Source organism: Chionomys nivalis, chromosome 12 (genome assembly GCF_950005125.1).
Source record: "Chionomys nivalis chromosome 12, mChiNiv1.1, whole genome shotgun sequence".
Classification (NCBI taxonomy): Eukaryota; Metazoa; Chordata; class Mammalia; order Rodentia; family Cricetidae; genus Chionomys; species Chionomys nivalis.
Window position 1 is genome coordinate 50886230 of NC_080097.1, and position 72089 is coordinate 50958318.

At 43.7% G+C, this 72089-nt stretch overlaps 1 protein-coding gene and 1 long non-coding RNA gene across 2 annotated transcripts; one reads left to right on the plus strand and one right to left on the minus strand.

Annotated features, from left to right (window-relative positions):
• Positions 1-21740: 21740 nt before the first annotated feature.
• On the minus strand, positions 21741-23430 carry LOC130885013 (uncharacterized). The gene is made up of 3 exons (XR_009058127.1): positions 23323-23430; positions 22263-22380; positions 21741-22017 (listed from the first exon to the last, which is right to left on the minus strand). It is a non-coding gene; the product is annotated as an uncharacterized LOC130885013 (long non-coding RNA).
• Positions 22679-35567, plus strand: Dleu7 (deleted in lymphocytic leukemia 7). The gene is made up of 2 exons (XM_057786385.1): positions 22679-23398; positions 34419-35567. Exons 1-2 carry the CDS (start codon positions 22976-22978, stop codon positions 34623-34625), a joined length of 630 nt encoding a protein of 209 aa, XP_057642368.1. The 5' UTR covers positions 22679-22975; the 3' UTR covers positions 34626-35567.
• The last annotated feature ends 36522 nt before the right edge of the window (positions 35568-72089 follow it).

The following is a 72089-nucleotide window of genomic DNA, read 5'->3' on the forward strand; positions in this document are numbered from 1 at the left end:
TCAGAAAATAAAAACAGGCCCAGTGTCACTCTCCCTTCCTGCTGCCTGAGGATTCGGATGCAAAACTCTCAACTACTTCTCCAGCACCATGTCACCTGAGTGCCATCATGCTTCCTGCCATAATGATAATGACTAAACCTCTAAGCTGCAAGCCAGCCCCAATTAAATGCTTTCTTTTATAAGAGTTGCCATGATCATGGTGTCTCTTCACAGCAATAAAAACCCTAAGGCATTAGCACAGTCAGGCTGCAGACATTTCACAAGAGATTTAGTTAATATTCGTGTATTAGTGTACACTGTTGATTGTGACAAACATTCCCAAGTGAAAAACTTTAGCAAGAGGAGCTAGCGTGGGCATATGGAAACGACTTTGTTTGCAAATGAAAATGTTGTTTTAAAACATCTATATGACAATGCCATATTATCTCTAGAAGGGAGGTAAGAGGAAATGAAGTAGCAGAAATATTTAAGATAAAAAAATAGTCAAAAAATTTTCAAAATATTGGAAAACAGCAAAGCTCACAGTTGCTAAATTCAGTAACTACTGGTGGAAAGAAAACACAAGGAGGCCCCTCAGAGGCCAAGTGCTGCAAGGTGAAGGTAAGGTATAACCATGCAAGTATTTCGAGACAAATGTGCATTTCATTCAGAACAGGACAGAATGCACTAGAACAGAGTATTTATGGTGTAGAGTGAAAAAGGCAGATTTGTAATTAGACATATCTCTGCAAATTAGGAGTTTAAAAATGTGTGTGTGTATGTGTGTGTGTGTATGTATGTGTGTGTATGTGTGCGTGTGTGTATGTGTGTGTGTATGTGTGCGTGTGTGTATGTGTGATGTGTGTATGTGTGCGTGTGTGTATGTGTGTGTGTGTGTATGTGTGTGTGTTGTGCCTAAGTCCTGAGACCCCATGAAGACCACCATGGAGCCATACTCATTTGAATGCAAAAGCAATTTTTCATTTATTATGTACGAGCTAGCATGGGTCCTCTACCTCACAGTCTGGCACAGTAGCTGGAGGGAGAAGGGCCCTGTCTACTATTTGTAAGGGATTTATAAAGACAAAAAACACAAAGTAGTCACAAGTTTACAGTTTCAAAATACAAAGTTATTTATTACCATAATAATATTATGATTATCATGATTGGCTAAAGGTTAGGTAAAGCTCAGCTGTTAGTTCCTTATAGGCTATTATTATCTAAGGGGGATAGCAACAGTCCCCTGGTCACATCCTCCAGACATCTGCTGAGCCTTTGCTAACCACAAGGGCTATTTGGAATCCTATCTGATTGGCCCATTATTACTCAACTGATGCGGGAAGTTGGGTGGTTAACATTCTCTGTATGACTGTGGGTGGGGGAATGGGCTGCAGTTAGCAACTTTGTGTAACTTAGGTGTTCTCATTAACCAATACTTCCCCTAAAGAGGGGTCCTGTGGCCTTCAGCTTATCCTGGGGGCTGGGGTGTAGTTCAAAGTCCCAAAAGGTTCCAGCACAGAAATGAAATCTTTTCGGGCCTCTGGTGTGTGTGTGTGTGTGTGTGTGTGTGTGTGTGTGTGAGAGAGAGAGAGAGAGAGAGAGAGACAGTGAGAGAGAGACAGTGAGAGAGAGACAGAGACAGAGTCAGAGAAAGAGAAACAGACAGAGAGACAGAGAGAGACAGAGGCAGAGAGGAGAGTCAGAGAGGTGGAGAAAGAATGAGTGGCTATATGTCTATCTATTGCTGATAATTTTAAGTAGTTGATGCTTTTGATAGATAATTTTTACAAATTCCAGTTTCTTTTTTAGCACATTTGTTAACTCCTCTCTCTCTCTCTCTCTCTCTCTCTCTCTCTCTCTCTCTCTCTCTCTCTCTCTCTCTGCGTGTAGAAGACAACATGTAGAAACAGATTCTTTCCTTTTACATGTGGGTCCCAGAAATCAAACTTGGGTGATGAACCTTGGAGGTATTTTGTAGCAATTTCATTATAACTTAGAGAGATGCTAGTTAAAACACAGGAGGTAAAGTAATTGGATCATCAGGGTGTTCTAAAAACATTCCTTCCTTCAGGGAAGCTCATTAAGATACAGGGAATAGACGATGCAATAGCTTTAGGAAGTCCCTGAAACTGAGCAGATGTACTAGGCTCCTCCTTCCCCATGCATACATATGGTGAGAGACACTTTCAAACCAAATGGACTACGTTGAAGAAACAGAACAAGTGGCAGAGAAAGAACAGCTCTATGGCTGCTCAGTTTTGGTTCCGAGCTGCTTTATATTGCTACCTAAAAGCATATTTCACATACAAGTGTTAAATGTGGCACTGCAAAGCTTCCAGAGGAAACACAGGAGAGAATCTTCATTACCATGACTTCGGCTAGGATTTCTGAAATGTGATAATGAAAGCTGAACCCTTCAAAGGAAAATGAGGAAGTATACCAAAATTTAAAACTATCGCTCCTGAAGAGACACTATTCAGAGAATAAACGCCATAGGCTATGAGAAAATACCTCTAAATTGTGTATTTGATAAAGGATATACAAATATCTAAAGCATGTATGAAGAACTTTCAAAACTTACTAGTATGAAAAATTTTAAAAATAGGGAAACCATTGATGACTTTACCAAAGAAAATATACAGACAAGAAACTAGACAAGCTAGGCAGTCAATGTCATCAGTCCTTAGAAGACTGCAAATGATACTCCACACCCATGAAGCTGAATAAAATTTAAAAACCTCCAGGTGTTGGGGCAAAGCAGGAGATATGCACCTCTCACACATACTGTTGCTGGGAAGAGAAAATTCATATCTAGATATAGATATGTGTGTGCCTATATATACATATCTATATCTATATAGCTAGATATATAGATATAGATATGTGTGTGTCTCCTTCCATCTTATTGGTTCTGTTTTTCTGAGAACATGAACTATTATGCACTTCACTGTTTTTGCCCCAGAAAAATGAAAGCACATGTCTGCTTTTACACAGATGATTATAGCAGGTTCGTTTTTAACAGTAAAGAACTAGAAATGATTCAAGGTGTTAACAGGACAGGAAGGATGTGGTATAGCCATATGATTAAATACTATCAAGCAAGGAAGAAAAGAATTATTTATATAGACAATCAAAGGTAGAGGTCTCAGAATATTCATGGAATGAAAGAAGCTGCATACCAAGGCCTGTTTGCTCTACAACTCCTTTTGTGCGGCATTAGAGCGAAAGCAATCACTCTGTAGTAACAAAATGCTGGCTAGCCAGGGGAACACTGGGAATGCCTGGGGCATAAAGAATCTTGGGGGTAGGGGGATGATAAGGCTCACCTTGTTGGAGGTTTAATGGGGTTGGAAGTTTAATGGGGTTGTAATCTATCAAGATATGGTGCACACTTTAAATGCAGACTGTCACAGCCTTTGTTGGTCAAGCTTCAATGAGAAAATAGATAAGTCTCCATACATGTGCAAATGTATAATGCATATGCAAATACACAGAGAAAACAGCTGGTTCTGTGCAGGGAAGTGGACTTGGGAGTTTACTCTTTTATTGCATACAGTTTCAGAAATTAGAAAAGATTTTATTTTTAATTGTGTGTGTATATATGTCTGTGTGTGTGTGTGTGTGTGTGTGTGCATGTGAGGGGCCAGGGGAGGGTGTCAGCCCCCCTGGAGCTAGAGTCCAGGCAGCTGTGAACTTCCTGACCTGACTGCTAACAGCTGAACTCAGGTCCTCCGGAGGAGCAGTAAACACTCTAAAACACTGGGCCATCTCTCCATCCTTGTTTCAGATTTTTAAAGAGTGTTCTAAAGTACACTAATTATTTCTTTCTGCACATGTGTGCAGTAGGCACATGTGAAGGTTAGGAGGTTTGCAATGACGTCTCCACTTAATTTTTTGAGCCTTTCATGGGGGCCCAGTCTATGGCTAAAGTCTGATCACCTTGGCCAGTTTGCATTAAGATTCCTATTATGTCTGCTTAGCCATCAACTAGCTGTTGACAGAACTCCTTTCTGGCCTACAATTTCCAGCTGGACCATTCCCGCCTCAGGCTTGTCTGAGTTCTCCCAAAACCTTGAATTCCTGAGACGTGCCCTGTAGCCTCTGATTTAAGAGCTCCTATGATTAATGAGGTCTATAATTAATCCAGAATTATTAACTTATGGCTAACCTGAATGGCGGTTATGAAGACCCTCCGGCAGGTCTGCAGTTGTTACTGCAGAGCAACTGTCGCGGAGCCAGGTTAGAAACTTACAATGTTCCTTGTTCATTTGCTGCAATCAGACGGATGTCTGCAAGGTTCAAGTTTATGTTTGCAATTATTTGTAGTTTTAAAGGTTCTCTTTTCCGGAGAAGTATCCCAACTCCATAAACATATCACAGTTTGTTTATCCACTTTTCCACTGAACTGACAGATTTTTTCCCCTACTTCTTGGCCATTGTGAATAAGAATCCTGAGAATACACTTTATACACTTTTTTTTTTGGCAAATCTTTTGATCACAAGTGTTTACATTTCTCTTGGTAAGTACCTAGGAATGCCACTGCTCAGTCAGAGGGAATATACATGCTTAAATACAAGAAACTTCCAAACATTCCTCCAAATGGTCCGTTCTTTTCTGCCTCTCTCTCCTAACAATGTATAGGTGCTGTTTTCCCACACTTGTCGCTTGTTCCCATACTTCCTCCTCCCCTTCCTATTCCTCTCCTCCTTCCCTTTCCTCACTATTCCAGATAATGAGACTTTATATATCACATTGTGTTTCCCATTCACATTTTCCATGTGACTAGTGATAGTCAATTAATCTTTTTGTTGGCTCTCCATGTATCTTCTTGTATGAATTTTCCAAGGACATTTTTTTAGTTCACTTTAAAACCCAGAAATTTTCACTGTTGATTTGTATATATCAGGATTGTTAGCATTCAGGCATCATGCTCACCTGCCCCCGTCACCTGGCAAGATGCACCTGTCAGTATTCAGACAAAAGCCTAGCCAGCCCCAGGGTCCCATGGCCCAACATGCTTTTGTCAGTATTCGGGCAAAGGCCTAACCAGCCTAGAGCTGTGATGTCGCTATGTTATATGTCGCATGGCTGCTGTAAGGTTCTGTACACTTGAGGCAAGGCCCCTTTAAAAGCGAGCTCGGACTGTCCCTCTTCTGTCTCACTTCCCTTTCCGGGTGGACTGGCTTGACTTTCTCTTTTAGTCCACATCCCTCTCCCCCATAATGAACTCCCACATGTGTTTGTTGTATATTGTGGTGCATTCTCACCAAACGTTAAACCACAAGGATACAAGCTATTTGCCAAATATACATTGCAAAATATTTTCTCCAACTTGTGACTTCTCAGTTTCTCTTGGATGGGACATTAGCTTTTCTTGGAGTATAGTTTTTTTTCTTGTCTAATATATTTAGTGGTTTTGATGTCCTAAAATAATTTTAATTATTTATGTAGGGTCTGTATCATTGATTTTTGAAGATAAGGTGCATCTCAAATGAATTTCTCTGTAGGTTTCTATGGGGGTTGAAGTTCATCTCTAAGAGGGAGAGCTGTTTTTCTAGCACCATTTATTACATTTTCTGGAAGAGCTGCAACACTTCAGACATTATTTATTAAAAATTTATTTTCCACTTAAAATAGATTTGATTCATTTTTTAGAAATTGTCTGACTATGTGTGTGTTTGTGTATGTATGTAATATATATTACATATATACATGCATATTACAGACTCTGTAGCTTTATTTTAACACTTCAGAATTATCCTAGCTATTGCTAAATATTTTTGCGGTGTTTACAACTGGTTTTGCAAGGATTTCCTTTTCCCATTTAGGCTTGGGCATTATGTGTGGGATGGCTTCTGGACTTTGTGTTTCGTTGATCTGTCTGTCCAGCTTATCCAGTGCTCAGCTGTCTGTCTTACTGGGGTAGAGAGCAGCATCGTTCTTCCATGAAGCTTTTAACAGTACAAAGTTTCTTCTGTTTCCAGGTAAAGTCTGTTGTCAATTGGCAAGTTTATAGAAAAAGTGTACTGCTCCTTGGAATGTGACTGCATTGAACCCATGTCTCCATCCAGGAAGAATGGCCAACCCTAACAAACTTGTTTCTTTTGAACAACAAACAGTTATATCTCCACTTACTTGGCTCTTCCTTACTTTCCACATTGTTTTGTAGTTTTCAGTGTGTAGGTTTTGTACATCTTTTGATAACTCTATTTCCTACTTTTTGATACATTATAAATGGAGCTTTTTAAAAACTCTATGTCTGATTGTTTGTTATTAGTCAGTGTAGTTGGCCTTCTGCATCTACATCTTGCAAACATGCTAAACTAATGGGTGAGCTTCTGCTAGGTTCCAGGTGGATTTTCCTTGTGGATAATCCTACTTTATGTGCGCTAAGATACTTTTCCTTTTTCCTTTCAAATTTAAACATCTTCCATTTGCTTTTCTTAACCTCTAAAATTTCTTAGAACAATGTAGTGCAGAAATAGTGTTGGTGGACACTGGTGTCTCATGCCTGAACTTTGGGGACAATCTGTGTCATTAATGTGGTGTCACTATACCTTTTCACTGATGAAGTTCCTTTCTGTTCCTAGTTTGCACTATTTTTTTCCATTGATAATAGAGGTAGATTTTCATCAAATATCCTTTCTTTATCTGTAGCTGTCATGATACATGTTCTCCTTTTTAGATTACTAATTTGCTGTTTTTCAATTAAAAATCAAATCTTAAATTCAGCTTGCATTCCTGTGGTGGTCTGAGTGAACTTGGACCCCACAGACCCATAGGGAATGGCACTGTTAGGAAGTGTGGCCTTGTTGAAGGAAGTGTGTCACTGGGGGTTGACGTTGAGGTTTGAGACGCTCGAGTCAGACCTAGTGTCTTGCTGTCTCTTCCTGTTGCCTGTGGATTCAGTTCCTTCTCTTAGTTCCTTCTCCAGCACTGTGAAGCTTTGGAGTTGTTTCCTCTCTGCAGGCCGGAATGTTTTATCTTGGAGAACTGCTACACAACAGGCTCTTAAGGAAGTTGAACTACGTATGCAATATTTATTTACTGACTTATTTCCTGTTGGGGTCCAGCCCTGTCATAAATTATTTCTCAAACCAGAGTGGAGGTGTGGGAATAAAGACACAACTCACACGACTTTATCAGGAGAGAGTTTTCAGGGATTCTTCATGAAATCCTGAATTCACATCCTGAAAATCACCCACGTTTATTCTCCGAACAGCTTTTATACCAAAATGTAAACTGAGAGGGAAGTTCATTAGCATTCTGTCTCCTAGGTAGCAGGGAGAATGACTGTGGTCATGTCCACACCTTTCTATGCCCATTTTGTCAAGTCTTCCTATCTATGCCTGCTCTGTATGCCTGCTCTATCACACAGACTGAAAAACACCTCTTCCCCAGGCAATCACCTAAATCACAAAAAAGGAGCAGAACAACATTAGCATATCCTGACCACTTGCTTTAAATGGCATCAGTCTGTCTCACTACCAAAGGGCTAGGCGACCACCTTCTGTGTGTAAATTGTGTCTTGCCAGGTTGCTCAGAATTTTGACTGCCAATACAATGTAGAAATATGGGCCTATATAATCCAGTCACTACAACTTCCACTTCTGATGCATTTTAATTGCTTTATAGTATTACTTCCTTCAATATAAATTTCCCTTTCTAGTAATTGCTTTTTATTAAAGTACAAGGCTACTTGCAAAAATAAATCCATTTTCATTTGCTAAAAATATCTTTGTCCAGGAGCTGGAGAGACTGCTCAGTCACTAAAAAGCTTGCTGTACTTGGATGGGAACCGGAGTTGGATTCCCAGGACTCACACAGAAAACCGAAGGTGGCTGTGGCGCTGACCTCAGTTCTGGGGAGGTGGAAATGTTAGTCCTGAAACTTAGTGGCTGGCCGATCAGACCAAATCAGTGAGCTCGAGGTTTAGTGAGAAGCCCTGGCTCAGAAATGTAAGGTGGACAGTGATGGAGGAAGACATCTAATGTTGACATATGGCCCCCATGTGCACATGCACCTTCCCATGCATGCACATCTGCATGCAGAACTGCTTGCACATGTACACATATGCACACAGTTGTTTGACAAAACATTTCCTGGGGAAACACAACACATACATTTACTCATCCCAGATTGGGAGCCCTTAACATCGAAGTCCAACTTGATGAACCAAAGTTTTATTGGGGTTCCTTACAGGTAGGGATGAGCGGTTATGTGCAGAATTAGATGCAACCCCAAGACAGCTACATTACCAACACCCGGCATGGTGGGCAACTCACAAAATCTGGAAATCTGGAGCACACTGAACAACCTGAAGACAACTCAAGAGGTTGGAGCATGGCCTTCCATTCTAAGTGATTCAGTTGGTCTAAACCAGGGGTTCTCAACCTTCCTAATGCTGTAACCCTTTAACTCAGTTCCTCACATTGTAGTCACTCCCAACCGTAAAATTATTTTCATTGCTACTTCATAACTGTAATCTTGATACTGTTATAAATGATAATGTAAATGCCTGTGTTTTCTGCTGGTCTTAGATGACTCTTGAGAAAGGGTCATTCAACCCCCAAAGAAGTCGAGGCCCCAAGGTTGTCAGCTGCTGGCCTAAACCCTTTACAGGCATCTGGGCTGGTTTCTGCTTCTTCCAGGTAGCTGACCTGGTCTCAGAGTCTCCTTTGCAGCTTGTCTGGGAGTGGCTTTTGGTAGTCTTCATTATTTATCCTGGGAAGGAGGGGCCTAGTGAATCTGGTCAGTTTTATGGACTTCATGAACTTATTTGAACTGTCTTCCTGCTGGCTTAAGAAGCTTCCCTGTAAGATGGAATGTTTCAATCTCAGAGGAAATTACCGCACAACACACACACACACACACACACACACACACAATCTTAGTCCTGTTTCTTCTATTTTGAAGAATTGTTAGGTAAAAAGGATAAGCTCCATTTGCAGGTTTTGAAAACCAACTAGAAAGTCCACCAATCCCTGAATTTGCTGTAAGCTACAACATTTAATAATTAAAACACAAAATGCACAGAACAAATAAGGACTATTAAAAGCTACAAAGAAAAAACATCAAGCCACAAATAAAAGTGGATCCATTAGAATACCCCCTGACATTTTAATGGAGACTCTGAAGGCCGGAAAGGCCTGAAAGAATGTTCTATGAACTCTAAGAAGACACAGGTGCCAGCTGAGACTACTGTAACCAGTAAAACCATCGATAACGATTGATGGAGAAAGAAAAAACATTCCATAACAAAAACAAATTTAAGCAATGTCTGTCCAGCAACTGAGCTCTACAGAGGACACTAGAAAAAAAGGTCAGTCTGAAGAGAAGATCAACTATACCCAAGAGGACACAAGAAATAAATAATCCCAGAATAATAAATAAACGGAGGGGGCTATACTCTAATAACAAAATAATAAGAATCAATAAACACTGCTCATTGATGATTCTCAATAGTAATTGTTTTGAACCATCAGGAAAAAGACTCAGACAAATAGATTGGATTAGAAGATAAGACTCATCTTTCTGCTTCAGCTAAGAAATATACCTCACCATTGGAGACAGACATCACCTTAGGGTAAAGGGTTGGAAAAAGCTATTCCAAACAAATCAATCCAAAAAGCAAACAAGTGCAGCTATTTTAATATCTGGTAAAATAGACTTTGAACCAAAACTAATCAAAAGAGATATGAAAACATACTACACACTCAAAACAAAACAAAAAACTAAGAAACTAAAGACACCGAGATGATAAAACAATTCTAAACATTTCATACCAAACACAAGAGCACCCAAGTTCACAACAGAAACATTGCTATATTTCGAATCACATATTGACCCTCAGAATGATAGTGGGTGATATTAATACTCTTACTAGTAGACAGATCGTCTTGACAAAAATCTAAAAAGATAAATGTTGGAGTTGAATAACATGATAAATCAATGGACCCAGTAGGAGACAAAGCAAGTCTCAACAGATATTTATAATTTAAAGTAACACCCTGCATTTTTTCTGAGTATCATATATTAAAGCAGGATATTAAAAAAAGAGACAACAGAAAGTATACACACACATGGAAACTGGATTAACTCACTTCTGAATGAATAATGGAGCAAAACAGAAATTAAGAAGAAAAAATTTTAGAATTGAATGATGAAGCACAATTAATAAAACTTCAGACACAGAAATTGGAGTTCAACCTAAAGGTCAGAAAAGCAAAGCAGTCAGCCACTGACTCTTACTTCTACCTCAGTCCAAAATGGCAATCCTGCCTCCAGGAATCTCAGAATGAGACTGAGACTAAGAGCTATCTCCTCCCGTTTTATAATCCTCTCTAGGGCTGGGATTAAAGGCGTGCATCACTGGGATTAAAGGTAAGCACCATCCAGTTTTTGTAGCAAACTTATGTAGCTACTGGGATTAAAAGTATGTATTACCACTGCCTGGTCTGTAAGGTTGACCAGTGGGGCTGTTTTACTCTCTGATTTTCAGGCAAGTTTTATTTATTAAAATACAAATGAAATGCCACTGCAAAATGAAAATGAAAATGTAACACACCCAAACCTACGGGACCCAATAAAGGCATTTCTAAGAGGCAAGTTCATAGCATTTTTAAATGCCTATGGAGAGATCTCATTTTAGTAACTTAATGGCACAACCTTAAAACTCTATAACAATAAGAATTAAAAACATGCAGAAAGAGAGAGAGAGAGAGAGAGAGAGAGAGAGAGAGAGAGAGAGAGAGAGAGGACACATCCAGCTTTTAAAATCTGCCCAGGGCATGCACGCAGGGGTTGATGTGACTATGTCACAGATGACGGGGCTCACACATGTGCACAAGGAGTTAACTGAGTCATAGTGGATGATGCAACCAGGCATGCATGTGGTCACATGGAGCCCTTTAACAACCCTGGGGCCATTAGGCACGTTTACCTGAGGGCTTGTCCGAACATGCATGACCCTAGAACTCGGAAGTGTCAGCTTTTTTTTGTGGCTGAAATAATAACATCCTGGTTCTGCACCAAGGGCTCAAATCCCTAGCGGGTGGAGGTGAGCTGGAAGGAGGGTCTCATGCAGGACCATCTCCCATTTACTGCAACAGTAGGGTCTGTCCCAAGGTCCATCCACACACTTCTGAAGTCAGCTGGCACCTTGTCTGTCTCGCCTACTCCAAGCCTGAAGCACTCTTCTTTCCATGCTTCTGCCATGCTTGTTTGCAGTTTTCTCCTGTTTTTCTGCCTAGTCTTCCCTTGTGAGTACAGAAGGCGCGCATGCTCACAGATAAGCATTAGAAAAACCAGGAATGTTAATCACACAGAGTAATCTTCTGAATAGAGAAATTGAATACCTGTTTTCTACCCAGAATGCTGGGAGTGGATGTTGACCTGGTGACCTTTGCTATCTGTAATGCCAGGCCTCACCCCAAATTTCCCAGGATGGAAAATTTGTGGCTGAAATCATAACATTCTGGTTCTTCCTCCTTAGACCTTTATCTTCAGCCTTGTTTCTCAGTCAATAGAACCCAACCCTAGGAGAGACGTCACACTTCAGGGTAGATGTCACAATGATAGTTTTTTTTCTATCCCTGACAGTAGGCTTTTCTACTGATGCAGTAAGTCAAATCAAGCCAAAATAAAAAGTAAAGGGCCAGGTTTTATCTGAACAAAGCACTCCCGGGTGAATCTTGGGAAAGGGAGCTGGAGAGAAATCACATGGCCGTTCTAAAGGGGGTGGTGTAAACACCTCGTAGGGGCGCAGGGTGCTGATGTGCCCCAAGGTGGGTTCATGCTATGGTAAGCTTTGGGGTGGGATCTTGGTCCACTGCCATGGTGGACCTGGGCCTTTGGCCCTTTCTCTGAGAGGGCAGGGTTTGGAGGAGGAGGAGTCCAGGGAGCTGTAGGTGTAGGGCAAAGATACATACTCCACAAACTGGGTGGAACTTGACTTTTGGCAGTTTCTATGAGAGCACTGGGTTTGGGGGAAGCAGAAATGGGACTCTCTCAGCTGGGGTGAACTGTTCCAGGAAAGCAAGTGTTTTGTCTTAAGCTTAATTATGTTGTAAGTTTGTTGTGCACATGGGGTTGGGATAATTGTTACCAGGAAACTTTTTTCCCCCAAATTATACTGTACTTAAATATGTTTAAGTAAACTGGCCTGGTGTCAGAATCTAGAAGTTTGCTCCATCCTGACTAAGTAGAGCTAAAATGTCTTTTCTTTCTTGCTTCTCTATGGACTACTTTGTTGCCAGCACGACACCTGCAGTGACCCCACATATAGACTCCCTTTTCTCTCTAACCCTTCAATGTCAGTCTTCTTCAGGGTCTAAGGGTAACATGAAAGAGAAACTGCATTTTAAATGTCCATGGTGTTCTAGAAAAGCTACCATTAAGAACCAAGAAGGAGCCCTTACAGCCTCTCCTGTCAACTCATCTCTTTTCCTTTGTGATACCTGGTAATCCAGAGAATCACTCTCTACCAGGGACCCATAGTAGTCCTGTTATGTTCAGTCCATTGGGACCCCAAAAGAACCCTAAGGAGACTGATTCACTGAAATGCAAAAGCAAGGTTTATTAAGTGCACATTACCAGCCAGAAGGGACCTTGTCAGTGCAGCCTCAGCAAGAGGAGGAACCCCACCTTTCTAGAGGGCACTATTTAAAGGCAAAACCCAGAAAAGTTACATTAGCAGGGTGTGTGGTGATGGGTTCAATCCTGATTGGCTGATGTTTGTCTAGGGGTGTCCTGGTGAAAAGCAATGGTTGTGTGCTGGCAGATGATCCTGTCTACAATAGTTAGAATATTAGGAATTTCCTTTGGATGGTCTCTTCCTGGGTGGTGCCTGGGTAGATTCAGTTTGTGGTCTTTCTCAGAACCAGGGTAAACTACTGAGACTCGGGCCTCTATTGAGCTTGTCATGGCTGGGTCCTACAGTCCCACTTTCTACCAGCAGCGAGAAGAGGTACCCCACCCTTCTAGAGAGCATTATTTAAAGGCAAAACCCAGAAAAGTTAAATTAGCAGAGTGTGGGGTGATGGGCTCGTGTCTAGGGACTTTTCAGAAATTTTATTTTTGAACCTCACGTGTTGCTTGTCAAGTTTTCTTATTGGCTGACCCTCGGGTGGGGACATTCTGCAGTTCTCTGTACTTTCTAGATGGCTACCCTGTTACTTTTGACCCTAGCCATTTCTAAGGACTGGAATGTTTTATAGGAAACAGCTTACACAAGACACAAGATGGAGGCGGAGGTCAAAATGGAGGAACTTTCCCAGTGACCCCACTTTCTTCCACTGAGCTGCTTCTCTTGAAGGTTACACTGTCTCCCATCATCACTGATTAGCTGGGAACAAAGCCCTTTGCTCACGAGCCTGTGAGGAAGCTTAGAAGACAGAAAAAGTCCTGAGGAGGCAAGGGTCAGGTTGAAGTAAACGAGAGACTGAGAGAGGAAGCAGGCCTGGCACATCCTAATCAGGGAGCAAGTTTCCCGACGGAGGAGCACGTGGGAATTCTTTGCAATATTTTCAACTGACTGATTTTCTTCGTCCTTCAATCTCGGCTGTCAAGAACGACCCCATTGCCCTCATACCCTGTATGTGTCTGTGATCTGTGTCCTGTCGTGAGCACTCCCCTCCTCTACCACCAGCAGCATGCGCCTCTCTTCTTTGACTATCACCTGTTCAAATGCTACCTGACTGCTTCCCAGAATGTGTTATGTCTCTTCTCAAGGGCCATTGGCTGACAGCAATGTAGGGCAATGGCTGCTGTCACATGCCCTACATTGTTGTCACAATGTCACATGAACCAATGAGGATGATTGGGCAGTGAGAGGATCATATTGTACGCAGAGTCCATGTGCCTTCTTTCTCTCATTACTAGTAAGGTTAAGTATCTTTTCACATTTTTGCTGAACATTTGAACTTTTTTTCTGGATTTATTTCTTTTACATTCAATCAAAATCCTTGTCATTGAAAAACTGTGTTTGCTTTTATATTTGTGGTTTTGAAATGTGCTCCTTTCCTCCCCAGCTGTCCCTTTTATGAAGTTTTTTTTTTTAATTTATGTGTATTTGTGGGGGGGTGCTTGAGGGAGAGGAATTGTATGTCACATGTGTGAGGGTGTGCATGAAGGCCAGAAGAGGCCATTGAATCCCTAGGCTGGGGTTGCAGGGGGTTCTGAGCTGCTGGACCTGGGTGCTGAGAGCTGAACTGGAGTCCCTCCGTGAGAGCACCAAGTGCTCCTAACTGCAGACCCGTCTCTCCAGGCCTCATCATATGCCTTTTTAATGTTACTTAAGCTGTCGTTCATCATCGCATATTTCAATATTGCACATAATGGAATCCATCCAGTTTTCAATGCGTGGTGTCTTATCGCCATCAGAAATGCTTCCCTATTTGATGCCCACAATGTACTCGCCGCTGTTTCCTTCTGATACACAGTCTTGTCTTGACAGTTTACATTTGGCTCCTAATCCATCTGTTATTTATTCTCACATGGGAAGTGAGGATTCTTCTAGTTTTATTTTTAACCCCAGTGATAGCTGCTGAGTTTTGAATGGTTTTGCTCTCTCCAAAATTCATGTTGAAACTGAAGCATAGAGTATTGGGAGGCGTGGCATTGGGCAGTGAGTCAAGAGGATCCCTGAGAGGCGTGCATCTAAAGACATCAATGGGGGGAGGGATGGTTCCGTGGTTAAGAGTACTTGGTAGTCTTGCAGAGGATCCAGGCCAAGATTCCCAGCACCAACTGTAGCTTCAGCACCAGGGGTCCCAATAAACTCTCCTGATCTCTGAAGGTACCTGTCGCACATGTGACACACACACATACACGCGGGCAAGTCACTCAGACATATCAAATAAATAAAAAATAAATAATTTGAAATAAATCTAAAAAATATTTTTAAGTTCAGTGGAAAGTTCATCTCTTTTTTCTCTCTCTCCCCTTCTACCACATGAAGGGGTGACATTCATCCTCCTGAAAGATGGAGCAATAAAGTACCATCTTGGAAAGAGAAAGAAGAGTCCTTACCAGACATCATTTCCCACCTTAGCCTTGGGTTCCTTTTTTTCTAGAACTGTGAGGAACAAAACTGAATAAGGTAATAGTAATCATACAATAGTTATTTTCATTAGTTGAAGTAACGTCTTACACATATTGCCTCTAGCCAACTATTTCCTCATTTTATATCAGTTCATACATGTAGAAATCACTGCAGTTGCAAATCATATTCTTAAATATCTGAGCGTGTACTCTGTGTGTAAATTTTTCCTTGCTGTGACAAAATACCCGAGCAAAACTACTGAGAGGAGGAAAGGTGATTTCAGGGGTTTCCATCCTTCTTGGTGGGAGAGAGTAGCGCAGCAGAGCAGCTCACCATGGCAACCACAATTTGGGAGTGTGCAGGTAGCAAGTGAATGTCTTTCCCCTTTTGCCCCCCTCTTTCATTCTACCTGGGTCTCCAGACCACATTCAGTGTGGTCTTGCTTCCTTAGCTAGTTATCCCTGGAAATACCCTCATAAATGTAACCAAAGTATGCCCTTTTAGTCTCTAGAACATCCACAGAAAGATGACACCAGGACATCCACAGACAGACAACATCAGGACATCCACAGACACCAGGACATCCACAGACACCAAGACACCAGGATACCCTCAGACAGACACCAGGACATCCACAGATACCAGGACACCACAGATACCAGGACACCCACAGACACCAAGATATTCACAGACACCGAGACACCAGGACATCCACAGACACCAAGACACCAGGACGTCCACAGACACCAGGACACCAGCACCTTTCATTACGTTAGAGCGCATTCTAATCATATTTGATCATTTCCATGGGTGGTTTAAACTTTGTGGTTAAATTAGCATTTCTAAGCTAAGATGTGTAGCAATGTAAGTTAAGAATGTGTGTGTGTGTGTTGTCAAGGGGGAGAAAAGTGTAACTTCAGAGATTTTAACAGATTTCTATTTTTAGTGTGTTTTATCAACTTCTCAGACCATTCTCAAAAATACTTTGTAACAAACGTGATGAAAATGACTAAACAAATAACATAAAAAGATATGATGACTTCCCTTGTTTCCCCGGGTGCAGAGAGGGGAGGTGGGAAGGCTCGGCTAGTTGTCAGGACCAGCCTACTCTCATTCCCTTCAGGTAGGGCTTGAGTTGAGAGAGTCTATGGAATCTTGCAGTATGAACTTTTGACTTCATTGATTTCTGTCTATAGAGCACAGCATAAGTCAAACTAAAGAGCTATGTGCCCTAACCCATCTCTTCTTATTCATTATAATAACAGGAATGGGAGCCTTGGAGACATAGAGAAGGAGTACACAGAATCAATAGAATAAACCCCAGTGTCTGCTCAGCCATGAAGTTTGAAGAAAAGTCATCAGGGACCAAGAGTATATATAATGTATGTGTTATGTATGCATATATGTATATGTGAACATATATATGATGCATATATGTCAACACAAGTCAAGTATTTTTCTTTCATTTCTCCTCTTCCTTCTCTCTTAATAAATAGAATCTCCCTATTTAGCCCTGACTGGTATGGAACATGTTATATAAACCAGGTTGGTCTCACACTCAGAGACCCGCCCCCGCCTCTGACTCCTGAGTGCTGGGATTATAGAGATGAGTAACAATTTGCCCAGCCTAGTTCTTTCTATTGCACTCAAATGGAAGTTACTAGAATATGAAATACACGGTGATCCTAAACTGGCAAGGTGGTGACATTTTATTTCCACTAAGGGTAGAGACATTAGAATCCAGTTGAAAAAGTCATCAGTCCCCCCCCCCACCCCCCAATGTTTCTTTTTGAGGTAGGTTATAAATATATAGCCTAGGCTGGCCACACTCTCTCAACCTTGTTTTGATGTGGGAGTTCCCTCTGTGTGCTATGATTACCATTAATAAATAAAGAAACTGCCTTGGCCTGTTGATAGGGCAGAACTTAGGTAGGCAGGAAAAGTTAGGCTGTATGCTGGGAGGAAGAAGGGTGGAGTCAGAGAGACACTATGAAGCCACCAGAGACAGACATGCTGAAACTTTGCTGGTGGGCCACGACATTGTGGTGATGGAAAGATTAACAGAAATGGGTTAAATTAAGATATAAGAGCTAGCCAATAAGAAGTTAGAACTAATAGGCCAAGCAGTGATTTAAATAATACAGTTTCTGTGTGGTTACTTTGGGGCTAAGCTAGCTGGGCAGCCAGGAAGAACAAGAGGGTCCTCCTCCTACCTTTAGGGTTCTGGGGTTGTAGCATGTGCCACTATGACAGACCATTTGCCCATTTTTATCTTTAATTTTCCCCATTTCAACACATAACCTGTATCTATAGACATAATCAAAATGATTTAGGATACACAGTAGCCCTTTATTTTCCCTGCAGAGGGAAGAGATGTCCTCTGGGGGTAACACTGGCCATCCTGCTCTGTTGAAGTCTACTGGAGGTGGCATGCAAGTTCTTATTCTTAAAAACTCTCTCCCCGGCAAAGCTCCAACAATTCAAAAAGTCGAGTGTATTCCTAAAGCTTGCTTCTTTTCTCTTCCGACATCAAAAATTCTTCCTAGGATAAAGTGTGAGAACACAGCAAGAGCACGGCGGTGCCCGTCTGCAGTCCAAGCACTCAGAGGCTAGGGCCGGAGGATCGTGAGTGCAAGTCCGTCCTGGGCCACACAGAAAGAAATACTTTTCCTCCACAAATCTAGGACTGGGTTAATTAAACAAAGTGAAGCAAGTTTCTATACTTGGAAAGACTTGCATTTTGTGTTGAAAAGGCGAAACATGGCAGGGCAGATCATGTCCGGTTTTATCAGGAGGCCCGGGTGGTTCTCATCATTTCCAAATTTTCCTTTCCCTCTCTGTTTTGTTATGAGAAAAGCACACAGCCATATCTAGGGTCTGTGATGAGGTCACACATCACAGTACAAGATGTAGAGCAAAGCTGCTTGCCTCAGTGTGGGTAAGAAGCAGAGAGGAGGGGGTTAAGGCAGAGACGGGTCAGGGACTCTCTATTAACCCTAGAATATGCCCTCGGTGACTTCACCTTCAACAGTATCCTTCATCTTCCGATACTTCATTATGAACTGGTCAGTGATCTCTGAGTACGGCAAAATGCTCTCCATCTAAAGCCCTATCAATGACTGGCTGCACCGGCTGGGGACCACGCCTCTGACACACGAGCCTTTTGGGAGATACTTCATATCAAGTCATGATGCTTTCTCACCCACTCTTGCCTTTTTCTTAACTCAGATTCACCACGTGATTAACCTAAAAGAATCTGAGAAGGCAGTGTTCTGAAAAAGAATCTGGAAGATAATCTGAGAAGGCATGATGTTCTGAAAGCACATTGTCCTGTGTAAAGACTGTTCTTCGTATTTTAGCAGTTTTGTGCAGGATTGCATCCCTCTCTATCTTTACTGAAAATCAAATGTTTAGGCTAAGTCAGAACTTCTTGTACATGTTTATGACCTGAAGTCTTCATACACTATGGTTACATGTTTGCAAAGGGAACTCAGTCTTTCTTGTTTTGTCTTCTTCCGCCTGTACCTTTTCCCTGTTTGATTGTTTCTCCTTACCTTTTCATAGCTTGGTTTGTCTCTTCAGCATCTGCTTCTCCGATGTGGCCCTCTTCTGTGGTTTTTATTCAAGAGGAGCAACACTTCGGTCTCTTAGGACACGTCTTGCTTTGCTCCACTCTGTGAACTTCCCCAGGGTGCATTGAAAGTTAATGGCTGGCTCTGGAACTCTCTCGGATCCCCTTTGAAGAAAAGTGCCAAAGAGTATAAGCAGGGCTCAAATGTATCTGGGCTCTGCTGAGTCTTTTGAGGGTGACTCTGCACACCTGTTCCCTTCGACCCTTCCTGAGCCCAGCTTCTCAAACATCCTGCATGAGCACTGGCATGGTTGTCTCATGTGGGAAAGGAGTCTGGGAACCCCTGCCCATGGAGTAATAACCATTGACAGGTGGAGCAGGGTTTCTCACTGGGCTTTTTAGCCCCTTTTACTCTCATCAATCATTCACAAGAGTCTTAGTGATTCTGGTGATCAGTTAAAAGGTCCTCATGTGTTATGAGGAAGATGGGAGTTGCCCCGAGAGCTTTAACCTGCACAGGTCAGGGGATAGCTAAACTCTTGTGGAAGTGGTTGATTGGGCCGACACAGCAGTGTTTAGTTAAAGGGGTGCTGGCTCACGGGGTCAGTGAAACTGGCTTGGTACTTTTTCAGTGATATGTTATGTTGTTTGTTTCCATCATGATTCCTTCTGCTCTAATAAATTAAACCCCAAATGGGTCATTTAAAAAAGATACTTTATTGTCTCTGTAACCCAACTCCTCAGGGGTGGGGCTGTCTTCACGAGCAGCTCTGTGTAGGATGCTAATGGCATACTGCAAGGACTTCGGTGTTTTCTCTCCAGACGTTTTGGCTTTTCTCTCTTTGGAGCTGAGTTCTTCATAGGCAGGCTGTCCTCTCAAACTCACAGGGTTGCTGCAGAGGCTACACAACACACATCTCTTCGGTGTCTCTTGCACAAGGCACATCATAGTCAACCACTCTGTAGTGGAAAGATTAGCCTCGTGATCCTTGGCTTCCTGTGCATCTGGAAATAGGAGAGACCCTGGAGATCCGATGTGTCCTTTCCTCGGGACCACTGCAAAAGCTTCCTGGTGTTTGGTTGCCGCTGCTGTTGCTTGGTAACAGAACCCGGATTCCTACTGAATATTATCCATCCACGTTATGAGTGTATGCTTCAGGACTGAATTTTGGTTCATTCTTCTCTTGGCCCTTTTCCTCTCGATTACGATTGCCTTGACAAAGATATGTTCTTCAATTTCAGCCAAGACATAGATGAAGGACATGTGCAGCTTTTTATGAGGCATCTCCCTGAACTTAAGAAGGGTTACTGAAGAAGAGATAACCTCTTGGTTTAGAGATTGTTGTCCAGAGGCAAGGGCAGGAGCCATTGTCACTATTTGGTGGCTAGGGGGGAAGTAACCCAAAGACCAAGCACAAAAGATAAAGCAGATATGCTGAGGGTTATCTCTCAAAAAGATGGAAGGAACCAAGGGCTTTGGTGACATCTCAGAACTCTAGTATTGAGCAACGTGAAAGCCGCTTTCAGAATTCTTATTATGTGGGACAATACACTCTTGTCAATTAAAGTCTTGTGTGTTATACTTCCTTACCGAAAGAGGAAGTGCTCTTTGCGGCTTGTGTGCTCTCCTGGCCTGTACTATAAAGCTCCGTGGCTTTATCTTTTATAGTACACCCAATGGAAAGCATTCTAAGTGGTTCCTGACCGCCGACCTTGGGAAGGTGGCCGTAACTGACTGCAGCCTGGATGACCCAAATCTCTTTCTTCTACAACTTGGATCAGTTTACCTTATCAAACCCATGGGCTGAACATGGAAGATGAAGCGTGTCCACTGAGCAATGAGAACATGGGCTCCATAAAATACTCAGATAGGTACTGAAGCAAAAATACTGAATATACAGCATTATTTGACTGAGCACTTCTTCCAGCATTGCAGACTGGGTACACGATGGGTGTGGGAGTGTGCTTGGTCTGGTGGGACAGCAAAGTCAACTCTTGCAGATGCTTTAGAGCAAGGAGAGACCTGCTAATACTCTTAATTCATGTCAATGCCCCATGAAGACTTTCCCTTATGGTCTTTGGTCTCCAGCTTTGGACCAGAAGCCATGTTGAGATCACACGGATGGATAGATGGAGAGCTGTGCTGGAAGAGCCACCGGGCCATCTTTCGGTAGACACTTTCACCCCTCATGCCCTGTGGTTTTTTGGCCCTCATCTCACGTCCTTCCTGAAGGTCAGTGTTGAAGCCCATGTGGGTCCAACACAGATTCCCTAACTGGACTGGAACGGAGTCGCGAGGAATAATCAGACGAGCTTACACGGTCATCATGGAAGGGCAAGATCTCTCCGGTTTATTCTCTAAACAGCTTATATATCATCACATCAATTGAGCGGGAAAACACATTAGACTCGTATCCTAGGTAACCAGGTGAGTGGGCTTTTGCATCTACCTATACGCTAGCAGTCACATAGGCCATGAATTAGCATCTCTATAAGACATTCTCCAAATTACAAAGGAAGGAAGCACCGAACCTCTTAACTCTTAAGGCATCAGCTTCAGTCAACATCTCTTCTCAGGTGATCTACATTTATAACAAAAGAAATTAGGAGCAACATATCCTGGCTATTGTTAAACAGAGACAGCTTGTCTGCAGAGTTCATGACCACCTCAGACCAGGCTTATGACTCTTGTGCCATACAGAAATATGGGCCTACAGGTCAGTTGTCTCAAGGCTCTCAGAACCAGTGTGGTGTACAGAAGAGGAGGGCTCAGACCCTGCTCTGCTTGGGGATCCCTGTCCTGTTGACTGGAATGCCCTTGGTCAGGAGAAGTTTGCAGAGGGCTTAGTTCATGAAATCCTGGAGACCTGGCATGTTTTCTGCAAACAGGGGTGGTTTGTGCTATTCCCTGTTTCATCTTTGCCGAATGTGCTTCGCATCCGAAGATTTAAACAGTAAATACACAATTTGGGAGAATTTCTGTATTTCTGTGGATGAACTTAAGTAACTTCATGGCGAGGTAAACTAATCAATAACAAACTGCTTCTCTCCAAAGTCATTTCCTCTGTGGCTGCAGATTAGCATGTTTTACCTAGATATAATTAACCGTAACACGATTGTTTTTGTTTTTTAAAAAACCTCTTTATTTAGATTGTTTTTCAGAGAGGAAGGAAACTGAGATTTCCAAGAACCTTTGTTGGAGGGCGGGGAGGATTGCACAGGGTCAACTACCCTGGAGTCAATGAAATCTTAATGGACTCCATATCTCTAAATGCTCACTCGTCTGTGCCGACAGCACCAGCGCCAGGGCTTTTCCATTCAGAGAGCTTCCAGAACTGACTCCACAGGACATGCTCTCCATCTGCCTGAGCCTCTAGTTTGCCCTGTGCCCCTGCGTCTGCTGGGCTGGATCATTGGATTCTCCTTACAAGACGAAAGCAGAAAAAAAGATGCTCTCTGGGATAGTTCTCCCTTCTACTCCCTCCAAAGGCCTTAAAAAAAAAAAAAAAAAAAAACAACAAACCACACTCTCTGCCCCCCCCACTCACACACACACACACACACACACACACACTCACACACACGAACCCAAACCACCATGTTTGGTGTGATTAAAAATGAGTATTTATACAGCTGTCCTGAGATTCATGCTCCGGAACAGGACTGACCTTTGACCTTGCTGCCTGAGTCCTTCCACACAAAACAGTCAAGCTCCTCATTTGGGCAGTGCCAGGTTTGGGTTCAGGAGCAAGTAGTGCCAACTCTTCCTTGATGCCATTTCATTACCTGCGGGGAACCAAGCAATAAGGGATGAACTTTAAGACTCGCTGTCCACATCTTTTGTTTGGACGTCCGCAAGGCTATTTTACAGAGTTTCTGAAAACACCCCCAGAGAAGGAAGGGGAATCCACCAATGTCCTTTGTGAGTTTGGCGGGAGCTCTGGGCACTTTGGCTCCCGGTGACACCCCAAACCTGGGGCCTCCCCTGCCTTAAGCGGTCCTTGACTGGCGTCCTTCGGGAAAGAAGGGGGCGGGGTATCTGGGGATAGATACATCCGCACAAAGCCGCGCGTTTCCCCACCAAAGCCCCGAGAGGCGGAAGAACCAGAGCTCAGCATCTGGCTGATGTTCAAGCGCTCACGGAGGAGCAGGCTTCTGGCAGCTTTGGGTCATTTTGAGCCCATTCTGCCTGGAACTGAATGCAGGGGCAAGTTTGGGTCACCACCTGCGGGCCGGGGGCGGGGCGGGCCACACACGCTGAGGGACGCGGAGGCCGGGGGAGAGCCGGGAGTTGGGAAAATGTGACCCCGCGACCCCGAACGCAGCCAGGCTCCCTCTCCTGCGCTCCACCTGCTCGCTTGCGCCCAGCTGCCAGCCGGCCATGGCCAGCCCCGCGCCCTTAGTGGCTTCCATCAGTCACCAAATGGTGGCTCTGCAGACCCTGCAGCTACTCCAGCAGGAGTGGGGCTGGGGCGACGGTCCTAGCGCCCCCGGAAGCCCACGCGGCCCGGACCACGTGCCCGTCGCCCAAGCTCGTCGGCCAGGCCAGATGCGGACTCGGCGGGGGCTGGGACGCGGGGTCGCTGGAGCTCGGAGCTCCCCCGAGGCAGGCGGGCTGCGGGGCGCAGAGGGGGGCGCCGAGCTGCTGCCCTTCCCCCGGGACCGCGGGCCCTGCACCCTGGCGCGGATGGCGATGCGCAGCGCGCTGGCCCGCGTGGTGGACTCGACCTCGGAGCTGGTCAGCGTAGAGCAGACTCTGCTTGGGCCTCTTCAGCAGGAGCGGCCCTTCCCCATCCACCTGAAGGTGAGTCTGTCCTGCTGTCCTGTTGGCCTGCAGTGGCTGCTGGATGGAGTGGAGCAGGGTGTGGTCAACCTGCCGTGGGCGGGGAAGGGGGGGGTCAAAAGGAGATAAGCATTGAGGACTGGCACGTCCTATAGAGAGCTTGAGAACCAACCACCTGGGGTCTGCCTGATTGAGGAACTAGACCTGGAACGGGACTTTGTGTGTGTGTGTGTGTGTGTGTGTGTGTATACATGTGTGTAGGGAGGGGGTGGAGTGCGGGATAAAGAGGAAGAAGTCTTGTCAAGATCTACTTGTCACATAGATCATTTTTTCTACCTGTGGAAGTCAGCTGCCCCCACTTCCTCCTCTAAGCTTATAACCTTAAGTACACTTTACGTCCCTAGCTGCATAGATTATGACGGCATCACCCGCGTTTATTTAAAGTTCCTGCACACTGGTGAATCACAGTTATTTTGCATAAATCCAGTTCCTCATGGAGTGCAGAGACCTGATGGAGAACCTAAATCCTCATAAAGTGTGCTGAGGGTAGGGGGCCCCAGATGTTGACAGGCTTGCTGATAGTAACAGGGACTCCTGCTGAATATGTATGGGGCAGAACTGGGAAGAGATCTGAGGTAGGTTGGGGTCTAGGGTTTTGGGGTTCAGTCCTGGCCTCGCCATTAACTAACCTAATTGTGCTTGTTAGATTTTTATTAACTTGACACAAGCTAGGGTCACCAGAGAAGAACAGGCTTCAACAAAGAAAATGCCTCTGTCAGATTGACTATAGGCAAATCTGGGGTGGGGGCATTTTCTGACCTAATAATGGATGTGAGAGAGGAGTGGGGGAAGAGGTCACAACTCACTGGACAGTGCTACCCTTGGGCAGCTGGTCCTGGGTTGTATAACAAGCCATAGGGAGCAAGCCAGTAACCATGGTTCCTCCATGCCCTCTGCTTCAGTTCCTGCCTCCAGTTCCTGCCCTGACTCCTTCACGAAGGGCTATAAACTGTAAACTGAAATAAACCCTTTCCTTCTCAGGCTGCTTTTGGTCATGGTGTTTAATCACAGCAATAGAAAGCAAACTAGGACATTGTCTTAAGGTCATACCTTTTTTGGGACATGCTGGCTCTCAAGTTGTGGCCAGGAGCATCATCTTGTCCATCACTTAGGAGTCCAGAGGAGACAGGGTGCTGAAGAGAGCTTGGTGCATTCCTTAAGGATTGATGCTGTTGTTATTCTATGAGCCAAAGTTTGGAAAGCATGCACTATACTAAGCTGCATCAGCATCATTTGAATTATAAGAAATTCAAATCAAACATCACCAAGCAGTGTCTGATGCAGGGGTGTCTCTCTCTTCCTTCCCTCCTCAAGAAAAAGTTTAAATTCTGTCAGTGTGTGACTAGTATTGGTTGTGAATTACATACTGATTTCATTGAATTTAAAATGTGAAAGAATGTGTATCTCAGAACTGATGAAATTTCAAGTGCCATGTAATATTAAAAACATGTTAGAAACACATATGGGTATTAGTAGCTTTTGGTCACTGTGACCAAGAGTCTGATGGAAATAATTTAAAAGAGGAGAAGTTTATTATGGTTTAGCCTTTACCTCTTTTGCTCTTCGATGACACTGGGGAGTGAACCCAGGACCCCACATGTGCCAGGCAGTAACTCACCCACTGAATTATTTCCCCAGTGACAGATTTATTTTTGGCATACAGTTGCAAAGAGATGTTGGTCCATCCTCTGGGGAAAGGCATGGTAGAACTGCTTCTTGGTGCTTGGACATCATGGGGACTTGTAAGCAAGGAGCAGGATGTGTAGGTGAGGGTTAGGGATGGTCTTTAGTCTTCAAAAGCCTACCTCCACCACAAAGGCCCCACCCTATAAAAGCTGTACAGCCCTAACCCAAGTTGAGCCATTCACGGTAGAACAATCTAAACAGTAGCCGGGGGTGTTTTTCATATTCAAGCCTGTAGCAGTGTGTTGTGGAATATTAGTTTAAGATGTGTTATATTTGTTCATGCTGTGGAATATTTGTTTTAACGAGCAAAATGTGTTGCATTCCTTTATGTTGCTTTTGTTTAGCTCTATAAAGCTGTGTCACTTTGCCTGTCTAAAACACCTACCTGATTGGTCAATTAAAGAACTGAATGGAACAGCCAATAGTTAGGCTGGAGAGAGAAATAGGCGGGGCTGGCCGGCAGAGAGAATAAATAAATAGGAGAAAACTAAGGAAGAGAGAGAGAGGAGGAGGAACGAGAAAAGGAGGAGAGGAGGATGCCAGGGGCCAGCCACCCAGCCATCCAGCCAGCCATGGACTAAGAAGGAAAGAAAGATATATAGAATAAAGAAAGTTAAAAAGCTCAGAGGCAAGAGGTAGTTAAAGAGAAACGGGATAATTTAAGTTAGAAAAGCTGACTAGAAACAAGCCAAGCTAAGGCCAGGCATCTGCAAGTAAGAATAAGTCTCCACTACAGTGTGATGTCAGATACGCAGGGCACAGACAGGCCAGCAGCTTGACAAGTTGAATGAAGGATACGTGTTGCCTAAGGTAATCTATGAAGGCTGCTTGGGGGAAGCATATCTCTCTCTCTCTCTCTCTCTCTCTCTCTCTCTCTCTCTCTCCATGACTGTGTGCTTTCCACATTGGGAGATGCAGGGAGGCTGTGTGATTTAAACCACGAGCATCGAGGGGTTCAGTTTGGAAGAAGGACAAAAGTGATTCTGGACACTTGGGACCGAGAAGGGAAAAGGACTGCTTGGCACCCTAGAATACTAGACAGATCAGCCACTGGTGGCTGGCTTGCGGTGTGAGTCAGGTTAGGGGTGATGTTCTCAGGAACAAGAACCCTAATGCCACCGGCACTGAGATTGTGGTGTTTTGTTCGGTACAGTGGCCACTCATACTCGGTAATCCTTTAGGCATTTCTAAAGGTGACGTAAGGTCCTAAGCACATTCTACCCTTTTCCGGGTGTCTTTATCTAGATCTTACTCATCCTCTGGCAAAACTGAGGCCAATGAACCAAATATCTTCCTTTCCCGCTGAACTATTGCTTGTGCATGTGATGTATGTTGTGTGTGTGGTGTGTCTGTGTGTGTTGTGTGTGGGGTGTGTGTATTGTATGTGTGTCTGTGGTATGTGTGTGGTGTGTGTGCTCTGCTATGTACATGCATGTACAAGTGGAGACTACAGATCAATGTCAGGGATCTTCCTCAGTCACTTGCTACCTTTTTTGGAGACAGGGTCTCTCACTGCACCTGCAGCTCACTGATTTGGCCAGATAGGCTGACTAGTAAGCCCCAGGGATCTTCTTGTCCCTGCTTCCTTGGCCCTGGAATTAGGTGGTGTTACGACTCACCTGGTGTATTGTTTGCTGTGTTTTAATGTGGGTGCTGAGGATATGAGCTCAAGTTCTCATGCTTACCCAGAAAACACTGTGCCGACTGAGCCAGCTCCCGGTTCTTCCGCCCACCTTTCTTATCATCTCAAACACATCATTATTTCCCTCCCGTGTGTTCTTTCTTGTTCCACTGAGGTGAATCCTTTGCTTGCCTCTATGTGTGCTTTCAACAGAGCAGAATACCCAAACCTATTGTATGCACCCTGTAGTTTAATCTATAAATTAAGTAAGGGATTAACTACAATAACGGAAAGTGAACTAGAACACCCAGTAACCGTGCACACTGGCAAGTCATGTGAACCCTCCCTCTCTCTAATCTCATGCTGACCTCACCCCTGTGATGATGGCCCGGGACAATGCAAGCCTGCGTGTGGTACGGTGAATGACAGAGGCCTGAGGACTTAGCATTAGGTGCTTACATAAGAAGTCATGAACACAAGCTCAGTCAATGTAGTATCAGTGTCGGCTAAAAAGGAACTAATATTCAGCTTGGAGCCTGGGCAAAGGACTGATTAATATCCTGGGCAAGGTGCAAAGGGCCATTGCAAGACTACACCACACTACGATACTGCTGAAGAAATACAAGTTCACGGTTGTCAGTAGCCACAGCTAGGGAACTGCTTGTTACTTGAGACAAAACTCTGCTTTTTTTTTTTTTTTTTGGTTTTGGTTTTTCGAGACAGGGTTTCTCTGTGGTTTTGGAGCCTATCCTGGAACTAGCTCTTGTAGACCAGGCTGGTCTTGAACTCACAGAGATCTGCCTGCCTCTGCCTCCCGAGTGCTGGGATTAAAGGCGTGCGCCACCACCGCCCGGCAAAACTCTGCTTTTATGGTCCTATGGCTAGTTTATTTGCAGTTTTGTAATGGTTTATAACAGAGAGAACACGAAAGCGTTCTGAAATGAGATTTTGGGGAAAGGGAGCAGAAGGCTGGAAGACAGAGTTTTGCTTGACTGCTGGGCAGGAACTCCACAAGGTTTGAGCGCCATGAGCACACGTGAGTCTTGTTGGGACTCATCATGAAAGCTCTTTTCACCGGCCTCTCTCCCTTGTAAACTGTGTCATACCCAATGCGAAAGCATGAGGAGGCTTCGGTATGACCCTCCACAAGTGAAAACGCTGAATTTCCTGTGGACGACAGACTCTATGGTGGTGGTACGCACTCAGGTTTCCCACTGCACGTTTCGTTGATGCACAGTGTGGCCTTGGGCTCAGGGCCTTGTGAACTTGGAGGTACACAGCTGCTGATGAGTCAGGTGAGGTTGGGGAAGTTCCCAGCTGTCCACAGTCCTCCTCTACGGCAGGAAACATTGTTCCCATTCCACTGATGCGTGTTTGTGGTTAGCACTGCCCTGGGTTGCAGAAGAGGAGGTGGTGTGCTGGCTAGGCGGATGTTCACGGGCAAGGTGTTCCCCCAAGAGACCCAGGAAAGGGCAGCTGTTTCCTTCTTGCTCTGCTGCTGCCCCTGCCCCTGTGTATATCTGTCTCTGAGTTACAACCCCCTCACCATTTTCTTTGCCTTCCTGTCTGCCTCTCTTCCTGTCCTCCTTCCTGCTCTCTGTGGATAGTGTTAGGATGGGATTTAGAGGAAAACAGGAAGAAAGGTGCTCATGAGGCCTTTGGAGCTCCAGCTCTGGATGTGACCATCTTGAGTGAACTTAACTCCGACATCAGTAGGTTGCCAGCCTAAGTTGTTCAGATCTCTAGGTGACTTTGGAGGTGACATGGCAGGTGAAAACATCACCTTTGGGACTTGAGGTGATGGATCAGTGGTACAATGCTTACCCTGTACATATAGGATCTTTCTTTCCGCCCATGTAAAAATGGTTTCCAGACTGAGAGGCAGAAACAGGAGCATCCCTGGAGTTTGCCAGCCAACTAGTCCAGCTGAACCAATGAGCTCCAGGATCAGTGAGAGGCCGCGTCTCAACTAAGAATGGGGTGGGACTGGAGAGATGGCTCAGAGGTTAAGAGCACTGACTACTGTTCCGGAGGGTTTGAGTCCTATTCCCATCACCCACAGGGCAGCTCACAACCATCTATCACTCCAGTTTCAGGGTATCTGGACAATCTCTTCTGACCTGCATGCATGTAATACACAGACATACATGCAGACAAAACATCAGCACACGCAAAAATATAAATGTATATTTTAAAAAGGTGGAGGGATAGGGAGACGGTTCAGTCAGGAGAGTGCTGTATAGGCGTAGAAAAGACCTGAGCTCAGATCTCCAGAACCTAAGTAAAAGCCAGACAGCATGGCATGTGCCTGTAAGCCCAGTGCTTGGCTGGGTAGAGACAGGCAGATGCCTGAAGTCCATTGGTTTCCCGTCTAGCCAATTGGTGGGTTCAAGTTCACTGAGAGACCTTGTCCCCCCGAATAAAGGTGAAAAATAACTGAGGAACTGATGTCAGCCTCTGGCCTCCATGTGTTCGTGAATGAAGATGCACATGTATACACACACACACACACAGTGATTGAGGAAGATACCTGACACACCAATCTCTACCCTCCACACACATTTGCACATACACACGAACATGTACCCACATCCACTTGTAGGTTGTTTAAGCATCATCTGCTTTTGAGAGCCCGTGATATCACACATACTTCTGGATTTATTCACCATCAGTGCTGCTTTCAGAAAGCAAGCCCTGAAGCTCCTGCTGACAGATTCTCCTGTCTTCAAGCCTTCAGTTCCTAAGGGAGTGTTTATTTTCTGCAAGATTCTGGAAAGGAAGGGCTCGACTTTTCCCTTTTATGGGCATTGCAGTACAAAGAACTTGAAGCCATAGTTCTTTTCAGGTTTTTAAAAAAATACTGTTCAAACATTCCAGACATATACATTATTAATAAACACAATATCCAATGCAAGAAATCCCCAGGGCAGCAGTGTTCCCAAGAGATCTCCTTCATACTGAATGGGAGCTCAGAGCTGAGGAAGGGAGAATGCCCCTGGGTAGGCCACTGTGGCTGGACACAGTAGAGTAGTCCTTTGTGCCACTATTATTAATTATATTTTATAGATAAGAAAATGGATTTTCCATAGATAGATTGTCTGAAGGTGACCCGTCAAAGGGCAGAACCAGCGTGTTGATGGCAACTGCTTTACTCTTGAGAGAATGGGCTCTTGCCTGCTCAGAGGGAGGCCCATCCTGATACCCATGATGCCCTGAGTAACATAGTCAAGGTGCTGGGAAATAATATGTTACCTTTGGAGAAGGCTACTGTTTTACCATTACAGGAAAGAGTTCTGATAATGATAATAATAATAATAATAATAACAAACAGTTGTTTTTAAAAATCATGTTAGATTGGAGTTGGTTAGTGGGTAAAATCTTTCTTTCTTTTCTTTTTCTCTTTCTTTCTTTCTTTCTTTCTTTCTTTCTTTCTTTCTTTCTTTCTTTCTTTTTTGGTTTTTGGTTTTTTGAGACACCGTTTTGCTGTAGCTATCAAGCCTGTCCTGGAACTAGCTCTTGTAGACCAGGCTGGCCTCGAACTCACAGAGATCCACCTGCCTCTGCCTCCCAAGTGCTGGGATTAAAGGTGTGCGCCACCACTGCCCAGCTGTGAGTAAAATCTTTTGACATGCAAGCTTTAGGATCTCAGTTTAATCCCCAAACTTGTGATGGAAGGAGAGAATGGACTGCCAAAAGTTGTCCACTCACCCCCAACCTTCACGTATACACATCAGTGTGTGCACATGTGAGTTAGCATGTGTGTGTACACAAACATATATACACATCATAATACATTTACAATAATGATGAATAAGTGAAACTGTAATCTTCTTGAAGTAATTTCATTTGTATGAACATGGGTTTCTCTAATGTATCTGCATGAATTTTTGACAGAAACATATGGGGCACACAGTAGAAAGGACACACCCAGCTTTGTAGGGACCCTGGACTGGGCACTGGTTCTAAGTATGTCAGAGTCTGTTCTTCAAGAGGATGAACTCTCTGCAGTTTTCCCATGGACCTCTGCCATGTCCCATGTGGCTTGCACCCAGGGACCATGGTTAAAAACAGGGAGAGAATAAACAAAGTTAAACAGATACATTTAGAGCGAACCTGTTGGTTGCCTTGACCTGGAACCGCAGCATATTTATTAGGTACCGTACAGGGGGAGGAGTGAACTAGTCCTGTCTCTGTAGGCAAATAGTCTCAGGCTATGAACGTCTGGAGGAATGGAGATAGAAGTCACAGTTGATAGTCTTTGCACTCACTGACCCATGGTCCTCATAAACACACACACACACACACACACACACACACACACACACATGTATGTATATGAACTCCAGAGAGAGTTTTCCTACCCATCTTTAGCTTGGTCCTTGTGGGTAGTAGCTTTGCCAATTGTCCCATACATCCAAGGCCTTGCGAGTGCCCCACAGGCCATGCCCATGTCAAAATACACACTCACCCAGGGCTTCCTCCTCTCACTACGGAGCTTCTCAGTTTTCATTGTATGTTTGGACAGATACTCGTGTGCCCGTTCTCCTCGCTGCTTTGTCGGTTCTTTAGAGACAGGGAAACATGTCTTCATGGCTTTCTCCAGTGTAGTCACGTCACATAGCTTGATGCACATTTAAAATAAATTTGCTGCTTTAGTAGCTGAGTTAAACAGGGTTAGATTTAGTTAGGACATGGGAGGGGAATCTTTACCATGGTGCCTTCAGTTTGGACCGCTGTAGCTGTCAACGCATTTCATAGGCAGAGTCTGAATTACAAAGCACTTTAGATGCTCCCCAAACTGTTTTTGGTGGCTCAGGTGTCTGGTTCTGACTTTGGCAAAGTGCTCAAAGCGCTGCAGGATATTGCATCATTTCTAGGAGCGCCTGGGACTTCCCGTGTAACAGTCACAGGAGACTATGGTTTGTCATCGAATGGAAGGCACCGAGAGTGAGATCATGGCCAGTATTGATCTTGCGTGTTTCTACTGAAAACCACAAAGCATTTAATGAGCCTTGACCTTGTGTCTTGGGATTCTAGTCTTCCCCAGCAGAAGCAGCGCTAAGCTGATTGAAGACAGTGATTTGTGTATTCAGAGTTGGCACTTAGTCCTAGAAAGGAAGAAATCACCTGTTGTATTCCACCATCTCCAACCCCTAGCCAGAGTAAGAGTCACGTGGGAAGCCAACTCCTAATCATTTGTCTTCATTGATTGTTACTGTATTTTAGAAAGGACTATAAGGAAAGACTATACTGTGATAATAAAATAAAAGCGACCTTGCAAAGCTCACCATAAGCCTGCAGTTTACCCAGGCCCTTGGAAACCAACTATAGACTTTTATAATTTCCCCAAAGATGCCCTTTTTGAGTCTTTACATAAGTAAATGTGCAGTCAATTTCAGCTTTCAGGCCCATGGGTTTATCTTCTATTTTTTTTCTTTTCATTTATTCTTGTTTTTTTGTGCAACAGTTCTGGCTGTCCTGGAACTCCCTCTGTAGACTAGGCTGGCCCCGAACTTACAGAGTGCTGGGATTAAAGGCATGGGCCACCACCACCCTGCTGGGTTTATTTTTCAAGGCATTTTAATCTTGGTTAGGGGTGAACAGGCACACATCAGCACAGGTCTCAGCCATTCCCATAGCATGTCTTCTTTGATCCTTCCACTTGGTACTTAGATTGGATTCCTTCTGTAGAGCAACTGGACAGTTTCCCTTGATGTGAATTTGGGGGAAACAGCCCATGGTGACTTTCTTATTCTAAGCAATATGATTCTGCAGTGTGGGTTGCCCCATCAACTGTAAGAAGATGATCCTGGAAGACCCTGGCACCTTCTGGGCAGAGACAAGAAACACATGAAGGTAGAAAGGCAAAAATACTTAGCAGATAATTAAGACAAGTGCTATGTTTGTGCATACTGGCATCCAGGGACAACAGTACACTCTCCTGCCTCAGCTCCAGGCTCTCACATTGGCCCTCTGCACTGCAGTAAATTCTACTTGTTTTGTTTCTTAGGAAATGCTGAAAAATAAGCAGAAACCCAAATCCTTCTTTCTTAAGTGATAGTGATTTCTCTGGAAGAAAATAGTTTTCTCTTCTATACAGCATTAGGAAGAAATGTTGGCCCCTCATTCTCTTAGTGACTAAGCAGAGTCACCATGACTAAGGAAACTTATAAAAGAAAGAATTTATTGGGGGCTTACAGTTAGGGATGAGTCCATGACCACCACAGTAGAGAGCATGGCAACAGGCAGGCAGGCAGGCTTGGTGCTGGAGCAGTAACTGAGAGCTTACATGTTGAGGCAATGATGAGGCAGAGAGAAGAGCTAACTGGAAATGGTGTGGCCTTTTGAAACCTCAAAGCCCACCCCCAGTGACACACTTTCAACAAAGCCACACCTCCTCATCCTTCCCAAACAGTTCCACCAATTAGGGACCAGGTTTTCCATTATATGATCTTGGGGAACCATTCTCATTCAAATCACCCACTCCCTAACCTTGCCATTAACTCTCAGCCCTTTTTTCCATTGGTAGGGGATGGGGGTGGCATTTTATGCTTTCCCCACCAAGCTATTGGGTTTAATTCTTCGCTTAGAAACGTTCTGTCATTTTTTTCTTTTGCATATAGGCATGTAAGTCTTTATATTGTTCTCCTTTCCACAATTTTGATAGTGTTACTGTACCTGTTCTACATAGAATATTTTCAAAGTTCTTTTTTTTGGGGGGGGTTAGACCTATGAATTATTTAGAAGTGCTTTTTAAAGTCACGTGTGTTTGAGAAGATAAGCTGCCCCACTGATTTATCTGGGCTTAAACTGTGATTTTAGTATGACACAGACTTCCAGATGTGTTACGATATGCTCCATGATGACATGCCGGCATCCGATTCCACAAAACATTCCCTGTGTGTTTCAGACAGTGTCTGTTTGATTTTTTCCCATTGATTCAAACCAGTCTTTTCCAATCTGTATAGTTTATGCTGCATGACTTATTTTGTTGCATGATCTATCAGTTTGGGCTCTTAGGTTTTTTTGAGATAGGGGTCTCTCTGTGAAGCCCAGACTGACCATTTCTGGAGGCCATGTCCATTGCATTGTAAACCTTAGAGTAGAATCTTGAGCATGGTAAACACCGAACAGTAAGGAGACAGGCCATTTGTGTATTTGTCACAGCTCTTTTAGGAACAATAACAGAAATTTGACTTCAGCTAGCTTCAGTAAAAATGGCTTTTCATTAACTCAGCTAGATGAGCAACCCTGGAGTTCCCTGTTCGAGTGTACCTGGGTCCATATAGTCAAGAAAGTTCATTAGAGTCAGTCACTTTTAATCTCTTTCATCTACCTTTTGGCTTTGGAGACATCTTCCTTAGTACTTTGTCCTAAAGGTTACAAAATATTCCCAAGTAATCCCAATCAAAGAGAGTTTCTCTCTTCTGGTCCAATAGCAGTGGGACCAGTGACATTCATTGGTCACCTGTACCTGACCAGGTCACTTGACTGGGTGTTGTCCCTCTGCCCATCGCTGATCAGTTCATTTGACTGGGCGCGGTGCAATCTCATGGATCGGGAGGTGGGGTTGGGTCAGTTTTGGTCAAACCACCCTCCTATAACTAAGAATGGAGAGGTAGTTCTCTGAGAAATCATTGATCTAATTTCCTGCCTGTTTGCTGTTCATTTCAGGATAGTGTTGAGTTTAGAAACATCTGCAGTCACCTGGCTCTACAAATTGAAGGGCAACAGTTTGACAGAGACTTGAATGCCGCGCACCAGTGTCTGAAGACCATAGTGAAGAAGTTGATCCAGTCACTTGCTAATCTCCCATCAGATGCCCATGTGGTTGCCTGTGCTTCCTTGAGACAGATCTTACAGAATCTCCCAGATGTGTGAGTGTGAGAGACAGCCAGTCTACAGCTGGCCGTGCTGAGAGACCCGGATCCTTCGCCTTCCTAAACAACTAGCAGTGATGGGTGTTTATGCTCCCAAAAGGACTTGATATTTCATGTCTAAGTCTGACCACACGCGCGCCTGTAGCCTTCAGCATGACAGCATGCAAGTGCACATATTTTTAAAGTCGTAGTGCGTATTTTTTAAGTATGTTGACTTACTGCTGATTTTCTGACTGAAATATATTTCTCTCTGTGGAGCTAATCGGATTGTATATATATGTATATATTTATTAACCATAGTAAGCATTGGGTTTGACTGAATGATATTTGAGTCTATATTTGTATTATTGTGGGCAGTAAGGCTCAATGCGGATGTGTATAGTAGAAGGACCATGGCGCTCGTCACATTATGGGGAAAGAATGGGACATTTAGTAGCTGACACTTTCTGTTTGCTGGGCACTTTATGATAGGCAGTGATAGTGCTTTTTAGCTGTAGAACTACAGGTATCAGCATTGTGGGTCCAGCTCTGACATTTGTCATTCTTCACTGTGCAGGAAGTGCTGCTTCTAAACCTTGCACCACCGTGTGCTGGTCTGTACATTTGAAATGATAAACTTCGGGCCACCAAGCTTATATGACATGTAAATATAAGTACATATGATTAAAGTCTCAATGTGGAACCATCCAACTTCTCTTGCTGCTTTTAAAAATCCCAGAGGAGACAGGAAAGCGCCGCAAGAGGAAGGAGGGTGTGGGCTCTCTAGCACTTCCCCTTGTGTGATCCGCCATTGGAGGCTGGAGAGAGAAGGTGGTTTCATGGTTATTTCTTGGTGACAGTCATCTACACATGCTTCCTGCTGTTCAGTGATGGCTACCCCTGGAGCTAAGAAGGGCCTTGCTGGGTCTATTGTGGAAACAGCACCAGGTTACGAGGGGGAAGATCACAGTGGATACAAATGGCTTGCTTTGGAAAGAATTAACAACTGGGTCTGTATGGCGAGGTGTATCTGTCTAAACTGATAAGCAAAGCCTCTTTTATTGAAAATATTGTTTTCATACAACAGATTCCTGTCACTGTTTCCCCTCTCTCATCTCCTCCCAGATAAAACATAAAGCCCTAAACCGCATTACATAAGCAAAAGACCAATAAGATAAAAAAATGCCCAAACAAAGCATCTGAGGCAAAGAATCTCCAAAAATACCACTGAGTTTGTTTTGTGTGGCCATTTACTGCTAGACATGGAACCTGCCATTAAATGTGTTTGTATCAGTGAGGCTCCATGGGAGAAAGCCAATTTTTCCTTTGTTAGAGAGTGTCAATTGAAGAAAGCTTCTTAGAAATGTGATCTTCTGTCCACTTCCCTCTCTCAGTGTTAGGACCCATCTGACTTGGACCTGTGTAGAAACTCTGCATACTGCCAGAGCCTGTGTGCATTCATATGTGGTCAGTCCTGTTGTGTCTGGAAGACTGTTTCCTGGGAGTCATTCGTTCCCTCGAGTTGTTAAACTCTTTCCCCTCCTCTTCCTCATATTTCCCCAAACCCTGAGTGGAGAGGTTTGATGAAGACATGCCACTTAGGACCAAGTGTTCCGAAGTCTCTTGCTCTCTGCACATTTTCTAGTTGTGTGTCTCTGTATTAGTCTCCTTCTCCTATAGAAGGTGGCGTCTCTGATGGTGGCTGAACTAGACACTGATCTATGGTTACAGCAGAATGTTGCTAGGAGTCATGTTGTTGCTATGTTCCTTCAGCAGGAACAGTAGTATTCGCTTTGCCTTAGGTTCCTGGCCTATACCCACACAGTAACAAGTAGGGATTCATCTCATGGGAAGGGCCTTACGTCTACTCAGATACTGGTTGGTTGCTATCCCATCTTTTGTGCCACTACTGCACCAACACACTACATAGTTAGGTCACCATTGTAGACTGCAGGATGTGCAGCTGGGTTGGACACTAGTCAGTAGGGGTGAAGGCTTTTGGTAGGCACCTGTTCCTCTTCTCCATGTTCAGTGAGATATGGAAGTGTTGTCTTCATCAACAGGGCCATTTTGTGAAGAGCAGCCTATAGCCTTGACAGCAGCTTGAGTTGTTTGGGAGTCGACAGGAACCCTTTTGGCCATCAACTCAATTAGATGTAACCCACTCCCGGCACCTTTCACTTGGTGGTGAGAAATGTCTAGTTGAGGCTTCCCCCTACACCCCTATTATTTGGCGACTCCATTTAGATTTCTTTCATATATGTATTGTTTTTAAGAAGCTTCTACTCTAGTAGGTTTCCATATGCTTCCCCCTCAAATGGCCTCTAGTATTAGCTGTCTTTCCCTGTATGGCCTTCTTTATTTCCTTCTTCCCTTCCCTGTTCTGTTTAATCCCCTCATCCCAGCCTCCCCCATCTCACCATGCTCTGGTTGGAAAGAAAATGGCCCCCATAGGCTCAGAGGGAGTGTCACTATTAGGAGGTGTGGTCTTGTTTGAGTAGGTGTGGGTTTGTTGGAGGAAGTGCACACTAAGGGATGGGCTTTGAGGTGTCAGAAGCTCAAGCCAATTCACTTTCTGCTGCCTGAAGATCTGGTTGTAGAGCTCTCAGTTCCATCTCCAGCGCCATGTCTGCCTGCATGCCGCCATGCTTCCTGCCGTGATGATAATGGCAGTTGCAGCAGAAATCCTCGCATTTTGGAGAAGCCAGTATCATGGGATACCTCCCAAGAACAGCAGCAGCCATGGAGTAGAACCTACTGGAGCGTAGAAGTCAAGCTGTGTGTGCTTCAGAGAGCAGATGAGCTGCAAAACTGACCCAAGTTCTTTGGGGGATCCCAGAAGATTGTGAGTGGATCCTAGACACTGGGGATTGAATTATTTACCCTGCTGGAGTTTGGTTTTGCTTTGTTTAGATTTTGGCTGTGCCCTAGTTCTTCCCTCTTGAGGTAAGAAAGTCTTTGGTTTATTTTTGATTTTACAGGAGTCCAGGGTCGAGAGACATTAAGCTTTTAAAACAGAGTTTTTTTTTTAGAGGCTTGCGGAGATTTTTGAATTATAAAAGACTAGATTTTTTTGCAGAGACAATTTTTAAAATGTCTGAATTTGGACGGCTGTGGGATATTTTAAGTCTTAGAATTTTGTACTGTGATGTCTTTGTTATTGTGTCTTGTGTGATCTTGGGGATGACCAAGAAAGGAATGGTGTGGTTAAACGATGATGTGTTTCTGTGTCAGCTATGCTGGGTCATCTTATGTCAGCTTCACACAGATTCTAGTCAGCTGAGAGGAGAGAACCTCAATTGAGAAAATTCCCCTGTAAGATCCAGCTGTCAGGCATTTCCTTAATTAGTGATTGATGGAGGAGGGCCCAGTCCATTGGCTACTACTACCCCTGGTCTAGTGGTCATGGGTTCTATAAGAAAGCAGGCTGAGAAAGTCGTGAGAGCAAGCCAGTAAGCAGCATCCCTCCATGGCCTCTGTATCAGCTCCTAGTTCCAGGTTCCTCCTCTCTTTGAGTTTTTGTCCTGACTTCCTTCAGTGATGAACAGAGATAAGGAAGTGTAAGCCGAATAAGTTGTTTCCTCCCCAAGTTGCTTTGGTAATGGTGTTTCATCACAGCAATACTAACCCTAACCAAGACAAGTGATATAGCTGGATCTTGGGGTAGATCTATTCCTATCTTACCAAGGAACCACCACACCAGTTTTCATAACAACTGTACACGTTTGCTTTCTCATCAGCAGTGGGTGAGTTCCCCTTTCCCCACCCCCATCAGCATGAGCTGTCATTTACTTTACTCATCTTGGCCATTTTGACTGGCATAAGATGGACTCTCAAGGGAACTTGAATTTGTATTTTTCTATAATGGCTAAGGATGTTGAACTTTTGTTTCTCAGTCACTTGTATTTTGTCTTTTGAGATCTCTCTGCTTAGTTCTGTACCTGACTTTTTAATTGGGTTATTTGTTTTATTTATGTCCAGTTTTTTAGTACTTAATATCTTTTAGATGTTAAATCTCTATCAAAGGTGTGTAATTGGTTAAGTTTTTTTTTATTCTGTAGCCTGATACTTTGACCAAATGATGGTGCTCTTTGTCGTACAGAAGCTTTTCAATTTCATGAGGTCCCATTTATTATTATTAATTACTCTTGATCTTAGAGCCTGTGTCTTGGTGTCTGTTTCGATAGCCTTTCCTTGGGACAATGAATCTAAGCCTATTTACCACATTCTGTTCTATCAGATTCAGGGCATTTGATCATATGTTGAGATCTTTGGTCCATTTGAATTGAGTTTTACACAGGCTGATAAAGATTAATGTTTGCATTTCTCTATATGCAGCCGTCCAGTTTGGCTAGCACCATTTACTGAAGATGCTGTCTTTTCTCCAGTGCATATTTCTGGCTTCTTTGTCAAAAGTCATTTGTCCATAAGTGTGTGGATTTATGTTTGGGTCCTCCGTTTGATTCCATTGAATAAGTCTATTTTTATGCTAATACCATACACTTTTTATTGCTATAACTCTGTAGTGCAACCTGAAATTGGGGATACCTCTAGCAGTTATTATTATTATTATTAATTATTCAGGATTGTTTTAGTCAATCCTAAGTTTTTCTGTGTGTGTTTCCAACTGAAGTTGAAGATTGTTCTTTCAATCTCTGTGAAGAATTATGTTGGAATTTTGATGGGGATTGAGTTTAATCTGTAGTTTACTTTTGGAAAGATGGGCCATTTTTGCTATATTAGTTTTACTAATCCACAAGCATGGGGGATCTTTCTATTTTCTGGTACTTGCCTCAATTTATTTCTTTAATGTTTTAAAGTTTTTATTTCACAAGTCTTCGACTTACTTGCGTAGAGTTAATCCAAGATACTTTTTGAGGCTATGGTTGAAGGTATTGCTTCCCTGATTTCTTAGTCTGTCATTTGTATTTAGTAAGAACACTGATTTTTGTTTGTTAATTTTGTATCTTGCTATTTTCCTGAAAGGTTGCCCACCAGTAGAAGTTACCTGGTAGGATTTGCAGAATCATTCATATATAAAATTATATCATCTGTAAATATATTTTTATTTCTTCCTTTACTATCTGTGTTCCCTGGTGTCCTCCAGTTGCTTTACTGCCCTAGTTAAGACTTCAGGTGTTGTATTGGATAGTTGTGGAGAGAGTGGACAGCCTTGTTTCTCCTTATTTTAGTAGAAAGGCTCTGATTTCTCTCTCCTTTTAAGATGACATTGGCCGTGGGCTTGATGTAAATTGTCTTTATTGTGCCTAGGTATGTCCCTTGTATTCCTAGTCTTTCCAGAATGTTTACCATGAAGGGGGATGTTGGATTTTCTCAAAACCCTTTCCCCCACCTAATTAAATGATCATGTGATTTTGGTCTTTCAGTTTGTGTGGTGGATTGCATGTTTTTGATTTATGTATGTTGAAACATTCCTGTATATTCCTGTATCTTAGGGATGAAGCCTACTAGATCATGGCAGAAAATCTTTATGTGTTTATGGATAAAGGTTGAAAGTATTTTGCTGAGAATTTTTGTATCTGTGTTCATAAAGGAGATTGGTTGTTTAGATATCAGTGTTGTTGTAGCCTCATAAGATGAATTAGATAACACTCCTTTCAGTTTTCCTTTTGTAGAATAATTTGAGGAATATTAGTGTTAATTCTTCTGTGGTGGTTTGAGTAGGAATGGCCTTCATAGTCTCATAGATTTGACTGCTTGGTCATTTGGGAGTGGTGTTACTTGACAGGGATTAGGAGGTGTGGCCTGGTTGGAGTAGGTGTGGTCTTGTTGGAAGTGTGTCACTGGCAGTGGCCTTTGGGGTTTCAGAAGCCCAAGCCAAGCCCTGTTGACTCTCTTCCTTCTGTCTTTGGATCCAAATGTAGAACTCTCAATTACTATGTCTGCCTACATGCTGCATGCTCCCCAGGATGAGGAAAATGGACTAAACATCTGAAACAGTAAGCAAGCTCCAATTAAATGCTTTCCTTTATAAGAGTTGCCATGGTCGTGGTGTCTCTTCACAGTCGCTGAACACTGATAGGACAGAGGTTGGTACCAGGACTTTGTGTCACTAGACAAGTTCTCTACCAGATAAGCCAAATCCTACTCCTCTTTAAAGACAAGCACCTACTCCATTTCAGTTAATCATTTTCTTGATGAACATAGTTATTTTCGACTCTTATTCCAATACATATTGGATATTTTTTGCTTTTTCTCTCTGACCTTGTGATTTCCCCCTTCACTTTGTACCACGGTTCCCAGAGATGATTACAATCCCACTCATCCTTTGGTACCCGACTGACCTTCTGTTCCCTTGGAACCTCGCCCTTCTGGAAATGACCTCCTCCTGTCTTAACTGGCTTGGAGCACAGTTCACGCTGCAGTTCTGAGACTTATCACACGCTGTCTTAACAGTCTGGCTGATTGGCAGATCTGCCGCTGAGATCAGCCTTCTGAGGGTGGGAACCCTACATTTCTGCGTCTGTGGCATCGTGACAAGTTCTGAAAGTCCTTTGGTCCTTGATGTCTTTTTACACCTGCCCACCTAGCTGTGAGATTTTGAGTCCTCTCTACTGTCAGTATTTATGATCATTCGCCTGTACACGTCTCTACATGTACATTGGCTGTACACGCAGCCAGGTCCCTTTGTTCTTTTCCTAGGAGCCCCCAGTGCTTTTGCTGCTAGCAGAAGGGACTTAAAATACTTGAGTATACCTTATGACTAATTGCATGTTGAATAAAACAGGTTTGCAGAGGAGCCAGGTATAAGAACCCTTGCTCTGAAAGCCAGAGGACTGATGTTCAAATCTCCAAATACCCATATGAAAGCCAGGTATAACTACAAATGCTTGCAGCCCCTGCATTGAGGAGCAGTGACAGGCCGATTTTCGGAGCTTCCTGGCAGCCAGCCCAGCCGCAACAGTAAGCTTCAGGGTCAGCGAGAGACCCTGTCTCAGAAAAGAAGATAGGAAGTGATAAAGGGAAACACTTCATGTCCTTCTTTGGCCTCCGCATCCGCGTGCGCCTGCATTCGCCTGTGCCTGCATCCATGTGCGCCTGCATCCACATGTGCATACCTCCATACTATAGAAAGATGCCACACACACAGACTGCACACAGATGTTACATAATTAAATGTACCTTTAAAAGAAAACTTCCAGTATGGCTACTAGAAAACATGAGGCTCCATGAGCAATTGCATTGTGCTTATATGGATTGTATGGAATCATACTGTTGGAGGAAATTCAAGAGACAATTCAGAGCTGTTCACTGTCTGGAGACTGTTCCACACTTTCTCAAGCTACCTTCCTCTGATGTCCTTATTCTCAGCATGTTGTTTGGCTTCTGACCACCCAGAGACAATAGAAGCCACTGGATGGGTATGCTTATTGTCTTACTTTAGAACTACCAACCTTTCCTCTGTCCCCATGTACTCTGAGCTCCTGCCTCTAGGAGGATCTGTGCAGACCCCACTTGAGGCTGGGTAGTTACTCAGGTCTTGCCCTTCCCACACCCTCACCATCTTTCCTCTTGTACACAACCTCATGCGTCTTTAATAAAAATGGTAGCCTTTATAGGATTACAGTTCAGTGGTAACAGGCTTGGAAGCATGTGTGAAGCTCTAAGTTCAGTCCCTAGCAACATGTATACACACATAAACATGCAAGTACATATACACAAACCCATGTCACTCTGATCAATTCTTACTGCTTCTCCCTCCTTCCTTCTCTCCCTCTTTCCTCCCTCCCTCCCACTCCATTTCCCTCCTTTCCTCTCTATCTCCTCTTCCCTTCCTCCCTCCCTCCTTCCCTCCTTCCTTCTTTCCTTCCTTCCTTCTGCATTGCTCCTATAATGGCTTGAATTTTTTTGTATATGTATTGGTTATATTGCTATGACTAAATGGGGGGTCTCCAAAAGATATGTTTGTATCCTAATCAAGGGAACCTATGAACATTATCTTAAGGTTATGGTGTGAAGGCTGGGATTATCTGAGTGGTACACTGAATGCCGCTCTGGGTTCTTAAAGCAAGAAACAGAAGGAGACAATACAGGTAGGAAAGGAGACGCTGTGCTTATAAAGAAGAGACTGAAGTGGCAGGCAGATGGTGTGGGTAGTGCCATCTCTGGGATGATGGTCTTGAGTTCTTTAGGAAAGTGGGCCGAGTAAGCTGTAGGGATCACACCAGTTCAGCTCCCTCCATGGTTGTGCGTCAGCTCCTGCCTCCAGGCTCCTGCCCAGCTTGAGTTGCTTCCCTGGCTTTCCTGGTGCTGTGGAATTGTAAGCTGAGATAAATCCTTTTTTTCCCCCCAAGTTGCTTTTGGCATATTAATGCAGCAGTAGAAACGCTAAGACCCACAGTTTCTCCCCAAGGTGGATTGGCTTCCTTGATTCAAATGATGGCCTTCAGTGGTAGGCAGCCTTTGAGATTCTCGTGTTAGACAGAATACTGGACTGCAAGCATCAAATCTTTCACATCTTACCATCCCTCTCAACAGTCCGCCCCCTTTCCACATTTCTTCCCTCTCTAGTGCCAGATCCCCATGCGGTAAATCTATCTGAAATAATGATAAATCCTGAGGATTCGTATGTTTCAAGACATGTGATTCAGCGGAACTCAACCGAGAAGTTGAGTATTGTCTGGGGGCTCTTCATCTGGGAGCACAGTGTTCTGGGTTATGGCTAAAGACTCACCACAGCCCTGGCATTGCTTATCCCATGTCACTTTCTATAGAAAAGCTCATGTCTACTTTGTGCTTACAGTCCTAAGCCAGGAGACACTTCCAAAGGCTAGAAGAAACCTTTCCTGGCACACAAATGTCACTAATTCTCCCCGCGCTCCCAACCCCTGGCCTTGATGAAAATTACAATGATCATGGATCTACCTTCATTTTTATAAAGATGAATTAGGAAAAGTCTGTGGAGCATGAGGGTATCTGGCAGAAGAACGAATTCCCAGTGAGCTCGGAAACAAGTTGCAGAAAACAGTTTTGGCTTCATTTGGTACGAAGAGGAGATTCTGCAGAGGCTCGTTCCCTACTCTTGTGTGGATGTAGCACAGAATGTAACTTGAGAGTGTAGAGCACAAGCTTGGAAAACGCAGAGCGAGGGAGGGGGCGGGAGAAGAGCAAGCGTGGAGGGAGGATGGAGAGGGCGAAAGCAGACAGAGGCTGGGACCCAAGCATGAAGAACACAGTAAAGTCACTTGGGAAGCATGCGTGTTGGGGGTGCCATCATCTCCCCATCTGGAATCATTACACGAGCTTGTTTGGTTTTAGGCTTCCTCTAATGAAAAGCATCGTGCTCGCACTTTCTAATTGCCTGGAAACCCTGGTGCCACGGGGGCTCTTGGAAAAGCAATCACCGGCAAGCCTCCAAGCTCCTTTTCAGTCTTCTCTCATCTCTTAATCCTCCGTCTTCTCCCAGCCCCTCTCTGTCTCTTGGAGCGTCTTGTGCAGAGTTTTAGCCAAAGGCATTCAGAAGACTGAATTGCATTATGATTTTCACATCTAAATATTTTTATGCATAAGTGAAGCTAACAGATGTTGGTTTCTGGTTCTTTTCCTTCACTTTCCCACCTATTCTCTTGCCCGGCTGCCCAGTCTCGGGTTTCATGGTGTTTGCTAGATACTTACTTGTTGTGATTTTCAGAACTGACCGCTGTGGATCCAGGGCACGAATGCTGTTTTTTTCTACTTATGTTGGATGAACAGCATACCCAGGGGGAGTGTGAGCACCTTCTGTCCATTTTTCTCTGTTCTCTCAATTTGACTGAAGTAAAAGAGGTGTAAGAATGAGATAAACTTTGTTTATATAACCGTCCTTACACTTCTGCTTAATTAAAGTTAAACCTGTATTGCTCTGTATTTTTAATTTTAATTTTTTCGTAGCATCTCAAGAATATTAGCTGGGTGGTGGTGGCGCACGCCTTTAATCCCAGCACTTGGGAGGGAGAGGCAGGCGGATCTCTGTGAGTTTGAGGCCAGCCTGGTCTACAGAGAGGGTTCCAGAATAGCCAGGGCAGTTACACAGAAAAACCCTGTCTTGAAAAACAAACAAACAAACAAATAAACAAACAAACAAACAAAAACCCAAGAAGGAAATAGTATCTGTTTTCAAAACCAATTTAGGGATTTTCCATAAAGAGAGAGAAGCTTCTGTGTTTAGAAGTATCAAGGATTCTCCAGGAAGTAGGGCTATCGTTTCTGATTATTACCCTGAAAATTGTTGCCATTTTCATCTGAGACTTGCTATGAAAGACGTGCTGTCTCCATCAGCCCCAAACATTCACACATTCACTGTCACAGGTACCCGAGGTAGGCATGAGGAGCACCAACCAGCACCCCCCTTACATGATCATGGCACTGTTATCAGCTGTCATGCCCCTTCTTTCTCTCTTTCTTTCTCTCTTTCTTTCTTTCTTTCTTTCTTTCTTTCTTTCTTTCTTTCTTTCTTTCTTTCTTTCTTTCTTTCTTTCTTCTTTTTTTCTTTCTCTCTCTCTCCCTCCCTCCCTCCCTCCCTTCCTTCCTTTCGTTTTCTTTTTCTATTTTTTTTTCAAGACAGGATTTCTCTGTAGCTCTGGAGCCTGTCCTGGAACTAGCTCTTGTAGACCAGGCTGGCCTCGAACTCACAGAGATCCACCTGCCTCTGCTTCCCGAGTGTTGGGATTAATTAATGCATGTGCCACCACCCCCCGGCTCACCATGCCCTTTTCATACACAGGGCAGCAGGCCTGTCATTTCCTTATGCTTTGGTGGCTTTACTTAACAGTTGATCTAACCAAGATGGTATAACTGAAGACGAATCAATAGTAATTTGGTAGATGTGTGTGTGGGGATTTCCTATATCAACAAATGATTTCCCGCTGTTCTCTCCTAATTTTCTTCCTCTAAGTTAGTTAATTGAAATACAGGATGAAAGGATCTCTTGAGAGCAGAGGATCTCTGTTAAGGATGTGGAGCCACAGAAAAGAGAAACTTCAGAATGACATGCAGTTCTATGTAGTGATTGGATAGCTCATATGTCCTTAAATGGGCTTAGGTAGCGATTCATTACTCTTATATCATATTTCCAAGGGGCCTTTTAACTTTGAGCTATAATATTTGAGCAGTTCACAAATTTAAGGTGTTTCTTGGGGCAAAGAGCAATACCTTCCAAATCAGAATGTTTTTAAAATAAACTACTCACTGGTGGCTTTACTACTCCACAGAAGAAATGAGAGAGGCATCAAAACAGGAGCAAAAGATGGGTGGCTAAACAACTGATGGATGGGTGGATGGATGATGAGTGGATAAACAGATGGAAGGGAAGACAAATGATGAAGATGGATGGATGAATGGATGAATGGACGGACAGATGGACAGACAGATGGATGAATGGATGGACGAATGAATGATCTTTGTGGATCAGCTTTCCACCAACCATGGTCCTCAGCTTTTCTGGACTGAGACCAGATTGGGTTGTAGAGGAAAACCGAGGCCCCATTGTGTCAACTTCTATTTGCTTAATTTTTTTTTTTTTGCAAAGTCAATTTCTTCAAAGAGTTTTAAAAAATCTGTTAACAATATTCATATCCAGATATTTTTCACTCTTTAAATTCTAGGTAACTGGTGATTTGAATGAAAATGGTACCCAAAGGCTCAAATATTTTAATGCATGGTCCCCACTTGGTAGGACTGTTTGGGAAGGATTAGGCAGTATGGCCTTGTTAGAAGGGGTGTGCCACTTGAGGGTGGTCTTTGAGCTTTCAAAGTCTCTGCCATTTCCAACTAACTTTCTTCCTCTGTCTTTCTCACACTGTGGGTCAGTGTGTAAGCTCTCAGCTGCTGCTTTAATGCCATGTCTGCCCGATGCCATGCTCTCTGCCATGATGGCCATGGACTCTAGCCCTCTGAAACTGTAAGTGAACACCCAATTAAATGCTTTTTTTATAAGTTGCCTTGATTATGGTGCTTTGTCATGACAATATAAAAGATAGTAACAAAAATGACTACCATCAAAATCTTCCATAAAACCAAAATTAAAGCATTTCCTTGTGTTGTTCTTGTGTGGATTCCTCTTCAACAAACCCTCACCACAGCCATCATGAACTTCACATTTTCTTTTTATTGTTATCATTCATGTTTATTGTTGTTATTCATAATAAGTAGAAACTGGAAACAGCCTACATACATGTCCATTAACTGCTTAATGAATAAAGAAAACATGTACAATTGCACAATGTAATGTTATTCAGATGTTAAAAAAGGAAATTTACTTGTAAATGAATGGGGCTAAAAAGCCTCATCCGGAGTAAGATAATCCAAAACAAAAAGGACAACTACTGGATGTTTTATTTTAGATATGGATATTACCTATTAAGTACATTTCATATTTAAATATTATCTATTGCTACTCAGATGATCTTGAAGCAGTCAGGTTTAGCAACCTGGTACTCCACTTGGTTTGTGAAATAAACATACTCTTTCCAAGCAATATACATAGCAGCATGCTGGCATCCTGAGATCCTCTAACTGCATCAAGCTTCGAATGCACCCTATTTCAAATGATGAGAATAGAATACTCCCCAAGCTATATCCCATTTCTTTTCAAATGTATTCCTGTATATATCTTGATTTGCAAGACAGGTGTTGTTTGACCTAGACTTATTTTGGGTATGTGCTTAGTAAGGCAAATTGTGTCTTCTGAATGAATATTGAAGGGAAATTCCTTAATTACTAAATTATACCTGTGAATAATTTCTAATACAAATATATAATGTCAGAGGAATGACATAAACTGTAAAAGCAGCTTACATAATTTACAGCTGTCAATCAAAACTTAAAACCACAGAAGACACCTCCTTATCAACCAGTTTCTCTTTCTCTGGTAATCTATAAAAAGAACCACCAAATAAAGCCTTGTCCCTGGGGAACTTTCACACAGGTGACCTGCTACCTCTCTTGGAAGAGCTACCAAAACTTGTGAAGCTCTTGTTCAGGAAAAATGGAAAATACATTTTCAGATGTGGTTCTGACAGTGACTTTGCTCAAATAGATACAGATCTAGCCATTTTTGTTTCTTATGCCTTTTTGAAGTTGAAACTAGACTGAAAAAAAGATAATGTTTCTTTGATTTCCTGCCAGATGAAAAGGTGCCCCTTTGCTCATCTGAAAAATTCCCAAGTTGAAATTCAACACAGTTTTAAATATATATCAACTGAATCTCCATGTTTGTGTTTTATATTATTCTATGTATGAACTATGGGGTTAGGCTTTTTTTTTTTTTTAAATATAAGTGATTACTTACTTAAAAGTTAAAAAATACCATTTGCTGTTTGTATTAAAGAAAATAAATATTGGGAAGAAAGCCTCTAGAGCTTTTCAGTCTGCTCTCACATAGAAATGAGGCATAATTTATAAGAGATAAATGTATTATGAAAATGAATTCTATTTCTTGGGCTGCCTAGGCTGTAGCACATATCCTTGGTTTATTCTGCTATGCAATCTAGGGTCTTCAACATTTCATCTAAAGACCTCTATAATTTGTCTTAAAGGGTTTCTGTGTTGAATACAGATTTTTAATACCAGCTTTTCCCAGCCTGCTTAGTTCCAGGAGTCGCCGCGGGCTCTTAGGTCCCCAGTGTCTGAACATTTGGTTCAAACTTCTGCTACCCACCCGGCTCCTGGTGATGTCAGACAAGGGCTGCTCCCAACCTGGGTCCAGAAGCTTCTTTTTGCAGCGGGTATCAGTCAGAGAAGAGATGCATCACTGGTACTGGCGCTGAGAATAGCAGACTGAGTGTTCCACCCTAAACAGCACATCGGTATTGACCCCGCCACTACCAAGGCTCATCACAGAGGAGGAGGGAAAAGGAATGCCAATGAAATACTCTCTTTTGTACATGACATGGCTGTGCCAGTCATGAACTAATAGTAGCTCTGGCTACCTGCCAGAGATCAAGCTAGCCCAAATCCCATCATGGATGGCGTAGATGATCTCCAGGTTCGACCCTTACTGAGGAGCTATTGGCAGTGCTGGGGAGGAGAGAATTACTCTTCCTTGAGGATGTGCCCACTAGTAGGTTTCCATTGCTCCAGTGAATGGCCACATACCCACACACATACAAGCAGCAGGAAAAAAGACATGCAGTTTGTTGGAGGATGTGTTGGGAGAATATGGGAGAGTTGGAGGAGAAAAATGGGTAAATATGATAATTCATTGTATACATATATGAAAGTCTCAAAAAGAAAAAAGAATAAAAATGAACAAAGTGCAAGAAATGTGTGTGTGTATGTGTGTGTGTGTACACACATATATAAGAGTGTGCATCCGTGTGCAGGCTATAGGTCAACCTCAAGTGTTATTCCTCCAGAGTCCTCCACCTTGTTCGTTTTGAGACATTGTCTCTCATCGTCTTGGTGGTCACCCTTTAGGCTAGGCCTGCCGGCCAGTGAGCATCAGATATCTGCCCATCTCTGCTTCCCCCGTATGGAGATTATAAGTGCACCATCACATCCGGTTTTTTAAGGTAGGTTCTAGGGATCGAACTCAGGTCCTCCAATTATTGAGGCAAGAACTTGGCCAAGTAAGGCATTTCCCTAACCCACAGGACTTTTTAGTTATCTAAGAGAGGATATTAAATCTTATGTTAGGTTTCTTCCTCGGGTGTCCACCATCAGCTGCACCATGTGAGTGTATTTCATATGCCACAGCTCTCAGGTTATCATACAAAAGATGTCTGTATCTCTCCAGATGGCTCAGAGGAAAGGGGAAGACGTTACTTTTTTTTTTTCCCATAAGGAACAGCTCAAATATAAGTTTAAGAAGAAGTTTTGACTTTAAAATGTCTGTTTGTCCTGTCATTCTATAATCCCCATTTTTATCTATTACTTTATTTTTGATGTTTACTTGTTTCTATTTTGTATTTAAGTATTTGCCTGTATGTATACATGTGTACTCTGTGTGTGCCTGCTGCTAGACTAGAAGAGGGTGTTGGATGTTCTGAATCTGGAGCTTTAGACAGTTGTGAGCCACCATGTGGGTACTAGGAACCGAACCCAGGTCCTCTGCAAGAGGTCGGTGCTGTCTCTCCAGCCTCACGTCTATTCTTTAAATATTCCTCTTTTGCTCTATGACCTGGATGGAGACTCATAGGCCTATACCCAAGTACGCACCCACACCAAGTGCTACCTCAAAGCTCTGTTACAATGGCTGGAAGCTGTTTATTCCACGAGTTTATGCTGTGCCGAAGCAGCCCTGGCATCTGTCTGGGCTGTGTCAGGTGCATTTGTAAGGGTCTTGGCGCGCTCACGAGGGCGAACTGTGGATTGGCCACGACCATGCTTGCCCCTGCCATCCTCTCTAACAGTAAAGTGGAGCTCACTGGATGCTCATCTTACGCGTTTCGCTGGGCTCAGACTAAGATGTGGGAGTTGCCTGTCAAATCCATCTTGTTCTGAGGTCTCACAGACTTCCTCAGAGCAGGTGGAACTGGTAAAGCCTCTTGTGGCTCCTGGATCTGGGTTCCAGTGGCAATTCTCCCATGTCCTTTCCCGCATCATTTAAGTGACTTTCATATAGTCCTTCTGTTTAAAGTGGCTCTGTTGATGAAGAAAGGTCAGAAAGGTCAGAAGTGAGTGCTGCTGTCTTGGCCACCTTTCTCTTAGATTTCAAACACAGAGCTGGCGTCAGCTGCAGTTCCTCCAATTCCCTACCCATCTATCCCCACTAGGGGACCCTAGTCTCTACTTCCTTGGCTCAGCATCCCCAGACCTCATGGCCCTGACTACAAGGTGATGTTGGGGAAGGGGTGTCAGCCCCAGCCAAACACAGGCATCCATGCCAGGAGCATGTTGGCAAAGATGCCAACCCCCACAGTCCTTTGAAGCAGGAGATCCTAGGCAATTGGAAGCATTTCTGTTAAGCGGAAAGAACTTCTGACTACAGAAGGGTGTGTATGGTCTGTGGGCCCCAGGGCTTGTCCCAGGTAGATAAAACTTCAATGCCCATGCCTCTCTTGATCTCGTCTCTGGTACTTTGAAGGCCGAGTCCTTAACACTCAGTTTCTGTCTAAGCTTCTTCAGTCTGTTTAAATTTCCTGTTGGATGTCCTTATGAAGGCCCCAAAGTGACTTAACAAAAGTGGGGCTCACACTGGTGGTGCTCCCAGATTACACACTATACACACATACACACACACACACTAATACATATATACACATATGTACCATATACACACATGCTTCTAGGACACACATGCACTAATGTGCATACACACACCATGCACATATGCACACCAGTTATACATCTACACAGATATGTACGTCATCCACACATGCATGTAGGTACACACATGCACTAATGTGCACATACACACCTTCCTGCTTGTAGCCCGGTCTTCTTGAGACTTTCACTGACCCTTGTTATTTTAGAATGTTCACAAACCGTTCTCAATTGCACTATTTATGAACTTTTGGGGTCATTGGAAAACAAACATTAAACACTCTGACATTCCATGGGGCCGTAAGGATTTGAGATTCTTGAAGTGTATAAATTTTGCAAAGCTTTTAAATAAATGAGAACAATTCACAACAGTTGAATATCACTTAAGATCCCTGATAAGCACACACTGCTGAGCTGTGGGTGGTGATGGATCACATGTACGGCAAACAATGAACTGTCTCCCCCTTCATCAGCTCTCAGGGCAAGAAGCACTCTGTGGATGCAGCCCTAATGCAGTGGGTGGGTGGGACCACATCCTGACTAGCCTTCTGCCTTCCAGAGGAGGCCTGGGAAGACAGAAGGAGCTGTCCTGCATAGCTAACTGCCCTGAGAAAGCTCCGCCCTCTTTCTTTCTAACAGACATGTGTTCTTACTCTTCTTGACTTTTCTCTGTTGTCAAAATGGTCCCTTCTGTTAGCATGCAAAGGCAGTATTTGATTGTAAGAAACCCCGTGCTTCATTGGGCTGGCTGTTCTTCAAGAGCTCGGAACTCTGGGTTGATGTTAGAGCCAACATTCGCTTCGTAGGAAATGTGACATTGGAGCACACTGCTGGATGACACTGAGTCTGTAGATGTGGCCAGGGTGTGGGGGCGGAGGGGGTGGGGATGAGGCAGTCTTTTTGGGAAGAGCCAGTACCAGGGATGTTCTCCAGGGAGCGAGGTCTCTTTCTCAGGGGAACTTCTAGAAGGTATGAGGATGAGCTGCTGAAGAATCTCTAGCCTCTTCTCTTTTTCCAGCTTCCTCAGAGTCCATGGGAGCTGCCCATAGACCCTTCCGGAACTCGTGGTGCAATACTGGCGAGGGAGAATCAACTGCTGTCCTTGTTACCTTGAGCCAGCTGCTGGGGTCACCAATCTGTCCTGCATCTGCTGGCGTAGAGAGCCATCTGGTAGAACATCTTGTCACAAGCAGTTCTCCAGATCGGTCAAGTCTGTTCCGGTACACTTGGGCTTTAAAGACACTGAGGAGAGCTCTCTGCTGGCATCCGGGGACCTTCCAGGACAGACTGACCCAGGAGTGATCACTGAGCATTAGCTCTACCACAAGGAAAACATTTTGAAAAAGGCTTGATTTTGGCTAAGTGTCTTCATCTTGGGTTACAGGCTTCATGGAGAACTGCGTCTCCTTTGCCCTGGGTGGCCTCTCCTGGGCAGACTGAAGATTGAATGCAGGCTGGCCTAGCTGAAGTCTAGAAGAAATTCTCAGGAAATCTCAGTCCCTTGGGCAGCTGAACTCTCACCCCTCTGAGGCCGGCTAGGATTATTTTCTTACTTCATTTAATCAGCCAGTTGATAGATTGAATGATGGGGTCGTTATGTCCAGTGTGAAGTAATTTTAGAATGAAAATGAAGCGATAGGTTAGACGACAGCTCAGTCTGTCACCCCCAGAGCACGCAGCGCTCCTAATAAAATTATCTTTGGGCTCCAATGGAAAGAAACGTTCAGTTCCCAGGGCCCATATTTTCTGGAATGGATGGAGTGAAGCTTGCCTGCTTCCTCCAGCTGGGAAATGGATTTCTTAGGTTTTCCTTTCTAAGTATCTGTTACAGGCGAAAGTTCCGCTGATTGATACCTCCCAGGGAACAAGACGCTGGCAAGGAAGACTGGCTGGCTTTATCTTCCGACTGTCCATCAAACTGCTATCGTCATTTTCATGCTCAGATTAGTCAAATAAGTAGAGAAGTTTCCAGACTTGCAGAATTGACTGAGAATCTGGGAATTGGTCCCATTTTAAGAAATGTCTTCAACAAGACAATCTTAGGAGACTTGTAATTTGTATATATATATGTGTGTGTGTATATTTGTGTGTGTATGTGTATATATGTGTGTATATGTATATATATGTGTGTGTATACGTGGTGTGTGTGTATGTGTGTTGAGGTGCAGTATTGCTGTGGTTCAGGCTACCTTGAACTCATAGCAGTTCTATTGTCTCAGTCTTCTCACTGCTGGGATTAAAGGCCTATGCCTCTAAAATACCTTCTAATTTAGAATGTAACCAAGGTATAGCATATTGGTTTTTCTTTGGGACTTCTCTATTTTCACTTCTATGGTTTATATGTTTGTTGTAGTTGTTTATTGTTTGGACAGGATCTCACTGCATAGCCTCAGCTGGGCTCACATTTATAATCAACCCTCCTGCTTCAGTCTCCCAAGTGCTGGGATCCTAGGCTCTGTCTGGCTCTACAGATTTCCCCCCAGTTAAAATAAAAAATTTTAAAACCATGTTTTTTTTTTTTTTTTTACAAAAACTGAGCAAGAATATCAGCCATTCTCATTGGAATAATTTGAATCTGGAACGCCTAAAAAGGGCTCACATGTTAAAAGCTTGTCTGCCAGCTGCTGGTCTGGTCGGAAGGGGTAGAGTCCTTAGGAGGTCTGACTGCCACTCTCCCTTTTGTGCTATCGCAGGCATTTTGTTAGGGTTCCCGAAAGACTAACAAGCATGTAGGCTTTAGGAAGAGCTAAAACTGTTGCTGTTTCACCTCTGGTTGACCAGATCTCCATCTTCTCCATTCAGTGGAGGTCTCTCTGGGTGACCTGAAGTGAGCCTCTTGTCACCACACCAGCCTGCAGTGATGTTTCATGTGTATTTTAATAAATAAAGCTTGCCTGAAGACCAGAGCACAAAACAGCCACACTAGTCAGCCATGCAGGCCAGGCAGTGGTGGCACACACCTCACTGCCAGCAGCCACACTACTCAGCCAGACAGTGGTGGTGCACGCCTTTAATCCCAGCACTAGAGAGGAATATAAGGCGGGATGAGACAGGAACTCGCTCTCTTTCAGTCTGAAGACTTTATAGAGCTAAGAGCTCTCTAGTGGCTGGCTGCTTTGCTTTTCTCATCTTCAGGTTGAACCCCAGTATCTTTCTCTGGGTTTTTATTATTTGTGCTGCACCTGTCCACTCTCCAGACCTGTAGCTTTTACTACTTCTGATACTCCCCATCTTTCGTCTTTTGAAAAATGTCTTTCTCAAGGTATTTTTCAAGGTATTTATCTTGAGACGACTTCAATAACCTCAGGTTGAGCTGGCTCAGCCCACGTCACCATGGAGAATAAAAACTGCAGAAAGAGCCCAAGGCATGTGATGCACTGGGCTGTCTTTGGGCCCGAGATGGGAAAACCACAGCCAGTGCACTTTTGCCCCGTTTCTTTCCCTTATGGTAACCTTTCAGAGTTTTGGACATAGGCTTCTCCCTGCACCCTCTCTATTTCTGTGACTCCAGGTTTTCCCAATCTTCCTTTCCCCCAAAGGAAAGCAACAAAAGGAAAAAACCCCAGACACATAATAATAATAATAATAATAATAATAATAATAATAATGTACTTATAATGGCAATTTCCTGTCACTTAAAATATTACTTTTTCAGTTAAAAATATAATTACACTTTACAAGGATATTTGGTTACTATCATTTTGGTAAATATACAGCTATGTAAAAGATAAAAATAATTTACTTTAAAAGTAGGCTCAATATATGAGTAAATAATACATAGTGTCGTTATTTGCCTTTTGTTAACTTGAATAAGCTAGAGTTATCTAGGAAGAGGAACCTCAACTGAGCAAATGCCTCCACCAGACTGCAAGTCTACAGGACATTTTCTTGTTTAATGCAGTCAGAAGAGGGTGCTGGATCCTCTGAGGCTGGAGCAGCCACATGGATTCTGGGAATTAAACCCAGGCCCTCAGGTAGAGTATCCAGTGCTCTTAACCACTGAGCAGTCTATCACCCTCCTGAAGCTCTTTTGAGAAACTCTTGAACTTTCGTCTGAAGTATCACAGCTCATGGCTCCCTCTCTGACACCATTCCAAGCCAGGTACCAAAATGGAAACCCAGTATTTTCAATAGAGCTAGTGATTTTTTTTTTTCTGAAATAGCTAGGTGGTAAGTATTTTTGCTTTCTGGGATATATAGTCTACACCATGACTACCTAACTGCCGCTGTAGGGCTAAAACAGCCACACATCATAAAAAGATAGCAGGATGTAGTCCCATAAAACTATTGCTATAAATAGGCAGAGAGTCGGTGGCTGTACTTTGTTAACCCTTGTTCTCTGGAAAGAACGGCTTGCCAGCTGGAGGGTACATTCCTGGACATCGTTGGAAAGATTTCTAGGAAAACAAGGTAAGATGAAGTGGGCTGTAGTGTGCCAGAGAGCTGCAAGTTCCTTTGCTCTGCGAATGACTCAGAGTTCTGAGACCTTTTGGCTATAGAGAAATAAAGGCTAGAACACCCACTCTCTCCCTTCACAAGCAAGATTTCTGCCAGGTAGAACATGACTGGAGCTTCTTTATCATAGAAGTCTTTCAGAAACAACTGGTTCACGTCACATTAAAGAAAGAGAGGCTGGAGTACATGTGAGGGTCTTGAAGGAAGAAAGGGAAGTAGGAATGATGTAATTCTATTATTAATATTAGCTCTTCCCCAAAGCTTTACTCCATGGTGATTAAACTACAAGGGACCCGTGTAGGCTCTACACAAAGATACTAAAAAGAGTGACTTCAGGTGGAAGGATGTGGTCGAGAAATGGTTATGAGAAAAACGTCTCATAAGGGAGACAGAAATCTTCAACCAATGCATTCCCAGCAACCTAGATGCCACTTCATAGGAAAAAACCCTGTGACAGCATAGCCCAGGGTGAGTGAGGAAATAGCCAGAGACATGGAGGCCAACATGGAGACTCGACACAGGAAGCTTTCCCAGGAGCATGGATGACTGAATGGGAAGCAGGGTTGGGAAAAAGTGAGCGAAAAGAACATGTGGGATGTTAAAAGGGGTCATGTGACATAACATGTAGATGAACAATTTACACAGAACACGCTGGAGTTCCCTGGGAAGCAAACCCACATAGCAGGATATGAACTCAGGAATATGATACAACATTGTAAATATAAAGCATGTTAACAAACTTGACAAAGAATTGAAACTCCTGCTGGTTGAAGCTATACTACCCAGTAGAGGTGCGAATGCAAGACAGTTAGCACTAAACACAGTCTCTAGCACTGTAGTCAGGGTAAGGGGTAAAAAGGAAAAATTCATTTTAGTAATATATTGTGTTACCTGGACAGATCTAACGTACTGTCCTTTCAGTAAGTGATATACAAGGTCAATTATTTCCATTGTTTGTGTTTTATATTTACTATAAACCATAACTTGTGCCAGGCATATAATAATACAAAATATTAAAATATATAAAGAGTTCTCATAAAAGTCTAACAATATAATAAAAATGGAGGGAAGCCCAGTATTAATTCAGTAAATGGGAGAGTTTCGAGCTAATCTAGTAGAAAATACTCTCATTTGCAACTGACAAAGATCAATCAATTTTATAATTAGCTGAGCCCAGGGGTTAAGGGAGAGCATCTCATCTGCTGGTGGCTGGGATGTATCTCAGTGTGTGGCAATGTCTGTCCAGGTAACCAGTGGACATCTCAATTAATTAGCATAAATAATTTATGTTGTCTATGAATTATCGAGTTGTTATTTATTCACGTAAATAAACACAATGTTATCGACAGAGCACAGGTCAAATACATAACAGGGCTTACAATGAAATATCACTATAAAACAAAAATGAATGAGCAAATGGTTGATGTCACAAGATGAGAGGATAGATTCATTGTAGTGGTTTGAAAGAAAATGACCCCCAAAGTGAATGGCACTATTAGGAAGTATAACATAGGTGTGATCTTGTTGGATGAAGTGTGTCATTGTGAGGATGGGTTTTGAGGTATCATATATGCTCAAATCATGTCCAACACCTCAGTTCACTTCCTGTTGCCTGCCTATCAAGATGTAGGACTCTCAGCTCCAGCACCTTGTCTGCCTGAGTGCCACCATCTCCCAACATGATGACAGTGGACTAAACCTCTGAAGCCCTTCAACCACCACCTCAATTAAATTTTTTCCTTATAAGAGTTGCCTTGGTCAGGGTGTCTCTTCACAGCAATAGAAACCCTAACTGAGACAGAAGTTGGTACCAGGTACCAGTATTGCTGTGATGGGCTAGACCATGTTTTTGTTTGAAGGAATATGGACCTTGGGAGTGTGGATAGGAAAAGCAGTTGAATGTTTTAAGTGCTGCTTAATGGGCCATCCTAGTAGGAGCATGGAAGACAGTGGTACTGAGGGTGATTGATGAACTGTGGGGGCCTTGCTAAAGAAGTTTCAGAGGAGAAGAATATGAATATGTGGTTTAGCGATCATTCTTGTGATATTTTGGTGAAGAATGTGGATGCTTTTTGCACTTGTCTGAAGAGTCTGACTGAGGCTAAAGTGAAGAGTTCTGTATTAATTCCATTTTGTAGAAGAAATCTCAAAACAGCCTAGGAAAGACTCTACCCTGTGCTTATTTGTCATAAATCTAATAGATATTTATAATGAAAAGGATAAAGCTGAGCAAGGAGATAAATAGATCGAGGAGCGGAATAGAGGAAAAAGGTAGCTGGAAGGCAAGAGTCCACCCAGCTAGGTTTTCAACTTGTGAAAAGGAATTAAATGAAAGCTTAGAGCCAGGTGTGATCATGCGCTTGGAAGGCAGAGACAGATGGATCTCTGCATTTGAGGCCAGCTTTGTCTACAAAGCAAGTTTCAGAGCAACCTAGCTTAGGCAGTGAAGGAAGCTATGGAGAACAAAAAGCCAGTGGCGATGTAATTAAATGAGAGGGCCATGGTCTAGGCCCAGCAAGTAGCAGAACTTGGCAGCTTCAGCCACATGGTTATGCCTTTAGAGTCAAAGATAAAAGAAAAACATTATGGAAACTTTCTCCATGACTAAGGAAAGCCACTGAAGGCAAGCATATATCAGAGGTGTCCCTGAATGGAGTCCCAGAGAGCCCATTGTGTGAAGCCGTGACGTTGAAACCTGATTTGTGTTGGAGACCCCAAAATGTCAGAGATCCCAGAGCTGGGATACTTCAGAGGAAAGTTGCTAACAGGCATGGAAACAGCCCAAGAGAAAGAAGTGTGCTGCAATTAACAGAGCTGAAAGGAGCTGGAGATTTGAAGGGCATTTTGACATCAGGCACAGAGATAGATGCAGAGTTTGGAGTTTGCCCAGCTGGTTTTTGGTCTTGCTTTCGTCCACTATTTCCTCACTATGCTCCCTTCCCTATGTTTTGGGACAGTAATGTATATCCCGTGCCATATATGTTGGAAGAATGTGATCTGTTTTTTTATTTTTATTTTATAGAGGATTACACTTAAGGAATAGCATGAATCTCAGAAGGCTGAACTTCAGACTTCTAAGCAAGTTTGAGATTGTTACAGACTGGGGGGACTTTTGTAATTGGACTGAATGTATTTTTGCATTATGATATAGCTTAAAACTTTGGGACCAGAGAGTGGAATGTGTTGGGTTGAAAGAAAATGGGTCCCAAAGGGAGTGGCACTATTGGGAGGGGTGGCCTTGTTGGAGTAAGTGTGGCCTTGCTGGAAGAAATATATTGCTGTGGATGCGGGCTTTGAGGTCTCATACATGCTCAAACCATGTCCAGTGCCTCACTTCATTTCCTGTTGCTTGCCTATCAAGATGTAGGACTCTCAGCTCCAGCACCATGTCTGCCTGCACAGCACCATGTCCCACCATGATGATAATGGACTGAACCTCAGAAGCTTTAAATCATCACCTCAGTTAAATATTTCCCTTATAAGAATTGCCTTGGTCATAGTGTCTCTTCACAGCAATAGAAACCCTAAGTAAGACACACATTATATCATTATATGGGGAAAATGGGCAAGAGATGGGTAAATAAAAATATAAAATGTGTATGTATACACATATAGTCTACATATACAGATATGTCAAATACACCCGGAAGGAACCATTTGTAATGAATGACTTGGAGTGGGGTAAACCCTTCACTGCTTTTTACAAGGGGTTATTAGAACTTAATGCTATATTAGAGTTTTCCAGAAACTCTAAATTTTCCATTGATAGATGGTTTAATGGGTATTTTAAATTTCAATCCCCAGGACATTGATTCTGCCCACTTGACAATATGGTTAAAGTCAGGAGAAAAAGGGATACGATGTTTTTTGTACCAACCAGAAGAGGGCAGTGTTAAGTCGCTAATCTCATTTGAACTAATCACTTAAGTTAACAGGGCAGTAGACAGCCTTCCACCTCCTCCCCCATAAAAACAAGACAGAAAGAGGCTTACACAAAGATGAAAAATACAGGCTTATGGCCACAATGCTGAAGAGTGACAGCCTGGAATTCTGTGACATTTGGAGTAGGAATGGGGACATGGATGGAAGGGAGATGCTGGTACAGAAAGGGCCCTACATGCTGGTCTCTTCATTAGCTCTGGGGGTTGGTTTTAAATTTGTGTTTACATTTTATTTTGTTATCTATTTAGTAGTGTGTGCGTGCGTGCGTGCCTGAGTACGGAAGTCTGAAGACAGCTATCTGAGTAAGGGCTTTCTTTCTGTCATGTGAGTTGAAGGAGCTGAGGGGGTTGACTGCAGATCATCAGGCTTATCGCCAGACTCCTTTACCCACAGAGTCGTCCGGCTGGTCCAGCAGTGGGAGTTTTAAAAAAGCGAGAGTAAAACCAGGTGATACATATCTCAGAGTCAGAATCTGTGATGGCTAGTCCTCGTTGTCAACTTGACTACATCTGGAAGTGGCCCAAACCCACGCTGCTAGGTACACATGTGAGGCGTTTATTTGATTGGCTCATTTGAAGCCGGAAGACCCACCCTAACTCTGGGTCACACCTTCTGCTGGCAACCTATATAAAGAACATGGAAGAAGGAAGCTCTCATTCTTTGACTACTTGCCCTTACGTTGGCTGACAAGTTCATTCCTTCATTGGCATTAGGCCCTGCTTTTTCAGGGTTCAGGTGAATACTGAGATATGCAGCCTCGTGGACTGAACAACTATTGGATTCTTGGACAGCTGTTGATGGAACTGTCGGACCCCAGCTTATATGCTGCTCTAATAAATTCTGTTTATATACATATTCATTCTCTCAGCTCTGCTTCTCATAGAGCCTGACTAATACAGATTTTAGTACCAGGAGTAGATTTTGAGCAACAAGCATTATACAGATGAATTTTTAATGCATCTGGGACAGGCTTTCCAATTTTCTGAAACTTACAGTTACTAAAGCCTCTCCCCTAAGCTTGGACAGTACTAAACACCCGTGCTGTGAACTGCAGCGCAAATTCTAATTGGTCTTACTAATAAAAACCCAGAGTCAGATATCGAGGTAAATGTTTAAATATCAGATAAGTAAAGGAGCCAGCCACTAGAGAGACGTTTTACCTCCACTGACTCCTTGGACCAAAGAGGGCAAGATTCTGTCTCCATGACTCCTCAGACTGAATGCAGTATCCAGTCTCTACAAACCCTCAGACTGAACGTCTTTAGTGCCTGTATCTTCCTGCCTTATATTTCTCTCTCTGCCCAGCCCTATCCCTTTCTGTCTCTACCTCCCTAGTATTAGGATTAAAGGCATGTGACTCTCAAGTACTAGGATTAAAGGTGTGAGCCACCACCACCTGGCTCTGCTTCTCTTTGAGACAGGATCAGTCCAGGCTCAGGGAAGCCATGAACTCATAGAGATCTGCCTCTACCTCCTGCGTGCTGGGATTAAAGGTGTGTGCCACCACTGCCTGGCCTCTATGACTAACTAGTGGCTCGCTCCACACTCTGACCCTCAGGCAAGCTTTATTTGTTATAGCACGAATGAAATATCGCGGCAGTGAGCTACTTAATAAACTCATTGAGAAAAATACATTTGATTATCATGATTCACCTATTGTGAGAAGCAGGGGATTTGTTGACTCTCTGTATAAACTTTTGACAATTTGTGAAAGATATCAATGCTGTTTGGCTGCTCCTAGCATCTCCGAATAAGTTGACAAAGGAAAAGAATGAGCTCATGATAAAAAATTAGCCAATTTCTAGCATCTCAGCATACAGTGATAAAGGAAATGAACTCGGTGATAAAATTTGACCAGCTTCAGGTTTGCATAAACAGTTCCAGGTTTCTAAGTGTGCCCTGGAAGAGAATCTCCTCTTGAGCAGCCTCAGAGCTCAAGTTGGGGCAAATAGAAGGAAAGCCCTCATTATAAGCTTGACTGAATTACAGCTAAAATTCAAGCCTCAGCCTCAGGGGCTGCTGGCAGTTAAAAGTAAGCATAGAGAATGCTATTTACCCTATAGCTAGAGATGGAGCTGTGTGGAAGGACCCCACTATGGACAAGAACTTTGAACCCTCAGATTTTCAAGGGTTTATCTCACCTGAGGAAATAGTCTCCCCAGCCTCAGCAAAAGATATACCCCCAACCCTACAGTCTGAAATGTTGCCATTTCTGCCTTTGCCTCATTGTTTGCTAGACCAGAAGTGACTTTTCCTGAAGGAGCTACCTGGGAAGACAATACTGATGTCCCCTAGGGCCCACTAGTAGTTGCCTCTAGACCAGACTTAAGGTTAAGCAGGCTCCTAGAGGGGAGATAGAAAGTGTAGTCCATGAGGAGGTGATCCTGCACCACTAAGGGGCTTAAAGAGTTTACCTAGCAGACGTCTGGGAGAATATGTGTGGGGATGGATTTTAAGGTACAGGATAATGGAAGAAACATAAAACTGGATCAGGCTGAGTTTATTGATCCAGGCCCACTGAGTGGAGATTCTAGGCTTAATATGGAAGTTCACATGGTTTTCTTTAAAGATGTACAGTTATCATATTGGGCAGCATAAGCAATGCAATGTCCATATTGTAGGCAAGACAATTAAAATGACTCTTATGTTGGTATGACTCATATGGATCTTTGGTACTAGCTAATCAATCATGGTGTTCCCAAGCATGAAATAGATAAGATGCCTACTGAATTTTTGTTTGCTCTGTATAAGTGGGAAAATTAAAAAAAAAAAAAAAGATAGGCACATTGGATCATGGCAAGAGGGAATCTCAGCTGATGAATCAATTTCCAAACTTGGGCTAGTTTGCAGACCTAGAGCCCCTTGAATGAAGGGGCAGCCAGATTCCCCTAAGAAAGAACCTTGATAAGACACCCAAGAATTTTATACTTTGCCTTTCTCCGGTCCTTTCCCAGAGGGACCTATGGGCTTTTGCAAGGGTAACTGCACAATGGGGAAAGGAAGCAATGAGCCTTTCCCGAGTCTATTGAATACTGGTTCAGAACTCACACTGACTCCAGGAGGTCCCAAGAAGCACGGTGGCCCTCAGAGGGCCAGGTGAAATTTTTGCTGAAGTCCAACTCACAGTAGGTCCACTGGGTGCCAGTGTCCAGAGAAAGGCAAACAATAAAACTCTTAGGGATTTTGTCAAAATCTTTCCTCAGTGGAACCTGGGCATCCCTTCATTCAAGGAACTCTGGGTCTGCAAACCTGAACTCTGCCTGTGATTATTTCCACAGTTCCAAAATGTATAAGTGGGGTAGATACACAGACTTAGAAGTTGACAAAACTCCCGTATTGATTCCCTGACCTGTGGAGTGAGGGTTATTATGGCTGAAATGCCAAATGGAAGAATATATCAATTTTTCAACCTTAATGTCACAACTTAGTTTGAAGGATCTTGATCGTCTCTGTCTTCCACAACATATCACCCTGATCCACTATATTGATGACTTTATGCTTATTGGACTAAGTGAGTAGGAAATAGCAACTGCTTTGTTGGTAATGTATGCCACACCAGAGGACAGGAAATAAATCCGACCAAATTCAAGGAACTCGGTGAAACTTTTGGAGCTCAGTGGTGTGGGGACTTGAAAAGAGTGTGGTTGGGAAACTGGTGGAGAAGTATGTGGATAGATCTCTACAAATGGGAAAAAGATGTGAAGATACTTGTGTTCCATGTAAATGTGCATCAAAAGGTAACATCAGCTGAAGAGAAGCTCAGTAATCAAGTAGATAGGATGACCCGTTCTACGGACAGTCAGATTCATTCTGAGTCAGATTCATTCTGTAGCCATTCCTGTCATTGCCCAGTGAACTCGAGCCAAGTGGCCATGGTGTCAAAGATGGAGGATGTGCATGAGCCCACCAACATGAACTTCTACTTTCCAAGGCTGACCTGGCTACAGCTGCTGCCGAGTGCCAGCTCTATGAACAGCAGAGACCAACCCTGAGGTGCCCATGTGGCACCATTCCCTGGGGTGACCAGCCAGCGACCTTGATTACATTGGACCTCGTCTGCTGTGGTAAGGACAACACTTTATCCTCACTGAAGCATGGTTGTGTTTTTTCTTCTCCTGCATATAATGTCTCTGCCCAGACCACCATTGTGAACTTACAGAAACCCTATCCACTGTTATGGGAGTCCGCATAATGTTGCTTCTGACCAAGGAACTCACCTCACAGCTAGAGAAGTGCCATACTGGGCCATGGCCGTGGAATTCACTGGACTTATCTTGTTTCACACCATCTTGAGGCAGCTAGCTCAAGAGGACAATGGAGTGGCCTTTTGAAGGCACAGTTTTAGGGTCAAAGTGTCTGCATGGAGGGCTGGGGCAGGTTCTCCAGAAGGCAATATATGCTACGGTTTCCCCCACAGTGAGGAATCAAGGGGTGGACAAGAGAGTGGGTCCACTTGCAAATGCCCCTTAGTGACCCACTAGGAAAGTTTTCTTCTGGTCCTGTGACCTGAAGTTCTAGTGGACTAGAAGTTTTCATTCCAGAGTGGTACACACTCCTACCCGGAGCCACAATAAATATTTCACTGGACTGGAAACTCAGACTTCCTCCTGGCCACTTTAGGCTTATGATGCCAGCAGGTTAAGGAAGGAATAACAGTGATTGATCCAGATTGCCAAGCAGAAAAGGAATTGCTTCTCCATAATGGAAGCAAGAAAGGTTATGTCTGGAGTGCAGGAGAGCCTTTAGGGGGTCTCTTGGTGCTACCCTATCTACAACCTAATCCAGGCAGGGTGACCCTTCAGGAATGAAGGTATGGGCCACTACTCCTTGGAGAGAACCGAAGCCTGATGATGGCTTGCCGAGGGTGGAGGAAATGCAGGCTGGGCAGTAGAGGAAGGCAGTCAGCAGCCCCAGCTAATGGGACCAGATGCGGAAACAAGGGTTATAATAAGCATGAGTGTTTCTGTCATGTTTTGTTAAGAATGTGTTTGTCTAGACATTTGCATTTTCTTTCCTCGAGTTCTTTACCATGTACTATAACATCAATTAAGATAATATCAGTGGTTATCATATTAAGTTTTATAATATTAAAGAATGTCCCTCAAGTAATATTGCCACTTTTTCTAAAATATATAATGTATTTGTAGTTGTACAAGGGATAGTTATACCATGGTAGGCATAATTATGAGCTGGTTAAACATATAATGCATTTGTGATTGTATTTGGGGTTGTTGTATCGTGTTAGTGTAATTATGACCTAGCTATTGTTTTCTTTCTTTCTTTTTAGTTGTTTTTTCTCCACTCCTCTCTCCTCCTTCCCATCCTCTTCTACCCTCTTTCCATGACCCCCCATGCTCCCAATTTACTCAAATCTTTTCTTTTTCTCCTTTCTATGTAGATCTATGTATGTCTCTCTTAAGGTTCTCTTTGTTGTCTACGTTCTCCAGGGTTGTGGACTGTAGGTTGGTTTTTCTTTGCTTTATTTCTAAAAGCCACTTATGAGTGAGTACATAATTTTATCTGTCTTTCTGGGTCTGGGCTACCTCACTCAATATGGTTTTTTCTAGATCCATCCATTTGCCTGCAGATTTCAAGCTGTCATTATTTTTTTATGGCTGTGTAGTACTCCATTGTGTAAATGCACATCATTTTCTTTATCCATTCTTCAGTTGGGGGGGCATCTAGGTTGTTTCTAGGTTCTGGCTATTATGAATAATGCTGTTATGAACATAGTTGAACATATGTCCTTGTGGTATGATTGAGCATCCTTTGGGTAATTAATTCCATCTTACACCAATCAGAATGGCTAAGTTCAAAAACACTGATGACAGCTTATGCTGGAGAGGATGTGGAGTAAGGGGAACATTCATCCATTGCTGTTGGGAGAGCAAACTTGTACAGCCACTTTGGAAATCAGTATGGCAATTTCTCAGAAAACTGGGAAACAATCTACCTCAGGATCCAGCTGTTGGGTATATACCCAAAGGTTACTAACTATTGTTTTCATTTTGAAATTAACTAAGACACAAGAAGATATTATCACATGTCAGCTTGATAAGGGGTGGACTTGTAAGGACTATTTTTGGTTGTCCGTTCTACTACATCTGGAATCAACCAAAACACGAGCTGCTAGCTACACCTGTGAGATATTTTCTTAATTGAATCTTTTAAAGTGGGAAGACCTGCCCTAAATCTTGGCCACACCCTCTGGTGGTAGCCTATAAAATAAAGGTCATGAAAGAAGCTCTTTGCTGGTTTGCTCTCACTCTTGCTGGCAAGTTCATCCCTTTATTTCGAGCCTTCAGGATTGTGGTATATTCTGAAGACCAGCTGAGATATCCAGTTTCATGGACTGAACAACTATTGGATTCTTGGACTTCCTGTTGGGAGACAGCCATTGATGGAACAGTCTGATCCAGTCTCCAAGCTATACTAATAAATCCCATATCTGTCTCTTTATCTGTCTCTATTATCTATTTGTCTGTCTGTCTGTCTGTCTGTCTGTCTGTTTTCATTCATTCAATCAGTTCCGTTTCTCTAGAGAACCCTGACTAAATCAGAATCTTTATTCCTATTATTGGTTGAAATGGTCTCCCCATATATTCATTTTAAATTGAGCATCACCCCCACTGCTTAGCTTGCTAGTGGTCATTCTCAGGCCTTTCCCCTGCCAATCTCACACATGCGTGGGACTGCAGGGCCCAGGCTCCATACTGCACAATTATCCACTGGGTTATTAGGCGAATCTCAGGAGGCAGGGAACACAGAGGTATCGACACCACTGATAGCCCTCTCCTCACCTCCTCAAGAGCCATGTGCCTGCTCTTCATAATTCAAGGCGGGTGGAGTGTTTGTCCAAATCAAATACTTAATGCTCCGGGCGGTTTTATCCAGCTCTGCAGCTTTATTGCTCATTACCGAAGTGCTTTGTCTGCAGGGGAGGAAGGGTTGGTTTGCCCCGCGGGAAAGGTTTTCATGTCCTTCTGCTGGTGGACGAGTCCTTCAGACTTAATGCTCTTTCTTCATCAAAGAACACTTTAAAAGGAGTGGGCTGCAATCAGTACCTTAAAATTACACTTAATGAGAAGGGCTCCCTGTTCTCCAGAGTGTACAGTCTCTTTTCATAGCCCCTGTAAAGAAGGAGGAGGCACACCGTCCTGGTTTCTAAATTCCCTTTCAAGTCTCTCCTGTGTGTTCTGAAGGGTTTCTGTTCTTTTCTCCCTCTCAGTCACTCAGCTAAGCATTGCTCATGGGAACTCCTCTCGCATGTGAGTGCCACCTGCTGCAGCTACAGACGTTACTTCTGTCCTTTTCGTACCACAGGCTCTCCTCCCAGACTGCCCCCCCCCCGTCTTCCCTTCTCTTTCTCATGCGTCCCCCCCCCCACCGTGTGCTCCCTACGGTGTATTAACCCCAGGATAGGCATCTTCCCCATCTGATAAAGTTTAATTGGTTCTTCAAACCTAGTCCCGAATGTCCCTTGCCAGTTTCTCTCCCTCAGAAACCAAACCAAACCATTCACCTTTGCACCCTCAGAGTTCTGCATGGTTTGATAATTCTTGCTCACACGTGGGAGTGATCAACCAATGGAAGAGCAGAGCTTCAGCAGCGCAGGAGTGGGTCATCTATGATACTATCATTGCCTTGGCAGGATGACGAAAGCACCCCACAGGCAGCTGCCACAGAGGGAAAGACAATGAGTCCAGCAGAGAGGAAGCTTTTCTGCACAGCTTCTGAGGACAATATTGCTCAGCTACTGTCCCGAGTAAGGGGGCCTATATGAAATATGTTAATTCCTTTTACAATAATATCAAGAGAAGAGCAGCTGTAGCCGTCATTTTAGAGCTCGTCCTCAATCAGTCAGCCAATCAATCGGTTTTCTTAGGTGGGGGTCTTGCTATAGAACCCTCGTTGGCCTGGAATGCATTAGGTAGGCCAGGCTGGCCTTGAACTTGGTGTGATCCTTCTGTTCCTACCTCTCCCACGTGCTAGGACTGCAGATGTGTGAGCTCACATCTGGTTCACAGAGCCTCTTTTAGACAGGACCCCAAGTGTCTCGAGTTTCTGTACTCAGTTCCATCGGTGTAGTAGTAATTAAGGAATGGGAAGAGCTAGTGTTCAAGAAACCTAGAGGTTTGCGTAGGAACTTTACGACTGCAGAGACAGATCTCTGCAGTTAATAAAACCACTCCCAGGCAAGGTAGCCTCTAATTTGACCAATCTACTGGGGGAAGAGGCTGGGGCATCGGTCAAACTAGGGAAGTGGGCCTGCCAATAGCAAAAGCTGAGAGTGAATCTGAGTGACTCCCACCTTTGAGTTTCAAGACAGAAAGGCAGAGGAGCAGTGGGGATGGAGGAACATGGAATACAGCTTTGGGAGTCCAGCCTGCTCAGCTGGGAAGAGACAGAGGAGAAGGGAGGACTTGAGAGTGAGGGCCTCTTTTTAGAGGGTGAGTGGGCAGGGCAGCACAGGAGGGGTTGTGGAACAGGGACTCTAGAGAAACAACTGGGGGGAGACAGGAGTGAGGCCAGCAGAGCTGAGGTACCTGGAAGTCCTAGTGTGGCTGGAATGCAGGTGGCAGGAAGAGCCTGCTCCCTGGCTGCCTTGAGGCCCCACTCCAGGCAGGTGGGCTGTTAGCTGTGGCTCCACCAACCAAAGGATAGCATGGCATGGAGAAAGCTGCCCCCCTCCCCAGCACTTCAAGTTTAGCTTTCAGTGGTGAAACTTTCAGTGACATTTGTGACACTGTGCAACCCAAGTTATGCACACTGTTATTTGCACTAGTGTTATTTCAGATGAACTGGGAGAGCAAGAGTTCCCCTGCATGCATTAGGTCTTTCCAGTCACTCTGATCATTCTGCTGTGATTACTGTTGGTGAGAGCCGGGCAGACTGATGTCTGTGGCCTTCCGAATGGCATATGAGAAGACCATTCGGTGTGGTCGCCTGTAATAAGGGCACTTTGAAAAGTGGCTAGACCACGAACTCCCTTTAGCAAGGTCTCCCTGAGCACACGTTCTGACCCGGGGAGGGCTCAGTAGACATTTCATGAAGGTGCAGAGCACCGTCCATTGTGCTGGAGCCAATTCGTCGTGGTGAGGCTGCGATTTCCCAGGCCACGTACTTTGTCCTCCCCTCAGGCTCCAGTTGATGTGGGGGCACAGAAGCCACCTCAGTGCTGGCATGGATGAACAAATCATAAGCATGAAAGAGTAGGATAAAACATGTAACATCAAACAGGTTTTCCATGTCCCTAAGGAAGTGACCCCGTGTCTCTGTTTTATTGAGTTAAAATAATAATAATTATAACCCTCTTGTCATTTTTTTCTCTTTCCAGTCCCAACAGAGAGCCATAGCCATTGAACTAAAGTCCTAACAAAACACAGAAAGTCCATCCTTTTTAAAATTTTTATTATTTTTGGTTTTTCAAGACAGGTTTGTGATGTGTAAGAGCCCTAGCTGTCCTGGAACTAGCTCTTGTGGTCCAGGCTGGCCTCAAACTCACAGAGATCTGCCTTCCTCTGCCTCCTGAGTGCTGGGATTAAAGGTGTATGCCACCACCGCCCAGCAGAAAGTCCATCTTTAAGTATGACAAAAATTGCCATTTATTCTTTTCCCATTGGACATTCCCAGTTCACAGACACCTTTGATTCTTTTGGAAGCATGAGTGTGGAGAGGTCAGCATCTCGCCTGGGCTTCCGGCTTCTTTAGCAGGCTCCACACAAGGACTGGATGTCACAGGATGCCTTGGGCTGAGGTGGTCCTGAAGTTGGACTCTTCCAGTGGCTGTACTATGTGCCCGGCTTCAGGCTGGTGCTCTCAGAGCAGAAGCCTGCTTTCAGGGCCTATGCCCCTTAGAGCCCCTCTTTCTCATGCCAGCCACTTACAGCACCTCTTTCTCATGCCAGCCAACTCCCTCAGGTTCTAGCTCTGCTTTTCCAAGTCGCATTCCTGTGGTTTGCTCAGCCTTATCTGGTGTGCCCACCCTCAACTATTCCATCACCTCAAACCCATCTTCGGGGTTGGTAGCAAGCCCATACCTGCTGAGCCATCTTGCCAATCCACATATATATATATATATATATATATATATATATATATATATATATATATTAACTACAAGGACAGCCAAATGAGTGAGTAGCTGTTATTTAGTGATAGCTGAATGAGTGAGTCTAACATGTGTGTGTGTGATGATAATTAATCACTCTTCTCCCACTTCCAGGCTTTGTGCAGATAATTTCAGAAACAATCTCAGTGTGAATTAACACTTCAGACAACTTGTGAAAATACTTAAATACACTCACTGTTTACTGATAAGTTTAATAGAAACACAGCAATGTGTAACACCTTTGCCAGTGGAAACGCCAAGGTGGGCTATTTTCATATTTTAACACTCTGAGGGGCAGTTTGGCAATAAACAAAACCAGGCCAATGTCAGGCTCCTGAAATGGCATACATGGTCTTGACCCAGCTCTGTCGCATTATCTCGACTGCTGTTTCCCAAGGAACATGGCTATTCAGGCTGGGGGAACACGGGTGAACTCCATGTTCATGATTCCCTTTTCCTTCGCAGCTACAGTATTGGCTGACAGCAAATGGAGTGGACACCGGACCATGGTGGCAAATACATTGGCAAGAACCTGAGTTCAAGGTCAATTTTCTCCTCCCTGTTACTGGAGCCTCTTCTCTCCCAGTCAAGTGTCTGCAATGGGGGCCATTAGAGTCCAGGAGAACCCAAGATACAGATAACCTGGAATAGAAGTCGGTTTTCCAAGGAAGGCTTTTTCCAGGACAGCGCTGACAGACTTTCTGCACTGCTATGGGTAGCACACATGTAGCTTTCTGTTGGTAATGGCAATTCCCCAAACAAACCAAAGACTCCACACCATGGGGCCATTTTGTGGTACATTGTCCATATGTGTGTGTATTGTGTGTGGTATGTAAGTGGTATGTGTGAATAAGTCTATGTGTGTGTGTGTACGTGTAGGGTGTGTATGTGGTATGTGTATGTATGTGTGTGTGGTGTGTATGTGTATCTATGTGTGTGTATGTATGTGTGTGTGCGTTGCTGTGCTGGTGATTGAACATGTACACGCTAAGCAAGCATTTCGCCACTTAGCAGCATCCTGGCCTCTCCTGCGGTGTTTGAAGTCAGCCTTCATTTGGTGGCTACTTCATTCTTAATTAAATGGGATCACATGTCAAACTAACCATTCTGTGATAGTAATAGAGTTTTCGTATGTACAGTTTTATATAGAATCATATCTATTTGTAATTTTATCATGTCTTATAACCTTGCGTGCTTGATATTTGAGCTAGTCCATCAGCTTCCAGATGCAGACCTTTGATCTCAATGCTTGTGTGTGAGAGAATCAACCGAGGGCAGACCCAAGTTCATGTGCCAGCTTTATTGCTGTTCTGACTGTCCGTAAATGATCTTGCGCTTCAGTTCAACGGAACTTCTCAATACTGCTCACATCGATGTTGTGAAGCTGTCTGAGAGCATGCAGAGTGGCTGGCTACCTTTCTGTTTGGATCGCAAATTCAGCACTTTCCTTGTTTTGCATCTAAGAATATGAAGCAAGTTGGCCACCAGCTTACTGTAAGAGCTTACCACTGTCGGCAGATGTCAAGGGCCATCTGGCTACCTGATGTAGTGTATGGGGCACAGCAGGGGTACTCAGAGAGTCCTGGCCTCCACGCCCAACTGAGTTCCAGTTTGGCTATGGTTTTGGGCAAACCAGCCCTTCAGCCTCCTCACTCGTGGAGCAGAAACTCTACTGCGATCAGAGTCAAGCATTTACAGCTAAACTGGACCTCCTACAGCACTTCCTAAAAGGCTCAAACTTGGCACAAGATGAGTCCTGATGACATCCGCTTGGCATGTAGCTCATGACCTGTGCTGTGCCAGGCAAAGAGCGTCTCAAGGTGCCAGGTGTGTGGTTGAAAAATGCCAGCAGTCTTGGGTGCACACTGCTCAGAGCAGAGCAGAGCCCAGCCAAGCCAGGGAGACACATCTGTGCAGCCCTGAAGCCTGGTGGCATTTGTCTGTCAATTTCATGTGTGAGCCACGTGTTGAATCTGTGGCTTGTAAACTTAGGTGCTGAAATACAGAACCAGGGTTTCCTGCTTCTTCCTCTGTGTCTTCATCCAGCCCCAACTCCATGTCCAGAGTCCCCTCAATCCAGTGAGAACGAGGTAGAACTGCCCCTTCCCTACCTTCCTGTTTTCTTGGAGGCATAGCTCAAGTATGTTTACTCAGATTGGTGAACAACCTTCTAAGCATTTTTTTCTACCTTGAAGGGGAGATAACTGTTTTTCAAATGAGTACAATGGCACTCTATGGCTATGATCTTCAGGAATGTAGGAAACCAATATAATAGCATCCATGACTGGTCTTGGGAGAGGCTCTGACTTGCACGCTCAATCACTAACGCTGGTTGATGTCATATAGAAATGTTTGGGTTGAGTAGTAGACAGAGTTCCACTCACAGCCAGCAAGACTCCACCTTCTTCCCCAGCGCTCACCACCACAGCTTGGCTGTTCATACTCCCTGCCGTTCTGAATTTTCCCAGCCTGCTTCTTCTCTGTCAGTGTGTAGGAGAGGGGCCAAAGGTTTCTCAGGGCTGTCCTTAACGTGGATGATAGTCAGACTCCGTGGCCAGTCTTCAAAGATTACAAGAAAAAGCATCAGGGGGCCTGGGAAGCTGGGAATATCCTTGAGATTCACGTGAGATCCCTGTGGGTGTAAGAGGACACCTCAAAATCCACAGTGTTATAGACAGAACCTAAGAAGGTTGGGAAGAGAAAAACAAACCTCACTCCCACGCAGCTCCAACTCCCCCCTTCAAATCTTGTCGTTTTATTTCCGAAATAAAAGCA

Bases quoted from the DNA above. Each gene is read 5' to 3' on its own strand.
- Dleu7 (XM_057786385.1), top strand. From the start codon at position 22,976: ATGGCCAGCCCCGCGCCCTTAGTGGCTTCCATCAGTCACCAAATGGTG. The intron at 23,399-34,418 runs GTGAGTCTGTCC...TGTTCATTTCAG, and splicing joins CCTTCCCCATCCACCTGAAG to GATAGTGTTGAGTTTAGAAA.